Source organism: Theobroma cacao, chromosome 6 (genome assembly GCF_000208745.1).
Source record: "Theobroma cacao cultivar B97-61/B2 chromosome 6, Criollo_cocoa_genome_V2, whole genome shotgun sequence".
In the NCBI taxonomy this organism is placed as follows: Eukaryota; Viridiplantae; Streptophyta; class Magnoliopsida; order Malvales; family Malvaceae; genus Theobroma; species Theobroma cacao.
Genome location: NC_030855.1, coordinates 1,610,354 through 1,682,442, shown reverse-complemented (window position 1 = coordinate 1,682,442; position 72,089 = coordinate 1,610,354). Strand labels below are relative to the sequence as shown.

At 31.3% G+C, this 72,089-nt stretch overlaps 5 protein-coding genes across 7 annotated transcripts; 2 read left to right on the top strand and 3 right to left on the bottom strand.

Annotated features, from left to right (window-relative positions):
- On the top strand, window positions 390–8,235 carry LOC18595216 (TMV resistance protein N). 2 transcript variants are annotated; one of them, XM_018123372.1, is made up of 8 exons: window positions 390–1,386; window positions 2,172–3,267; window positions 3,381–3,424; window positions 4,693–4,930; window positions 5,044–5,146; window positions 5,288–6,300; window positions 7,279–7,829; window positions 7,942–8,235. In XM_018123372.1, exons 1-7 carry the CDS (start codon window positions 884–886, stop codon window positions 7,816–7,818), a joined length of 3,537 nt encoding a protein of 1,178 aa, XP_017978861.1. In that variant the 5' UTR covers window positions 390–883; the 3' UTR covers window positions 7,819–7,829; window positions 7,942–8,235. The 2 variants fall into 2 exon arrangements, with proteins under 2 accessions (XP_017978861.1, XP_017978860.1); XM_018123371.1 differs by having other exon boundaries at window positions 5,044–6,300.
- On the bottom strand, window positions 20,657–21,056 carry LOC108662406 (CLP protease regulatory subunit CLPX2, mitochondrial-like). The gene is made up of 2 exons (XM_018122743.1): window positions 21,000–21,056; window positions 20,657–20,839 (listed from the first exon to the last, which is right to left on the bottom strand). Exons 1-2 carry the CDS (start codon window positions 21,054–21,056, stop codon window positions 20,657–20,659), a joined length of 240 nt encoding a protein of 79 aa, XP_017978232.1.
- On the top strand, window positions 27,969–37,037 carry LOC18595214 (TMV resistance protein N). The gene is made up of 7 exons (XM_018123370.1): window positions 27,969–28,680; window positions 30,714–31,803; window positions 31,904–32,013; window positions 33,360–33,600; window positions 33,719–34,975; window positions 35,918–36,602; window positions 36,757–37,037. Exons 1-7 carry the CDS (start codon window positions 28,082–28,084, stop codon window positions 36,759–36,761), a joined length of 3,987 nt encoding a protein of 1,328 aa, XP_017978859.1. The 5' UTR covers window positions 27,969–28,081; the 3' UTR covers window positions 36,762–37,037.
- LOC18595213 (CLP protease regulatory subunit CLPX2, mitochondrial) lies at window positions 41,516–51,141 on the bottom strand. Of its 2 annotated transcripts, XM_007023065.2 has the most exons (15): window positions 50,492–51,138; window positions 49,671–49,732; window positions 49,413–49,504; window positions 49,237–49,316; window positions 48,292–48,342; window positions 47,563–47,637; window positions 47,403–47,480; window positions 45,418–45,480; window positions 45,070–45,140; window positions 44,889–44,988; window positions 44,621–44,725; window positions 44,343–44,405; window positions 44,056–44,178; window positions 43,521–43,679; window positions 41,516–41,847 (listed from the first exon to the last, which is right to left on the bottom strand). In XM_007023065.2, the coding sequence occupies exons 1-15, from the start codon at window positions 51,002–51,004 to the stop codon at window positions 41,839–41,841; spliced, it is 1,644 nt and encodes a 547-aa protein (XP_007023127.2). In that variant the 5' UTR covers window positions 51,005–51,138; the 3' UTR covers window positions 41,516–41,838. The 2 variants fall into 2 exon arrangements, with proteins under 2 accessions (XP_007023127.2, XP_007023129.2); XM_007023067.2 differs by lacking the exons at window positions 41,516–41,847; window positions 43,521–43,679 and having other exon boundaries at window positions 44,062–44,191; window positions 50,492–51,141.
- Window positions 56,263–60,029, bottom strand: LOC18595212 (protein NRT1/ PTR FAMILY 4.3). The gene is made up of 6 exons (XM_018123961.1): window positions 59,882–60,029; window positions 59,681–59,836; window positions 59,095–59,312; window positions 58,376–58,816; window positions 57,694–57,851; window positions 56,263–57,442 (listed from the first exon to the last, which is right to left on the bottom strand). Exons 2-6 carry the CDS (start codon window positions 59,802–59,804, stop codon window positions 56,545–56,547), a joined length of 1,839 nt encoding a protein of 612 aa, XP_017979450.1. The 5' UTR covers window positions 59,805–59,836; window positions 59,882–60,029; the 3' UTR covers window positions 56,263–56,544.

Genomic DNA, 72,089 nt, shown 5'->3' with positions numbered 1-72,089 from the left:
AAAAACGCGTAAAAGTAGGTCTTTTGTGATGAAGACGTACCCACGTCAATGTTGTGGAATTGAAATAGGAAAGTCAGTCAAGTCAATTTGCTTTCATTTTATTGCATTATTTATTGTCGAAATTGTTTCCTTTGCCGTCCTGCTCCTCCTCCTCCTCCTCCCTCTCTCCTCATGGAAAATGATGGTACTATCTTCACTTCCTCTCCATCATCTTCATCTTCTTCTCAATGAAAATATGATGTTTTCTTGAGTTTTAATGGTAATTTGATTTTTTAGTATTTAATAGTTTTATTTTTTTGGTACGTGTTTATATGTTTTAATTTGATTTTTTTTATACGTGTTTATATGTTTTAATTTGATTTTTTTTATACGTGTTTATATGTTTTAATTTGATATAATAAAAGCTCAAAAGCTAGGCAAAGGCCATAGCTTGGCCATACCTTCATCTCTTGCATTTCTTGCCTCATTACCTCAAATATTTCCTCCAAAGTCGTATTCCTTTAGGATCCACGGTCTCCTTTAGGGGAGGCGTGACTTGTATATTTTTTATTTTTTCCGCATGGAAAAAACAACCACGCGTAAAAGTAGATCCCACGCCAATGCTTTGGAATTGAAATGGTCGAAGAAGCAAAATTTGGGAATTCACGTGAACGCTTTTCAACTGTCAAGTCAATTTGCTTTGCATTTATTCCATTCAGCGACATGTTTTTACTTGACACTATTTGCTTTGGAATTCCAATGCCTTTGGAATTGAAATAGTGGAAGAAGCAAACTTTTGGAATTCATGTGAACGCTTTTCAACAGTCAAGTCAATTTGCTTTTCATTTTCTCTCCAGCATTATTTACTCTCCAAATTGATTCCTTTCCTATCTTGCTTCTCCTCATGGAAGATGACGGTATTGTCTTGACTTCCTCTCCATCATCATCTTCATCTTCTTCTCAATGGAAATATGATGTTTTCTTAAGCTTTAGTGGTGAAGACACCCGCAAGGGCTTCACAGACCATCTATATTCTTGTTTAATAGAGAAGGGATTGATCACTTTCAGAGATGACCCAAAGCTTGAGCAAGGCAAAAGCATCGCACCAGAGCTCCTTAAAGCAATTGGAGGATCATGGTGTTCAATCATCGTTTTTTCAAAAACGTATGCTTTTTCAAGTTGGTGTCTAGATGAACTTGTTGAGATTCTTAAACAGAAAAAAGAGAGTGGACATGAGATCTATCCTGTTTTTTATGATGTCGAGCCACGTGAGCTACGGAAACAGGAAGGGAGCGTTGAAGAAGCCTTTGCTGAACATGAAAAAAGATATAATCAAGACAAGACAAGAAGGTGGCGAGATGCTTTACTTGAAGCATCTTGTATCACTGGATGGGAGTTAAAAGATAGGTACCTCCTCCTTCCATTAACATTGTTTGACCTTTTTTTTTGACATGGTAATATAATATTTTTTGAAAATCAATTATAATATGATTATATGTTTTATTTATATCTTAACTTAATATGCTTATTATATGTTTATCTAAATAGGTTAAAAAATTATTTATTTCTTACTATTATTTTTATATTGTCAATAACAAAAGAAATGAAAATGGAGAATGTCTAACACAAGAATAATAGCATAGAGGAGAGAGATCCATTTTGACATGAGCTTACTTTAATTTTTTAGTATCTCTCGTAAGAGATTTCAGATCAGTGAAGATTTAGATAAACTATAATATCACTTTTCATGAGTTCACTTTTCCAACTCAACATGCCTATTAATTAGAGAAAAGTTTAATTTATAATTTTAAAATTTATTTTATTTTTTACTGATATGAGGTCCATAAAACGTATATTAATATCAACAATAGTTAAGTACTAATTTTATTTTTTACATTACATCTTCTTCTATGTGTTATATCTAAAAATAAATTCGTAGGAAGTTTAATTGGTTATATCAAAAATATTAAGATTAATATGGACAAAAAAGAAAAAAAATTAATTAATGTTAATTGCAAATAAACTAAATAATGTTGTGAATAATTTTTTGATATATTGATGTTAATATATATATTAATAAAAAATTTTGTCCCTGCAGCAACGTGTGTTGATAAAATTCAAATATAATATAAATCAAACAATAATTTTTGTTTTCTGATTTATGATGTTTATTTGACCTTTTGGGTTTATAGATACGAATCGGAATTCATACAAGATGTCGTTAGAGTGATATCAAAAAAGTTATGTCAAACATATCCCAGTGTTCGTAATGACTTGATTGGAATTAATTCACGTTTGGTTGAGCTGCGTGACAAAATATGCTTTAGGAAAGATGATGTTCGCATTGTAGGAATTTGTGGAATGGGTGGCATAGGTAAAACAACTCTTGCAAGAGTTGTTTATAACCAGATGTCTGGTTATTTTGAAGGTAAATGCTTTCTTGCTGATGTTCGAGAAGTTGCAATGAAATCCGGACTTCTTTCTTTACAAAAACAACTTCTTTCTTTGCTATTACCTGGACAAGATTTCCAATTTTTTAGTGTTGAGGACGGAATTGAAATTATAAGACGTAGGCTACGTCATAAAATGGTTCTCGTTGTTATTGATGATGCGGATAACATGCAACACTTCAAATGCTTGGTTGAAAAGCGTGATTGGTTTGGTTTAGGGAGCAGAATCATCATAACATCTAGAGATGAGCATCTGTTGTTGCACTCCTACGAAGTTGATGATGTATATAAGCCTACAACATTGGATGACTCCGAAGCCCTACAGCTTTTGAGTTTGAAAGCTTTCAAAAGTGATAGACCGAAAGATGATTTCATATCGCTTTCCGAAAGCGTTGTGGAATATGCTAGTGGCCTTCCATTAGCTCTTGAAGTTTTGGGCTCTTTTCTTTGTGGTAGAGGTGCAGCTCAATGGAGAAGTGCCATAGATAGACTTAAAAGTGAACCTAACAATAGAATTCTCAATTGTCTTCAAATAAGCTTTGATGGATTAACGGATACAGAGAAGAATATATTTCTAGATATTGCACATTTCTTTAAGGGGCGCGACAGAGATTTTGTAAAAAAAATACTGGATGGTTGTGGGTATTATCCAGATATTGGATTAGATGTTCTCATAGAGAGATCTCTCGTAATAGTTAAATACAACAAAATTTGGATGCATGATTTGCTACAAGAGATGGGAAGAAATATTGTTCGACAAAAGTCTCTTGATGAACCTGGCAAACGATGTAGATTGTCGGAGGACAGTGATGTATATCAAGTGCTAACACAAAACTCGGTTAGTATTTCATAAAGAGTATAATGTATTTATTTACTTATTTTACTCTTTACTTAACTTGGCAAATTATCCATTTTCTTTGTGTAAAGTCTTATGATACTCTTGATGTTTAGGGTACAGAAGCGATTGAAGGCATGGTCATCAACAACACTATAGGGTACAAATATATATCTCCTTTTATCTTTATCTTTATTAATTATAAAAACCTGAATTCCAAAAATACAAATAGTAAACCACATATTTATTTTTTATAATCTATTAAATTAACTATTTTATTCTTAATTATTGATTTTCTTATCAAATTGAGATATTCTTAATTAATGAATATAATTCTCATGCATTATATTACTTCTTATAAAATACAATATACTACGTACAAAATTAAATAAACATTTCAAATGTATTATGTAATCCTATTTTAATTTATTTTATTAAGTATAATAGTTTTATGTTACACATTTTCAACTTTCATTTATTTCTTTTCTGAAATTATATATAAAAGCAATGGTATGAAATAAAATGTTTTTTTTAACTATTTAAATAAACATATAAGCATGGATATTACATTTACCATGTAAAAATAACATAATTAGTTTTCTTTACAAGAAAATAAAAGAATTGAAATCAATTTAAACATTTACATTATAACTATTAATATTAATTAAACATTTTATCAATTAGTTTCATGGAATTAATAATTGATTGATATTTATTTTATTTAAATATCCATATATAATTCTATTAACTATATAAAAATTAAAATTTTAAATATATTTTATTTTATTTAATTAAGTTTTTATATTTTATATGCCACACTTTTAATTTATTTTTATTTAGTAAGAATGTTTTTTTTTTCCTTTTTTCTTTCTTTCCTCTGAATTATCTTTAACTGTCAAATGGTAGCTTATTAAGCCTACCGAGGGCTTCATAAATGGTAGCCAATTTGAGTAGTATGGAATGGATATGCCAAACATGTTTTATTTATTTAAAGAAATTATGTTAATTTTCATTTTATATAAAAGAACTGAGTTACAATATTTGTGGAGATTGTAAAGATACATAGGTAACTAAAGAAATATTCATCTATCAATTAAACCAATTCCTAAAATAAAAATTTGGAATGACTTTACCTAAAAATTTCAATGATATATTATTAGTACATTAATGCTACCAAAATACGAAAAGGAAAAACCATGAGAGCTTGATAAAGGAATCTAAATTTTGATTGAATTTGGACAAGAAATAAGAATGCGAAAGACATATATTGATTGCATTAGAAATCAATATATTTGAAGACTTAAATAATTTTTGTGGAAGATGAAACTCAAGTTCATGAGCACATACTCCAACTTTTTTGGTTGTTGGATTGCTCTAAATATGTTGTGAAGCTCATTTGTCTTTTTGCCTTTGCTTATCATTTATTAGGGTGTACAAGACTTTCACTTTGAGGGCTGATGCCTTCTTGAAGATGAGAAAACTAAGATTGCTCATGGTTCATGGTCTCCTAAAAGCTTGTGATCACATATATCTTTCTAATGAGTTACGGCTTTTTGAGTGGCTTGGATGTCCTTTAAAATCATTGCCTTGGGACTTCCAACCAGACAACCTTGTTGCGCTTCTCCTACCTAATAGTTGCATTAAACAACTATGGAACGGAGACAGAGTAAGAATTACTTTATTTGATGTTGACCTTTTAACTTAGCTTCATATAAATTACATATAATTTGAATATCATTAAAAAATAACATTCTTTTCCTTTTATTGTTTCGTCGACAGCATTTAAATAAACTGAAATTCCTTGACCTCCAAGGCTCCCGAAAGCTGATCAGGACACCAGACTTCACAACGACCGAAAATCTGGAAAGTTTGAATTTAACAGGTTGTACCAACTTAGTACATGTTCATCCATCCATCGCATTTCTACCCAAGCTTAAACTTTTGAATTTTAGAAACTGCATAAGCCTTCGGAGTCTCCCAACCAAAATTAGAATGCAATCCCTTGAAACATTTATTCTTTCAGGCTGCTCAAATCTTCGAAGGTTTCCAGAAATTACCGGGGAAATGGAATGTTTGCTGGAGCTCTATTTAGATGGGACAAGTATTAAAGAACTTACCTCTTCATTTGGACATCTCAGCAATCTCAAAGTTCTTAATCTCTCGGGTTGCTCTGAACTTGAAAATTTACCGGACTTCAGAATGATGGAAAATCTCGAAAGTTTGAATTTGGAAGGCTGCACCAGCTTAGCACATGTCCATCCATCCATCGCATTTTCGCCCAAGCTTAAACTTTTGAATTTAAGAAACTGCAAAAGCCTTAAGAGTCTCCCAACCAAAATTGGAATGGAATCTCTTGAAATATTGATTCTTTCAGGCTGTAAGAATCTTCAAAGGTTTCCAGAGATTACCGGAAAAATGGAACATTTGCTAGAGGTCCATTTAGATGGCACAAGTATGGAAGAACTTCCTTCTTCAGTTGGAAATCTCAGCAGCCTAAAGGTTCTTGATCTGTCGGGCTGCTCTGTACTTGAAGATTCACCACCATCCTTCCTACAGTGGATATATAGGAAGGGATGCGGAGTACTGCTATCAAGTTTGAATCCCATGCTTCTAAAAAAAAGTCTGAATTCCATGGCTCTGAAGTTACCTCGTTTATCAAGTTTGAGTTCTTTAAGAGAGCTGAATATAAGCGACAGGAATCTTTGTGAAGGGGCTCTTCCTAGTGCTATATGTTGCTTATCCTCATTGGTCACACTGATTCTTAAGGATAACAATTTCGTCAGCCTACCTACAAATCTTTGTCAACTTCCCAAGCTTTACCTTCTCGAACTGGGGGGTTGCAAAAAGCTTGAAACATTGCCTCAGCTTCCATCAAGTATAATCGCAGTAGGGTTAGATGGTTGTGCTTCATTGGAAATAGTTCCAAATCCAACAAAAGCTTACACTGCATCGTATACGATACATTATTATGGTGTTAACTGCTTCAAATTGGCTGCGAATGATAATGCATTAAGAATGCTAAAAGGACATCTTAAGGTACATTTCTCAAGCTCTCTTACTCTCACTTTCTAGAATTTATAATAGTAAATTAATGGATTAATTACATATTTGTTATCCCAATTATAGTAAAATTATCGATTTCGTACTTAAAATTTTAAAAGTAATAATTAAATACTCAATTTAATTTCGTTGAATATAAATGATTTGAATCTTTAATTAATAATGTTATTTAAACCGGTGATGTGACAAAAAAATAATTAACAAAAAAGTGTATACATGTGACACATCATTTTTTGTTTTTATTTTTTATTTTTAATATTAAATAAAAATTCTGAAAATTTTTAAAACCTGGAAAATGACAAATTAAGAAAAAAAAACAAAACAAGGAAAAAAAATCAGGGAGAGAGAAAAGAGGGGAATTGATCAGGGAGATAGGGAAGAAGAGGGTGGGGAGCAAATAGAGGGAAGGTGTCGATGTAGCTCGTGCTGGCTAGATTGGTACTAATTTGCCCCCTACCCTTCTCTCTCTTTCCCCCCAATTTTTTATTTTTTATTTCAAAAATAATTTGTTTTATATTTTTTTTCATATTTTAAAATTTGTTTATTTTAAATTTCAAAGATAACATTTTTAAGAAAGTTGGAATTTTTTTTAATATATTGAATTTTCCAAAAAAATTATTTTTAATTTTAAAAGTAAAATTTTGTAACAAAAACAGTTTTTTATTTTTTAAATTTTTTAATTTTAATTTTTGAAATAACAATTTTTACATAAATAAAAAAGTAAAATGATGTTTTTTTTTAGACATGTGATGCATTCTTACTCGTTGCTTTGATCACTTCATCCGTTTGAGTAACAATATCAATCAAACTGTCCAAACAGACTAATTGAACTAAAGTCTAAGCATCTAATTAAGAATTTCAAACTCCAGGCATTGAAAGTTTCAATATAATTCTATGACAAAATGTGTATTTAATCTAAAGCTAATTACCCAATAACGAGGTTTTGTTTTGCAGGCAGTTGCGAATGCAAGACAAGAATTTGACATTGTTATACCTGGAAGTGAAATCTTTGAATGGTTTAGTCACCAGAGTGAGGAATGTTCAGTAATGATACCCAATTTGCAAAATGATATTCAGTGGATGGGATTTGCCTTGTGCTGTGCTCTTGTGCCTGCCTCTAATAATGTTGCTTGGAGGCGGGAGCAAATTAGTTGTACTATTAAAATCCATTTTGAAGGTTTTACATGTAGGACACCCACTGCAGGGTATTATTTTAAAAGCAAATCAGGCCAGATCTCCGAGGACCACCTTTGGCTACGCTATTTGCATCGTGACATTTTGGACAATATTTTGAAGCACAAAAGTGGCCAATATGAGATTTTACGAAGCGGAGATTGGATACGGAGTTGTATTGGAATCGAGATTTTATTCGAAACCCTTGGCATTGGTACCAAGGTGAACAAGTGTGGGGCTCGATTAGTGTTTCCAAGTGATTTGGAGGACTTGGACCCAACAATGGAGCAGCCTAGCAAGAAAAGAAAAAGACACGATTGATGGATCAACAGGTAATCACTAAAATTGGACTTTAATTATTTCTATTTTATCTCGAAAAGTAAGATCTAGGAGCATCTCTTATAAGTTTAATTTTCATGTATATCCTTTCTTCCTTATTTTCAGGTTGAAAAGGTCATAAAATTAGGACCGAGGTGAAATCCTTTGCGGATATCGTTTTGATCCTCTTATCTTTGCCATTAGCATTTCAGCCTAGTTGTGCGCACTTTAACAGCTTTATGTGAACGTAGTATTAATTAAACCTAAGTTGTGTTGTAACGTGCATTTGAATATTTCATTTTTTGATAGTTGTTTATGTTCTTTACTTGAAAAGTCAGATTCAAATCCTATGGTGTGGTTTACAAAGTTTAAAATTGTGTATGCTAAGTGAATAAAAATGGCACTTCAATTGTGTTGCTACTCTACAATATCTAATTCTTGCCATTTTTAGTTTTGTTGCTTATATTTGGGATAAGTGACACATTTTGATTGGAATTGATAGCTTGAGGAAATTTATTAGAGACATTGTTTTTGTGTACACATTCCATGAAGCTATTGCTTTTGTAAAATTTTTTAACTACACTTATAATGTTTTGAACTGAAATGTTTTATATGTGATAATTGAATGTGGTGGTATTGGAGTGACTTGTATTTATATGTGTGTGTGTGTATGTGTGTACATGCGTGTGTGCGCTTTAATACAATCTATTTGAAATAGATCACGATAGTATCTAATCGCATATCCATACTTAACAAAATCATGATTTGAACGAGTAGAACAAAAATATTTTTAGCATTAGAGATGTGATAGTTTATGGAATCTTTAGCAAATACTTATAAGCTTTAAATAGAAAATTTACAAACTTAAACTTAAAACAAAACTCCATAAGATAAGAAAATCCATATATATATATAAACACACACACACACACACACACACACATATATATATATATATATATATATATATATATATATATATATATTTCGTAATGTCATAATAGGTAGAGGTGACAATTAGATGGACAATCATTTTGGATAGAAGAAAATTCAAGTCATTTTCAGGTTTGAGTCATTTTGATTTGATATTAAGATTATTTAGGTTCTTGTCATCTCGGATTTAAGTTATTGACTTTTAAAGTCAAGTCAAATTGGAAATGGATGGATCGTTTAAATTGAGTGAAATTGGCTAAATACACAAATTAGCTCCCAAACTATATCAAGAAAGTCAATTTAGATCTTATCTTTTTATTGCATTCAAATAAATCTTTAAATTTTTATTTTAAATCAAATAAGTCCTTTAGATTAACCGTTGATTAACTTCCATTAGTCAATGGTACAATCAACAATATTTTATGCCATGTCATTTTCCACGTGGCATGTTGTTGTGTCATCTTAATGACATCAATGCCATGTGGTAAATGACCTGACATAAAAAATTGTTGACTAGAAATTGAGTTTTTTCCTTGTTTATTCATCCAAATGTACAAAAATTATTGGTTAGAAATTTTAAATAGCAAAATTAAAAAAAAAAACTAATTGCTTTAATCTGATTACCATCATTTCTTAACTGATTACAATCTTCTTAATTAAAATCGTCATTCCTAACAAAAAAAAAAACCTTCACTTTCTTCAATATTTTTTAAACCCAACGTATTTTATAGTCAAAATGTCTTCTCCTTATCTAAAATTTCTATTCCTCTTTTAAAAACCGTTCTTTAGGTAATTTTAAATTTTCAAAAACTATAAAAGACATGGAGAGAGAATCTATTATTGTTAATAAATAAAATTCAACACCATTAGATTTTCTTTACAGATTTTAAAGAAGAAAACAACATCAGATTTCCCTTATAGATTCTAGGGAAAAGAAGTGAAAGATTTGACTTTCTTTTACAAATTCTAGGAAAGAGAAGAAAAAGATTTTACTTTCTTTTATCATGGAATAACATTATGTGTCTTTGCTAGTTTCAGTATTATACATATTGTATGTTCAACTTTACTCTTTCTCTTCTCAAAATCATTTCTAGTATTATCGGATTTCTCTACACCAACTTTCAGTCGAGCAATAATGGTTTTAATCGAACTGGAAAAGTTGGATTAAGTTTTTTTTTGTTAGGAATGATGGCTTTTTTTTTTTTTTTGAAAGATAAGTTTTATTGTAGATAAGTTGTAATGTCATGAGGAGTCTCAAGCATGGAGACTCCTGTCAGCATAACACTACCTTGGAAAAAGCCTATTTTGTACAATTACAAAAGTAGCAGCCGCTCATAGAGCACTTCGTAGTATCTCAACATACCAAATCTCACAGACACGCAGTGTTCTGAAAACAAAAGCCCCTACACAAAAATCAAAAACTACAAAACTCAAGCAGAGTGAAAAACGAAGAAGAGCGTCTATGGCCCTGACCAATACATTTTCGATTCAAACAGAAGAAATATTCTAGTCGAAACCCCCTCGAGTCTATCAAGATAGGCAAAACAAAGGTCACACCATGAAGCCACCAATAGCAAACTTCCCTCTTACTTCTTTGATAATTTTCCCTTCTACATCCCACGAACAACCATGGACCTGACTTCTCACAATCCACCAAAGTTTCCTCCACAACGTGTTCTCGCTTTTGTCCTTCAGGTTCATTTCAACTGACCAAGATATCCCTTACACATACCAGCTACCATACACCAACACTTTACTTTTCCACTATCATGATAGTCTCTAATCATCGATTAAGTGTCATAACTCCCTCAACAGCTCACGAACCTTCATAAGAGTTGCCTCTCACAGCTTCTTTGAAGTGTATCATCCAGAATCGAATCCTCCATAAAACCATGGCACACCATCTGAAGCAACCGTGAGACTCAAACAGGCGAACCACCGTGCTTGATGGCCTAACCTTTGCCTTGGATGGCTCAAAAAGAAACAACTTGATTCTCTCAGCACACACAAAGAGCATAAGAAGCACAGATACTTGAGGAAGATGATAAGGATAAGGATAAACTCACACCTTTATACCTATCCGTTCCACCTCTCTTCTTATTAACCTTTTCCTCTTTTTTCCACTTTTTTCTTTTTTTTTACTTCATTTTTCCTTTTCTCTTTTCTCTTATTTTTTCCTTTTTTTTTTCTCTTTTTCCTTTTCCACTCTCTTTCCTTCGGTTTGGTCATGACAAATTTTCCTATCCCTTTTTCTCTTTTTTTCTTCTCTCTCCCTATCTCTCTTTTTTTTTTTACTATTACTTTTTTCTTTTTTTCCTTCCTTTTCGTTTCATCCATCCCAAGCGTTAAGGACCAAAGATGTTAACATAGTGTTTATGAAAACTAAAACACCTACCTTACTCTTAACCTCACCCTCAGAAAACCTAAGGCCGAAAAACTAGAGAAGGAAACAATAAATCAAAAGCAAGTAAATCTCTCATGACCCCACTTTCCCCACTAATCCCTATCAACTAATCAAAAGACCATCATTTCCTTTCTAGACCTTGAAGGAACCATCCATGACAAGCAAACAAGCACAAACTCAAGAGGAAATAAATTATGCCTTATGAAACCACTTACCTGCCCCAACCAACAAACACTCCCACAATGAACTCGAACCCCACCCTCCCTCATCCACAAACCTTTGAGAAGATATGGGACCTTTTCAACTTTGCCTTAAGATATTTGTAACTTTTTCTTTTCTCTTTCTTTTTTTCGTATCTTTTTTCCTTTTATTCTTTTTCCATTTTTTCCTCTCCTCTCTCTTCCTTCCTCTTTTTTTTTTCTTTTCTTTATTATTTTTCCACTAAATTATCTTTTTTCCAAGCTCTTTTCCTTTCTTTTTCCTCTTTTTTTTTCTTTTTTTCCAAAGCTTTTATGCCATATTATTTCATGGGATCCATTACAGAAACTGAAAAACTCTCTTAGAACCTGGCACCAAGTGATAAAAGCCTCCTTACTTAAGAAATGGCTCTAAATGAAAAATCTCCTTTACTCTACCAAAGAAGCAACTAACTCCCAGCAAACCACCTTCACACATTTCGCACACTTGTTAGAAAGCAATCAACTCAGGTTGTGTTAGAAACTACACGCCTAAGCATGAGTGGGAGAAAAAGGAAGAATCACTGCTCTTCCTCCCAGTCCTTTTCCTTCTTTTCCAACCCTTTTATTCACAACAAAACAACATCTCCTCTTCCTTCATAACTCCTGATTTTGCCAACTCATCAACCATCCTATTTCCCTACTAATTTTAATAACCTTATACTCACCTATTTTTCTTTTAATCTCCTCCAGAATCAACAACTCCTTTCGTAAATTTCATGGCGCTTTTTCAAGGTTGTATAACCAACTCACTGCATTGCTTGAGTTGCTCTCCACTATTAACACATGACTCCTCACCCATTTAGAAGCTCCAAAAATCTTGAAGGCTTCTCTAATTGCTAGAACCTCTGCTGTGTTTGCATCCGCTATTCTAATAAATTTCAAGAACATCACTTTGATAGCCCCCCCTTCATCTCTAAGGACCCTTCCTATAGTTGCTTGCCCCGACATACCCCTTGTTGCACCATCTACATTAAACTTGAGGGATCCCTTCTTTGGTGGTTGCCACTTCATCTTTTCTTTCTTGTTCTCATTTCTAATTTTAGCTTTATCAATATCAAAGTTCCTAGACTGTTCTACTGTTTGATGGCATTTCTCTGGCCATCTAGCCTTTGTCCACCACGTAACTCTAGCCATTACCAAGTCTAAACATTGTTTTCCATCCCAAACCTTACCTTGGAAGACTATGTCATTTCTCATTAACCAAATAGTCCAAATAATCACAAAAACTGCTAGATTTCATATTTTTTTATCCCCATATCTATTTAGCTCTCCCCAACCAAGGAGGAAGAAATACGCCTTTGAGTGCGTTGCCCATTGTATACCCCATCTACACCCTTATCTAGTCCAGATTTTTCAACTTTCTTTGCATTCAAAGAAGAGATGATCAACTGTTTCCTCCTTTCTTGGCAAAGCATACAAAGAGCTAAATCTTCTCTCAATAACCTTATTTTCACCAATTTCGCTTTAACTGCTACCCTACCCCTGATTACCCTCTAGTAGAAAATTTCAACTTTCAATAGAGTAGCTCTGGTTTAGACCTTTTTCCAAATATCATCTGAGGTTTTTTCCTTAGATGCCATTGTTCTACAAAATGAGCTCACCAAATACTCCCCACTTGTACTCCCTTTCCAAATCACCTTATCATCATACCCACTTATCACTGGGTTCTCCATTATGACTTTCAGTAAATTTTCCCGCTGCTCTTTCTCCCACCCAAATAACATGCGTCTCAATTTAATCCTCCACTGCCATAAGCCATCAACCCAAACACCAAACTCTTTCACTTTGCCTTCTTTGTTAGTAGCTAACGCAAAAATCCTCAGGAAATCTTTTTTCAGAATCCTCCATTTTATCCATTCCTCCGTCCAAAAGTGCACGTTTTTTCCTTCTCCTATAATGTAGCCAATTCCCTCCCTCAGTGTTATGTGTTCATCACCTTCAAGCGTTATAGGCTTTGTAATGTTTCCTTAAATATAGGATTGTTTGCATGCATTTTTTCGTTCAGGAAGAAGATCACCATGATCGCCACCCTTTTTGTCAACCAAAACCCTCCTCCAAAGGTTGTCCTTCTCATTGCCAAACCTCTAGATCCACTTATTGAGTAGAGCCTTATTTTTAAGTTGAAGATCGACCCACCCTAACCCTCCAAACTCTTTATAGGTGCAAATGGAGCTCCAATCAATATAGCAGATTTTTTTAACATCTTGGGTCCCACTCTAGATAAATCTTCTTTTTATCTTTTCTAGTTCCTATCTTACCCCTATCGGCATTTGAAAAAGAGACATGTACAAGTTAGGAAGACTGGCAAGCATAGATTTGATAGGTGTTATGTCACGACCCGGAACCACCTTCGAGTTCGTGACAACCGCCTCGATGTCCTGATAGGCACTCATCTTCCGAGTACCCTATCGAGACCTCGCAAGGCTCTCGTATCAGTTTCTCACCTACCCTGTGATTTACCGTTACAAAAAATCATGTTTTAAAACAATACAGATCATTTTTTTCGTCCAAAAACAATAAAATTTTAATTTCTACCTTATAGGGGCGTTTTTGTCATTTTCCTCTAAAATTTTGAGACAGGTTAAAAATGCAATAATTAGGTGGAAACGCATATTTCATACTTAGAAATAAGTTTTGATATCTAAAACGTTCATTTAAAAGAAAATTGTTGACAACTAGTACTATTCAAAAATAGTAAATAAAATATTCTATTTTCTCATAAAATAAATTTTTATAGAAATATTCGTAAATAATTTTTTTTCGCACATGAAAGTAAAGTAAAAATTGTATGAATAGAAATACAGATAACCAAAATATAAGATTTGATCTGCAATGACACGTGGGCCCCAATTGACCAAGAGGATGTAATACTGTGAACTCTTACTTTCTATAATGCAGTTTCGAGCTTAGTTCTCGTCCTACTCGACTATTTACAAACTGTCCTGAGCTTGAAAAATATATAGGAAGAAGGGGTGAGATTTTATAATCCCAGTGAATAAACAGATACCATCTAAAGTATCTAAAGCCGAGTAAATGGAGACAATAAAATATCCCATCCCAATATGCATTTCATAACTTAGAAATTTATTCCATCCCATGAAAACAATTATAATTCAATTAAAATGATTTTCAAGGCTTATGTTTCTCATAAAATTTGGCTCATGCCAAAACTCATCCTCGGGGATACTTGATCGTCATCAAAGCATCCACTCGAGTCCGCCAAGGCTGTTAAAACGACTTATTCATATAAAACAGCTGTCCCTTGGTATTGGCTGAACCTCACTTTCACGTGGTGGTAAAGCGTGAAGTGGACTCAAACCCCTCCACAAGAGTTACCCTATGCGCCTCTCCCACAGAGGTAAAATAAATTAGTCGGGTTTACCGAGCCCCTCTAATAGGATGGTCCACAGAACCAGCCACTGCAATGTAGGTTAGCTCCACCATAATCATAAAATAGTTTAACAGCATAACAAGGCAATTTTTTTATAATAACTAATTTGCACGGCAAACCACAATTCATATAATTTCATTACAATAAACCAGCCAAGCATGCTCACACTATCATAAGCCATTTGAATTAAAAATACAATTCATACTTAACAACCACAGTCTCCATGTACTCTATTTAAAAAAAATTAAATTCATCATTAATTTCAAACAATTTATAAAACCATTTTATAAAAACACATTTATTTATAAAACACGAAATTTATCCTTTTTAAATCCATTTTTCATAAAATTTATAAAATTTCATAAAAACTACCTTAGATAAATTAAATGATAATAAGTTTACTCACAGTATTAGGAGTAGAAATACTCCTATCCTCCGCCCTCGGGTGCAGTCTCTTACCCGAAACAATTGACTCACCACCTATCCATAATCCATGACACAAAATTCAATAAATTGTGTCAATTTATCATAAATTATTTCAGGCTCTTATCCATGCGTATGCACTAGATAGGATTTGAAATGTCTAGACAATCGCTTAATTGCGGTGTCCGACCTAACTCGCCTATACACGGTGTAAATTCCTAAAATCCCCAATTCGACTCCAATTCCATCCATTTCAATTTCAATTATCCAATTATATCCACAATACCTCAATGACTGTGAATTTGGTCCAATTTATCAGTCCGGACTATAAATTACGCTTTTACCCCTAGTGGGTAAAAATTTCAATTTATTGCACCGAAAATTCCCATTTAATTTCCAACCTCATAATTCATCATTTTTCCACCCAATTCTCTTAAAATAAAGTCAACCTCATCCTCACATACCATTGGCTAGATTCGGCCTAGGGAAATTCATGGAGAAGATAAATATTTTTCTTGTTGTTTTACTCATAAACATGCTAAACTAACACTAAACACTAACATAGCTCAAAATCAAATTTATCTAACAACTTTCTCTCTCTAAACCCATATGACCAGAATTCAAATCATCCTCAAATCACATGATTCAACCATGAAAAATGATGGAAAATGCATGGGAAAGGTAAAGCACAAGACAAATTTAAGAAATGTTACCTTTTTTTTCTTGATTTTTGAATTTCCACCTATTTTCCCTTTAAATTTCTTGGCTAGGGTTTTATTTTCTCCTCTCTCTCTCTTGTTTCTTGCTTGGCCGAATGTTGAAGAAGAAGAATGGGTTATGGGCTGATTTTTTTTTTTATGCCTTTTTATTAGTTTAATGAAATAATATTATTTTATTCATATTTTGAATATTTTATTAATTCATTTTTTTTTTCTACCCATCCACTTGTCCTACTTTTTCCACCATGAATTCCCTTTGACTTATCCAAGTCTTAAGTGAAATTTTCAGATTTTTTCAAAGTTTTGGTGGAGCAAATTTTTCAAAATTACACTTTTGCCCCCCAAACTTTTTAAAAATTACCTTTTTTGTCCCAAAATTTGAAAATTTGCCATAATGCATAATTTTCACTCCTCATACTCATTTCACACTCCAAATAATTAAATTTGATCAAAATCCTTTCAAAAATTAAATTTTCGATTCCGGATGGTAAAATTACCATTTTGCCCTTATACTCTAAAAATACCGAAAACTCATATTTTTCATTGCTAAATCTTCCAATTGTACTTCAATACTCATATCATACTCAAACATGTCAAATGGGGCTAAGAAAATTTTTTCTAAAATTTCCATTTTGTCCTCAAATTGCAAAATGATCATTTTACCCCTAGATAGTGAAAATTCCGGTTTGACTCCAAATTGATCCTCGAATTTTGAATTACCATTTTGAGTCATCCCTTAACTGTGAAACTCTTAATTTCACCTTAAAATTCCTATTTGAACTAGTTCGAGGCTTAATTGACTTAATGGTACCATTAGGGGCAATATCATCTTTTAACGACTCCTCGAACTTCCTAAATATGTAAACATTCTATTGAGCATGTAAATAACGTCGTAATTATTTTATAGAATAGGGTTTGACATGTTACCTTGCTTCCAATCAAGAGCATTTTGCCTTTCTATCTTGCAAGTCTAGCCTCAAATTTCTCCACCACCAATTTCCAAATTTCTTTTGAATTACTTCTAACTCCCAAAGGTAGGCTTAAGTACCTCGAGGGGAATTTCTCCACTTTGCATCTAATCCTACTCGCCCATTCAGCCACCAACCTTTCCTCCGTTCCTACTCCGATCAGACTACTTTTTTGGAAATTTATCCTCAGCCCAAAAATTAATTGGAAACTCATCAAGATCCTTTTGATGTTGTGTACTAATTCCCACTCTAGTCTACACATAATAACTGTATCATCTACAAACTGCAAGTGAGAGATGACCAATCCTTTATGTCCGACCTCAATTCCTTTACAAAATCGCAATCTCATTGCATTACTCATCAATACACTAAATGCCTCAGAAGACACAATTAAATAAAAATGGTGATAAGGGACATCCTTGTCTTAATCCCCTTTTCATCCTAAATTGTCGTGTCGGTACGCTGTTAACCAACACGGATACCCTGGCAATGGAAATACATGCTCTTATCCACCCTCTCTATCTCGCCCTAAACCCCATTTTGCTCAGAATGAAGTCAAGAAAACTCCAGCTCACTATATCATAAGCTTTTTCGAAGTCCACTTTAAAGAACACACCTCCCACTCGATCATTTCTCATTATGTCAACAACCTCGTTTGCAATGAGCGCGCAATCCACCAATTGCCTCCCAAGCACAAAAGCAAATTGCTGGTTCCCTATCACCTCTCCTATTACCCCCTTCGTTAGGAATGATGGCTTTAATTAAGAAAATGGTAATCAGTTACGAAACGAGGGTGCTCAGTTTGAAATAGTTAGGTTTTTTTTATTTTTTGTTTCAAATCCCTAAACAATAATTTTTAGACATTTGATAAGGAAAAAATCCAATTTCGAGTCAATAATTTTTTATGCCATGTCATTTGCCATGTGGCATGTTGATGTGTCATCTCGATATCAACATGCCACGTGGCAGATGATGTGGCATCAAAAGTTGCCAATTGTACCATTGACTAACGAAAGTTAGTCAGCAGTTAATGAAAGGGGTTTATTTGATCAAAAATAAAAATTTAGAAATTTATTTGAACACCATAAGAGTATAAGGCTTAAATTTAGTTTCTTGATATAGTTCAGAGGCTTATTTGAGTATTTATTCATTTTTATTAGTTATATTTAAGTTATTCAAAGTTATATATTCACCAATTTGTAACATATATACGTCTAATATTTTTTTTAATATCATATTTGAAGAGGGGAATTACTGTTGTTGTGATAGTTGCAAGCCTGTAAGAATAGATGAGCTCAAATGGTAATATGGGCTAAAATTGCAAGTGATAAAATGAAAGGGGTTGAAAATTTTTAAATTTTGAATGGAGAAAAACTCAATACAGAAAAAGATATTTATTGGATATGGGTTTCATTCATGTATAAATTCAAGTGCATTATCTTAATCTTCCTCCATAGATTTGACCTTTATTCTCTCACCCTTTTTAAATCCATTACTAGGTGAAATGAAAGAGATACATGAGCCCATCTAACTTCCCTATTAAGAACGGAAAAGAGGCTAATGATTTTCCTTTCACATGTAATGTGGTTTACAAATTTTATCAACTATTTGCATACATTGATTTTGTTTCTATTATTAGTTTAATAAGATGGAAATCAAGTGGCTTGAGTCATTTTGTGTTGGATCATTTTGAATAATAAAAGTTTTGATTATTTTGGGTTTGGATTATTATGAAATTTAAATTTTATCAATTTTAAATAATGATAATTTAGATAATTTGGATTTCAATTATTATGAATTTAGATCTTGGATGAATTGTTTGCTAGTGTTTGAATCATTTGTTGATTTTTAAAATCAAATCAAGTAAAATTTGAGCAGGTCATCTAAATTCAAATGAGTTAAATTTAATCAACTTGCATTCATAGATCATGTAAGGGTAATTGTTTTTAAAACAAATAATTACATCATGTACCAAATAATCTTTATTAATTCAAAGCAATCAAAGATAGGCAAACAAAACAGTATTTAATGAAACGGAAAAAGTAAATTCTTTCTATTATATTCAATTTTGACAATTATATATAAAATATTTCAATTCCATTTACTCTTTACTCTTTATTCTTACCAAATAAATAAATAACAACTTTAAAAATAAAAAATTCATAAACTAAAATAATAATTAACAATAAAACTAATTGGTCACCTACTTTCAAACATATTATGTTACTTTAATAAATATTATATATGGTTTACATTGTAACATTATTCATGGTAAATCACTAATAATAATCAATTAAATAAAAGTGAAAAATCAGATATATTAATCAATAACAATATCATTGATTATTTGAAAAAAGTACTACAGCATTTTGAAAAAATTCAGATTAATCTTCCAGCAAAAATTCTGCTGACTGATTAACAATGATAAACACATGAAGAACTACTATTTACACATTTAATTTTCATTTTTGGTACAAGTGAGAGCACTGGCTCAAACTTAAAATTTCTATAGGAATCACCCCAGCTTTACCATTTGATCGAATAAGCCTAAATAGCCAACTACATTTACACTATATGACTTGAATAGTGTTCACAAGATCCCCCCAATTTCCTCCTACAACTTGGGCCTCTGCTAGTACCCTTTTCTCCCGTAAGGTCGCCAACCAACCTTACTAACAAACATCTTCAAGCACTGTGTCATACCATTTAGAAAAGAAAAAGCTAAATTAAGTAAACGTTTCACACAAGAAATCATTCTTAAAGCTTACATAGTTGAATAAAATTACAATGCAACCACAACTTGATTACAAGTTGAAGTCCTATACTGTGATTTCTTTTAGGTTGAAGTCTGAATTTGATGTTTATACTATTTCAATTTAGTGATTTTAATCCCTCTATCTCTATTTTAATGAATTTAAGCTTATTAAAAGTTGATTAAAGAAAAATCGATAATGGTGTTAAACTTTCGTAGTTACTATGTTGTTAATGACATAATATGTTAATTGAACTTTTTTAACCACATGACACACATTAGTACAAAAAAAAAACTTTAAATTTTAATAAAAGCTACTAAAAGTTAATCTTTAAAATTTTTTAAAAATATTAATTGTTATTTAATCAAAATTAAATGTGATGTTTTTTAGACATATATGTGTCATGTAACCAAAAAACTAATCCACCTCACTCTGTTAGACTATCACCAAAATACCACGTCTTTTAAGTTAATGCATAAACTATGGAATTTAGATAAATAATGCGTAAACTAAATTGATTAGAACTGAGATAAAGGACTAAAACGGATGGAATTTAGGTAGAAGAACCAAATTCAAACTTCAACCTTTTTTTAATTTTCTCTTTCTCTCCATCTTTTGAAAGCAGAACAGTTTCAGATAATGCAGTTTCAAACTTTTTAGTGTAATAGATGGACTTCAAACTGTATATACATAAAACCAACACAATTTAACATGCTTCAGTGACATCCCATTAATATGTATTACGCATTTGTATTCCATGCGCCAGATGATACTGAACCCAAAACACTGAGGACCCTATGATATTCAAAATTGTTTAACTCCATCTAAATTATTGTCCTCTTACAGCTAGAACACCCTTCGAAATCATGTTTCTCTCCAAAGTCTGTAAAAATTGTTTCAAAATTGTTTAATCCTGACAGGTTTTACTTAATGAAATTCAAATGTTTCACTTTAAAAATCAATAAAGATAGGACAAACAATAATAAAAAGACGCTCAAAGTTAGACAACAATTACAAGGAGGGTGCATCAGGAGAACATACCACAAAATCCTTCAATGTTCTTTTCGCAAGAAACCTGTCCAGCTCACCATCACCATAAGGAATTTTAGCTCCACATCCTGTTTCATCCGCTGACCCAACAGCTTCTTCATCATCCAAAACTGCATTTACACCATAAGATTCCAATCTTGGTGTCTAGAATCTGTTCAAATGCATGAGTATATGAGCACAAGAAAGGTAACCTTTTTTTTAAAAAAATTCCTTGTCTAATTGAAAGGGTAAATCCCAACTAAAACTAATGCAATTAAAAACTATGTTTTTATTTGAAGAGTAAAAAATAGGATGGAAAGCTTACCCCATTCATGCTGAACATTTTCTTGTACTGCTTACCAAAAGCATTTTTTGGCTTCATGAGGGCCTATATATTCATAATTAACTGTCATATTTTCTTTATCTTCTTAAAACAGATATAAAAGTGTGAAATTATTTTGAAGTATAGATCAAAGGTAAAGACCCTTTTCACAACAATATACTAGTCCAACGCCTTACCGCAAAATACACATGAGATCAAATGAAAAACACACCTCAACAAGTTAATACTCATTTAAACCTGATAAGCTAACTAAAATAGAAAAGCCCCCAATAAATTCAGGAATCAATCCATATGCAATAAGATCATCACTTTCAACCTGTAGGTTCATAATCAAGCATGAGGTTGCATTTCTGATATAGTGAAGAAAATCCTTTTTTAAGAGAAATATACAATGAAGCCAGAATTTCCTTCCACACAAATATGAAATGGCAATGGAAAAGTATGCAGTTTCCTTAACCATCTTAAGTTTTGATTCTCAGAGATTCCAGCATTGATGATGTAACTGAAATAGTAGTGAAGCTACCGCTCTTCTTATTTGCACGGACAGGTGCCCCAAAGCCGATAGAAGAATCTTACGTTAGAGGAAATTAAACCATAGCCTAAAGCACAATTTTAACAAACAATCACCATGAGTATAAGACATTAAATGATGAAATTACTTTTCTGAAATGGTTTTCTCCAAATTGATAAATGCCCCACCACATATGAGAAGTATATCTTTTGTATCCATCTCCAAATTGATTTACTCATAGTAAATCAATTTATTTCGATTTCTTCTCTCATGGATTCTGCTTCTTTATGACCACTGTTCTGCTTTTGCTGCGACTATTCCTCTGTTTTTGATCATTGCTGGGTTGTTTTTCCTTCTCGACCCCTGTTATGTGGTGTTATTTCCAGCTGCTATGTCTTTCTTTTTCATTTTGCTTCAGCCATAACTATTGGCTTTTTTAATTTGCTCTTAGGTCCTCTCCTTGAGGAATCCTTTCCATTGTAAATTCTTATTAAGTTTTAATGAATTTACTCGATTTAACTCAGCAAAAAAAAAAAATCAAATTCATTAAATTTCAAAATAAATATCTCACCTCAAAATGTCAAGACATGATTGAATTACTAAACTACTATAACAGTAAACATTAAAACCCTTTCTTGGAACCAAATTGCACTACCCTCCCTCATTTCATTTTCTTCTTTTTCAACCAATTCATCTTTCATAACAAAAAATCCGAGCTCAAGTATATTTGTGTTTTTAAAAAAAAAAATTTAGTCGTTCTACTTTTGAAATTTTGAAGCAGGAAAATGTAAACGAAAAAAGAGAAGGACGGAGGTGAAATCTTTGAATGGTTTAGTCACCAGGGTGAGGGAAAATTAGTAGGGATACCATTGCCTCTCAATTTGTTGAATGATAGTCAGTGGATGGGAATCACCTGCTGCTTTGTTCTTGTGTCTCCCTCCAATAATGATAGTTTTGTTGCTTATATTTGGGATAAGTAACATATTTTTAATAAAATTGATAGTTTGATAAAATTTATTGGAGATATTGTTTTTGCATACACTTTTTGTGATTTTAATGTTTTTGTAGATTTGTTATCGAAATTCAAAATGGATCAAACTGAAATGTTTTATATGTGACAATAGAATGTGGTTATACTAGAGTGACTTGTGTTTTAATAACTTTATCCTTTTGGTATGTGCTTGTATGCTTTAATTTGATCTATTTGAAACAAATCACAATAGTATTTGATAGATATCGATAATTTTTTTTTGAAAAGTATGCAATTTATTATTGGGTGCCAAAACTCAAATAGGACTTTAGACTCTATGTTACATTGAAAATAAAAATAAATGAAACTAAAAAGGATCCTCAAAACCTATCCCGGCCCCAAAAATTGGAGATATTTAGGCCACTGATGGTAACATATACACGGCAACAATTCTAACAGCGAAAAAAACCAAAGCTGAACCGTCTGCTGCAGCACTCCCGTGATGGCTGAAAGATATTAAAATGTCCCAAGATCAAATTGCTGCGTGAATGGTAGAATAGGTCACCAATATCGGAGTTTTAATTAGGACATTAAAATCCCTTCGTAACTTTCCGCCAATTAATCTCATCCACGAAATTCAAAAAGCTGATTCGTTGCAATCTGCTTTTCAAAACTATGTCTGAAAACAGCAACCTTATCCCATCTCAGACCGCCGCATGATTAGAATATAAAGCATTAACGCACGAGAATCAATTAGACAATGAGTGAGAAATGTGTGACTTGTAAGTGATCTCCATGTCGACAAACGCAAAAGCTCATAAAGGTGGATCCCATTAATTGATCATGTTTCTTTTCTCTCTTGTTTTTTTCTCTTTCTTTGGTTTTTTTATAAAATCCATTCAAATCTGAACATTTTGTCATCATTTAGCTCAAATCTATTAGATTTCAGAATAAATATTCCGTTTCAAAATGTCAAGATGCTATTCAATTACTAAACAACACATGACCCTAAAAATCAAAACCCTTTTTTGAAACTCGAATGCACAATCCTCATGAGTCTTCTTCTTTTTCAACGTATTCATCCCCCATAACTCAAAATCCATGCTCAAGTGTATATGTGTTTATGTTTTTTTTCAAGATTCTTTAATCATTGTACTTTAGAATTTGCAAAGTGAGAAATGTAGAAAAAGGTGAGGAAAGACAAGGGTGTCGGCAGGGGCAATCCAAGAAGTTTAAAGGCTTAAAGTAAAATATTTAAATGAAGTTTTTTTTATTAAAATTAAAAAAAATTATTAAAATTTTATTCTTCTAACTTTTTGAGATGTAAAATTTTTAATTAAACTTTTATAATCAAGTTCTTCTAATATTTTTTTTTTCAATTGATAATATAACCAATCCATTTAATATTTCTTAAGGCATTGTTGATCTTAAATAAGATTTTATTAATTTTAGTTTTGAAAAACTTCTTTTTCCTGAAACAACATTTACTGGAATTGTTAATATTATCTTTAAAAATATTTAACTATTATAATTATCTTATATTTTTTAATGGCTAATATAAAATCAACAATCAAAATTTTTAATTAAAATAAATCAACTATCACATAAAATAAAAATAATATAAAAATATAATATAAATCTAAATTAAAGTAAAAAAATATGTAAAGATTAGAACAATAGTACCTAATTGTTGAATGCTTATTGTAAACCGTAAATGAGGCTCACAACTTTATGAAGATAATAAAAAAACATACTTCTTGTGTATTTTTTGGAGAAAAATTAAAGTTAAAGAAAAAAAGAGCAAATGAGAAAGGAAGATTTCAAAAGTAGATATTATACATTAAAAAAATAATCGATTTTATATATATGAAAAAAATAGCTGTTGAAAATCATTAAATGCGTTGATTGGAAATAAGATAAATAAGTGAGAAAAAAATAACTGTTGAAGATGATTAAATTTATATGACTGTTAGTTTATTGAAAATAAAAAAATATAGTTGAGAATTAATAACATTCTAAAAATAAAGAAGTAATAAAAAATTTAGATTTATTAGGCATATAATTAAAAAAGTAAAATACCAAATAATTTTATGAATTTTTTATTTAATATATTTTTTTAATTTTATATATTTTTAATATAATTAAATTATAATTATAATTATTATAAAATTTTAAATGTTCCTTAAAATTGAGGCCTCCCCAAATTGGAGACCTAAAACCCTTGCTTGGGTGGCTTCACCCAAGGCCCGGCCTTGGGTGTNTTTTAAATGTTCCTTAAAATTGAGGCCTCCCCAAATTGGAGACCTAAAACCCTTGCTTGGGTGGCTTCACCCAAGGGCCGGCCTTGGGTGTCGGAAAACAAGCAAGCGCGTCAAATTTTGAAGGTGATAAGCGTGTACACATGTTAATGCTTTGGAATTGAAATAATTGAAGTAGAAAAATTTTGGACTAAATGCTCAAATTGAGGTTAAATATTTAGATTTTTTAAAAAATAAGGATTAAAAGTTTCAATTGTAACAATTAAGAATCAAATAATTTTAATTTTTTACAATTAAGAGCTAAATTGTTAGGTAAATGGAACGTGTATCCCACGCGATAGAAAATCGCATGAGTTGATGACATGGCATATTGGAAAATGTTCTTGTTACTTTTTGTGGAAAAAATATTGTTAGTGGTTTGTTGAAAAATGCAATTATTACGCGTCATATTGAAAATTTAGTTCTTACATATCATGTTAAAAAATGTAGTTGTTTCACATCATATTGAAAAATGTAATATATGTCATGTTGAAAAATATAGTTGTTACACGTCATGTTTAAGATTTAGTTATTATACGTCATGTTTAAGATTTAGTTATTATACGTCATATTAAAAATTTAGTTGTTATATGTCATGTTGAAAAATATAGTTATTACACGTCATATTAAAGACTTAGTTGTTATATTTCATGTTGAAAATTTAGTTATTATATGTTATGTTGAAAAATATAAACAAACTCAAATGGTAACGGGGGCTAAAATTGCAAGTGGTAAGATAGTGGTCGTATGAAAATGAGAAGGGGCTGAAAATTTTTAAATTTTGATAGGAGGAAAACTCAATACTGAAGAAAATATTTATTGGACATGGGTTTCCATTCATGTATAGGTTCAAGTGCATTGTCTTATATTCTTCAATGGATTTGACTTGCATGTTCTCACCCTTTTTAAGTTTATTATTAAGTGAATTGAAAGAGATACATGCACCATTTAAAATTTTCACAAATATTATAAAACACTTGCGTACATGGATTTTGTTACTATACTTAGTTCATAAAACGACAATAGGATGTTTTAGGTAATTTCGTGTTGAATTATATTATTATGGATTTTGATAAAAATGACAAATACACACATACAAGTGAAAAATTCGACTATATACAAATTTTTATTTTTTTTATTTTAAATATTTCGTGTATGACACAAGTGAGAACACTATTAGAATCACCTCATATTGATCTAAACCTGAGTAGCCAATTATATCTACACTATTTGACTACAATTGTATTCACAAGATCCCCAACAACTTGGGCCTCGACTACCACCCTTAAAAACATCTTCAAGCTTGGTCATCTAGATTTGGAGGAGTTGCATTTCATAAACTTTTGTAACTTTTATTAACTTATTTAAGGGCAAATTTAATCAACTTGCATCCTTAGATCATGTAAAGACTTACAATGAATCACTACATCATCAAGTCATGGCACATGTACCTTGCTTTCTAAAGCTCATTAATTGACCAAATGTTTTTTGGAACCAAATTGCACTATCCTCCAATTTATCTTTCTTTTGAACCAATTCATCTTCTATAAAAAAATATCCAAGCTTAAGCACATATATTTATGTTGCAACGTAAAAAATTAAAAAGAGAAGAACGGGACGGGTGGCTGGTAATTGATGTCCACGTCGTAAGCACGCAAAGGTCGGTCCCATACCATACGTATGTACCCACGCCATTACTGTGGACTTGAAATGATTGAAGTAGCGAAGCACGTGAGAATCTTTGATAGCTTATAGAATCTTTAAAACTACTTATACGAAAGAATGGACACTTAGTTTATGAACTTTGATAGCCTTGTTTTCAGATAATGAAAAGTTGGATTATTTTACATTTAGATTAGATCTTGGTTAAATCATTTGATAGTATTTGAATTATTTATTGATTTTTAAAATCAAATTAAGTTCAACTAGAATAAGGTATTTAGATTCACACGAGTTAAATTTTATCAATTCTTATAATCTTTATTAACTTTTTTAAAAGTTAATTTTAATCAACTTCATCCGAAGATCATGTAAAGATAATTATTTTTAAAATAAATAATTACATCATGTAAATCAATTAATTTTTATCAAATCATTAAATAATTATTATTTAATTTACTATTTTTAACACAAATCATTAGATCATGTAAACGAAATAATTTTTATGAAATCAATAAATAATTATTATTTAATTTACTATTTTGGAAACAAATAATTATATCATGTAAGCCAAATAATTTTTTTTATAAGTGGGGAAGGAGGATTTGAAACTTATTCTTTAAATAGAGGATCATGTATCACCCAATGACCTAAATACTTTAGTGTAATTAAATAATTTTTATTAAATTAATAATTAAATAGTTATTTTTTAATTTATAATTATATTTTTCTTGAAATACGTTTACACTTTAACAGCAAAATTTTGTTATATAAAAACAAATAATAAAGAAAAAAGTATTAATATTAAGAAGTATTTTGCAAAAAAAAAATTTAATTTTAAAATAGAAATTTTGACTTTTATGGATTTATAATTTTTGTTTGAAAAATACCCTTAACTTGAAAAAAAAAAAAGAAAGTGGATTATTATAATGGAGGGTAATAAGAAAAAATAGAAATTATTTTTTATTGATATAATTTTTAATAATTTATTTATTTATTTTTCAAATCTTCGTTTTTGTGTCAAGATTATTTAATTATTGTACTTTTGAAATGATGAGCGGTGGCTTGACCACGTCAAAAAGGGCTTGTAAGCTCGTAAAAGTGGGTCCCATACTGCAAATGAAGTAGCAAAGCCGCTCCACGAGTCAAAGCAGTCGGGCTGGCCTCAATCAATTTGCTTTTTTTTTGTTTTTATTCCATTCAGCAACACCAACATGGCACGTTTGTTTATTTGAATGATCATTTCTTGCTTATTTATTGTCCAAATTGAGTCCTTTATATCAATCAAATAAAAAAATTTATATTTGATCGGAGGATATTGTCATCTTATTGTAAAAATAAAATTTAAAATTTAAAAATAAAATCCATCCAAATCTTTAAAATTTTTAAAATTTCAAAATAAAGAATATTTGCATTTGAGTGTTTTTTGTTTTTTTTTTTTAATTTTTGGAACTAGAGGACGTAGAAAAAGCTGAGGAGAAACGACCAGGGGAGGCATGACTTTTCCACATGGAAAAAACAGCCACGCCTAAACGTAGGTCCCACGCCAATGCTTTGGAATTGAAATAGTTGAAGAAGCAAAATTTTGGAAATCACGTGAACGCAGTTCAACAGTAAGTGTTCAGTCATGTCTATTTGCTTCTCTTTAAATTCCATGCAGCAACATGTTTTTACTCAAAACATTATTTACTCTCCAGATCAATTCCCTTGCAATCTTTCTCCTCCTCCTTCTTCTGGTACTATGTCGACTTCCTCTCCCTTATCATTTTCGTCTTCTTCTCAATGGAAATATGATGTTTTCTTGAGCTTTAGAGGTGAAGATACTCGCAAGAGCTTCACAGATCATTTTTATACTTGTTTAAAAGATCATGGAATCATCACTTTTAAAGATGACGAAAAGCTTGAACAAGGGGAATCCGTCGCACCAAAGCTCGTTGAAGCAATTAGAGAATCATGGTGTTCAATCATCGTTTTTTCAGAAACGTATGCTTCTTCAAGTTGGTGTCTAAATGAGCTTGTTGAGATTCTTAAACAGAAAAATGAGAGCGGACATAAGGTTTTTCCTGTTTTCTATCATATCGATCCATCTGATTTACGAAACCAGAGAGGGAACGTTAAAGAAGCCTTTGCTAAACATGAAGGTAGACATAATCAAGACGCGACGCAAAGGTGGCGAAATGCTTTATCTGAAGCAGCTAATATCAGTGGATGGCATTTAAAGGATAGGTACTTCCTTCTTTCAGTAAGATTGTTTATCCTTTTATATATATATATAAAGCAATATTGTATTAGTTAATTACATAAATGTTCGATTTTTACTAATAGAGAAAAATATAAATTGGTATTCATTTAAAATAATTATTTGCTTTGGTTTCAATTACCGAAAACTTACACCTACATATATGATTATAAAACAATAAAATATTAAAAAATAAAAAAGTATATAACATGTACTATTGGTATATTAAAATAAACAATTGTACAATATAAGGCAACCGTATAATATAAAGATCCTATTAATATAAAATAGTTATTAATTTTTAATAATATATCTTTTATATATAAAATGAATGACTAAAAATTGTCAAATTTAGTTGATTTATTTGTTCAATGATGCTATGTGCTATGTATATTAAGAAATGAATAAACCTTCTTGACTTTTTTATTTTGTTCAATAAATTAGATGAATATTTATTGAAATTTAAATATTCATGTATAAAAGAAATGTCTAAATACTATAAATTCATGTTCATATAAAATAAGAAGTTATAAACAGAAAATAATATTAAATTATAATTAATAAATATTAAATGAATCTATATTCTAAACATTAAAAATTAAAAATTATTGTTTTCAAGTATTTTTTTACTAAAATTAAAAAAAATAAAAAAACTCTTTAAATGAAAAAAAATAACGCAGCTTTGACATAAGATGTAAAAAAAAATTAATTCAATTGAGAATGACAACTAATTGACCCAATTAGTTATTATATTTAAAACATAATTTATCCAAAAAAGACGATAATCCTATCAAAGATTATTATATGTATAATAAACTATTAAGAAATGAGAAAGTATATAACCTACACTATTAACATATTAAAATAAACAGTTGTAGAATATAAGGTAACAGTATAATGTAAAGATCATATCAATATAAAATAATCAGTAATTTTTAGTATTATATGTTTTGACTTCAAAACACCCGCAACATGCTAAACCCATTGTTGCTGGCCTTAAAATCTTAGGCTTAGTAATGCTTTGTCTCCTTGCAAGATGATAAAGTTCCTATTGTGATAATTAGATCTCTTTGCAGTTTATATACGTTTCCCTTGCAATTACCTATAACTGTTAGCTGAGTAAAAAGTTAATTGTTCTTTAATTATATGCCCTCTCACTTCCACCTTTAAAAAAGAGTTAATTGATTTATTTATTCAATGATCACTGTGAGCCATGTATATTGAGAAATGAGTAGGTTTTTTTGACTTTGCTATTTTGTTCAATAAATTGGATGGATGTTTATTAAAATTTAAAAATTCATGTACAAAAGAGATGTCTATATACTATAAATTCAGGTTGATGCAGAATAAGAGAATATAGAAAAAAAATAATATTAAATTGTAATTGATAAATATTAAATGAATCTATCTTATAAGCATTAAAAGTTAAAAATTATTGTTTTCAAATATTTTTTACTAAAATAAATAAAAGTAAAAAAAAAAACCCTTCAAATGTCAAAAATAATGTAGTTTTGACATAAAGGTGTAAAAAAAAATTAATTTAATTAAGAATGACAAATGTCAATCAATTGACCTAATCAATTATCTTATTTTTATATAATGAATTGGATGGATATTTATTGAAATTTAAACATTTAAGTATAAAAGAGATATCTATATACTATAGATTCAAATTCATGCAAAATAAGAGAATATGGATAAAAAATAATATTAAATTGTAACTGATAAATATTAAATGAATCTATCTTCTAAGCATTAAAAGTTATAAATCATTATTTTTAAGTTTTTTTATTAAAATAAATAAAAGTAAAAAAAAAAACCCTTCAAATGTCAAAAACAACTTATTTTTGAGATAAGGTGTGAAAAAAANTTTTAATATTTTATTTAAATATATTTAAAAAAATTAATTTCTTATTATTGTTTTTATATTGTCAATAAAGAGATATCTAGTATAATATAAACTAAATCGTAATTTTTGTTTTCTCATCCAAGATGTTAATTTGATATTTTGACTTTGTAGTTCTGAGTCACAATTCATTAGAGGCATCGTTAAAAAGATATCGGAAAAGTTAGTTCCAATACGTTCAAGAGTTCCTGATAACTTGATTGGAATTCGTTCACGTTTAGTTGAGCTATGTGACAAAATAAAATTTGGAGAAGATGATGTCCGCATTGTAGGAATTTGCGGAATGGGTGGCATAGGTAAAACAACTCTTGCAAAAGTTGTTTATACCCAGATGTCTGGTTGTTTTGAAGGTAAATGCTTTTTTGCTGGTGTTCGAGAAGTTGCAATGAATTCCGGACTTGATTCTTTACAGAAACAACTTCTTTCTAAGATGTTTCCTGGAGAAGAATTCCGATTTTCTACTGATTATGAAGGAAATGAGATTATATGTCGTAAGCTACGTAATAAAAAGGTTATTGTTGTTATTGATGATGCGGCTAACATACAACAGTTAGAGTGCTTGGCTAAGCGTGAATGGTTTGGTTTAGGGAGCAGAATCATTATAACAACTAGAGATGAGCATCTGTTGCAAGAATACGGAGTGGATGATGTGTATAAGCCTACAACATTGAATGACTTAGAAGCCCTACGGCTTTTAAGTTTGAAAGCTTTCAAAAGTAATACACCAAAAGATGATTTCAAGTTGCTTTCCCGTGGTGTTGTGAAATATGCTGGTGGCCTTCCATTAGCTCTTGAAGTTTTGGGTTCTTTTCTTTGTGGTAGAGATGCAGATCAATGGAGACATGCCATAGATAGACTTAAAAGTGAACCTGAGGAAGAAATTCACAGTCGTCTTACAATAAGCTTTGATGGATTAAAGGAAAAAGAGAAGAATATATTTCTAGATATCGCACATTTCTTCAAAGGGTGGGACAGAGATTTTGTAACAGAAATATTGGATGGCTGTGGGTATCGTGCAGGTATTGGACTACCTGTTCTGATTGAGAGATCTCTCATAACACTTGAAGACAACAAAATTTGGATGCATGATTTGTTACAAGAGATGGGAAGATATATTGTTCAGCAAAAGTCTCCCAATGAACCTGGCAGACGATGTAGATTGTCAGAGGAAAGTGATGTACATCAAGTGCTAACACAAAATTCGGTTAGTATTTCATAAAGACTATACTTATTTTAGTCTCTATTTATCTTGGCAATATATCCATCTTTTTTGTGTAAAGCCTTATGATACTCTTGATGTTTAGGGTACAGAAGCGATTGAAGGCATGGTCATCAACAGCACTACAGTGTACAAATATATACCTCCTTTTATCAAAGAAGCGATTGAGGGCCTGGTCATCAACAGCACTATAGGGTACAAATATATACCTCCTTTTATCACAGAAGCGATTGAGTGCCTGGTCATCAACAGCACTATCGGGTACAAATATATACCTCCTTTTATCTTTATCTTTATTAATTATAAAAACTTAAATTCCAAAAATATAAATAGTAAACAACATATTTATTGTTTTATAATTTATTAAATTAACTATTTTATTCTTAATGAATATAATTCTCATGCATTACATTACTTCTTATAAAATATAGTATACTACGTATAAAATTAAATAAACACTTCAAATGTATTATTTAATCCTATTTTAATTTGATTTATTAAGTATAATAGTTTTGTGTTACACATTTTCAACTTTCATTTATTTCTTTTCTGAAATTATATAGAAAAATAATGGTATGAAATAAAATGTTTTTATAACTATTTAAATAAACATATAAGCATATTGCACTTACCATGTAAAATTAAAATAATTAGTTTTCTTTATAAGAAAATAAAAGAATTGAAATCAATTTTAACATTTACTTTATAACTATTAATATTAATTAAACATTTTATCAATTAGTTTCATGAAATTAATAAGTGATTGATATTCCTTTTATTTAAATATCCATATATAATTTTGTTAATTATATAAAAATTAATTTTTTTAAATATATTTTTTAATCATATTTTAACTTTATTTAATTAAGTTTATATACTGTATATGCCACACTTTTAATTTATATTTATTAAAGGATTTTTTGTCTTTTTTCTTTCTTTCCTCTGAATTATTCTTAGCTGTCAAATGGTAGCTTATTAAGCCTACCGAGGGCTTCATAGATGGCAGCCAATTTAAATAGTATGGAATGGATATGCCAAATATGTTTTATTTATTTAAAGATATTATGTTAATTTTCATTTTATACAAAAGTACTGAGTTACAATATTTGTGGAGATTGTAAAGATACATAGGTAACTAAAGAAATATTCATGTATCCATTAAACCAATTTCTAAAATAAAAATTTGGAATGACTTTACCTAAAAGTGTATATTTACTTATTGGTTATTGATTTTGATGATATATTATTAATACATTAATTAATGCTACCCAAATACAAAAAGAAAAAACCATGACAATCAAGTTATATAGAAAAGAGCTTGACAAAGGAATCTAAATTTTGATTGAATGTGGACAAGAAATAAGAATGCGAGAGACATATATTGATTGCATTAGAAATCAATAAATTTGAAGACTTTAATATTTTTTCTACAAGATGAAACTCAAGTTCATGAGCATATACTCCAGCTTCGTAGGTTGTTCGATTGCCATAATATGTTGTGAAGCTCATTTGTGTTTTTGTCCTTGCTTTTCGTTTATCAGGGAACAAAACGAGACTTTCACTTTGAGGGCTGATGCCTTCTTGAAGATGAAAAAACTAAAATTGCTCATGGTTCATGGTCTCCTAAAATCTTGTGATCTCACGTATCTTTCTAATGAGTTACGGCTTTTTGAATGGCCTGGATGTCCTTTAAAATCATTGCCTCGGTGCTTCCAACCAAACAACCTCGTTGCACTTCTCCTACCTGATAGTTGCATTAAACAACTATGGAAAGGAAGCAAAGTAAGAATTACTTTATTTGATGTTGACTTTTTAGCTTGTCTTTATATAAATTACCAATAATTTGAATTATATCGTTACAAAATGACTTTTTTTTTTCTTTTTATTCTTTCTTTGACAGCTTTTAAATAAATTGAAATTCATTGACCTCCAAGGCTCCCGAAAGTTGATCAGGACACCAGACTTAACAAGTGCTGAAAATTTGGAAAGTTTAAATTTGGAAGGCTGTACCAACTTAGGACATGTCCATCCATCCATCACATTGCTACCCAAGCTTAAACTTTTGAATTTAAGAAACTGCACAAGTCTTAAGAGTCTCGCAACCAAAATTAGAATGGAATCTCTTGAAACATTTGTTCTTTCAAGCTGCTCGAATCTTCGAAGGTTTCCAAAGATTATCGGGGAAATGAAATGTTTGCTGGAGCTCTATTTAGATGGGACAAGTATTAAAAAACTTCCCTCTTCATTTGGACATCTCAGCAATCTCAAAGTTCTTAATCTCTCAAGCTGCTCTAAACTTGAAAATTTACCAGACTTCACAATGATCGAAAATCTTGAAAGTTTGAATTTGGAAGGTTGTATCAGCTTGGTAGATGTCCATCCATCCATCTCAATTTTACCCAAGCTTAAACTTTTGAATTTAAGGAACTGCACAAGTCTCAGGAGCTTGTCAATCAATAATGAGATGGAGTCTCTTGAAACATTGATTCTTTCAGGTTGCAAGAATCTTAAAAGGTTTCCAGAGATTACCAGAAAAATGGAACATTTGCTGGAGCTGCATATAGATGCCACAGGTATTGAAGAACTTCCCTCTTCAGTTGAAAATCTCAGCAGCCTAAAGGTTCTTAATCTCTCGGGCTACTCTGTACTTGAAAATTCACCACCATCCTTTCTACAGTGGATACATAGGAACGGCTGCAGAGTACTACTATCCAGTCAGAATCACAAGCTTTCCAAAAAAAGTCCGAATTCCTTGGCTCTGAGGCTACCTCGTTTATCAGGTTTTAGTTCTTTAACAGAGCTGGATATAAGTGGCAGGAATCTTTGTGAAGGGGCTCTTCCTAGTGATATATGTAGCTTATTCTCATTGGAAAAACTGATTCTTAAGGACAACAATTTCGTCAGCCTACCTACAAATCTTTGTCAACTTTCCAACCTTCATCTTCTCGAATTGGCGGATTGCAACAAGCTTGTAACATTGCCTCAGCTTCCATCAAGCATAAATGCAGTAGGGTTGGATGGTTGCGCTTCATTGGAAATAGTTCCAAATCTAGCAAAAGCGAACACTGCATTGAATAAGATACATTATTATGGTGTTAACTGCTTCAAATTGGCTGCGAATAATAATGCATTAAGAATGCTAAAAGGACATCTTAAGGTATATTTCTCAAGCTCTCTTACTCTCACTTTCAAGAATTTATAATAGTAAATTAATGGATTAATTACATATTTGTTATCCCAATTACAGTAAAATTATCAATTTCATACTTAAAATTTTAAAAGGAACAATTAGATACTCAATTTAATTTCGTTGAATATGAACAATTCGAATCTTTGATTAATAATGTTACTTAAATTGATGATGTGACAAAACAATAATTAATAAAAAAAGTGTATATATGTGACACACCATCATTTGTTTTCTGTTTTCTTATTTTTTATTTTTAATATTAAAATAAAAATTATAAAAATTTTTGAAACCTGGAAAATAACAAATTAAGCAAAAAACAAAAAGGGAAAAAAATCAGGGAGAGAGAAAAGAGGGAGATAGGGAAAAAGAGGGAAGGGGTCGATGTAGGTCGTACTGGCTAGATTGGCACTAATGTGCCGCCTCCCCTTCTCTCTCTTTCCTCCCAATTTTTTAATTTTTATTTCAAAATGATTTGTTTTACATTTTTTTCATATTTTTAAATTTTTTTATCTTAAATTTTAAAGATAACCTTTTTAAGAAAATTAGAATTTTTTTATATATTGAATTTTCAAAAAAAAATTTAATTTTTAAAGTAAAATTTTTTAGCAAAAATTTTTTTATTTTTTTCTATTTTTTTTAAATTTTCGAATAACAGTTTCTACAAAAAATGAAAAAAAATAAAATGATGTTATTTTTTAGACAAGTGATGCATGCTTACTCGTTGCTTGTCATCTTATCCATTTGATTAATAATATTAGTCAAAATGTCCAAACCAACTAATTGAATTAAAATTTGAGTATTTAATTATGAATTTCAAACTTCAAGCATTGAAAGTTTCAATATAATTCTAATGCAAAATGCATATAAAATCTTAAATTAAGTACCTAATAACGGAGCTTTATTTTGCAGATAGTTGCGAATGCAAGACAAATGTTTGACATTCTTATACCTGGAAGTGAAATCTTTGAATGGTTTAGTTACCAGAATGAGGAATGTTCAGTAAGGATACCCAATTTGCAAAATGATATTCAGTGGATGGGATTTGCCTTGTGTTGTGCTCTTGTGCCTGCCTCTAATAATGATGCTTGGACGGGAGAGGAAATTAACTGTATTATTAAAATCCATTTTGAAGATTTTGCATGTGAGGTACCCACTGCAGGGTATTTATTTAATAGCAAATCAGGCCAGATCTCCGAGGACCACCTTTGGCTACGCTATTTGCCTCGTGACATTTTAGACAATTTTGTGGAAGTCCGATGCATTTTTGACCTTTTCAACAAATTTTTCGAAGACCAAAGCTCTTTTGACAGTTTAGAGAATTTTTTTGAGAACAGAAGCAGCCAATTTGAGATTTTAAGGAGTGGAGATTGGATACGGAGTTGTATTGGAATCGAGATTTTATTTGAAACCCTCGGCATTGGTACCAAGGTGAACAAGTGTGGGGTTCGATTAGTGTATCCAAGTGATTTGGAGGACTTGGACCCAACGATGGAGCAGCCTAGCACTTCAACTTCACCAAATTCTCATCATACCCGTCAACATGCGACTCATGGGCTGAGCAAAAAAGGAAAAGAGACTCTTGATGGATCAACAGGTAATCACTAGTCTTTATAATTCCTTGTCCCCACAACTTCTATACATGATTAAAATTGGACTTTAATAATTTCTATTTTTTCTGGAAAAGTAAGATCCAAGATTATCTCTTATAAGTTTAATTTGCATTTGTAACCTTTGTTCTTTATTTCCAGGTTGAAAAGGTCATAAAAGCAGGACAGAGGTGAAATCCTTTGCGGATATTGTTTTGGCCCTCTCATCTTTGCCGTTAGCATTTCAGCTTAGTTGTGCACGGTTTAACAGCTTTGTGTGAATGTAGTATTAATTAAACCTAAGTTGTGTTGTAACGTGCATTTGAATATTTCATTTTTTTATAAGTGTTTGTGTTCTTTACTTGAAAAGGTGTGGTTTACAAAGTTTAAAATTGTGTATTCCAAGTGAATAAAAATAGCACTTCAATTATGTTGCTACTCTACGATATCTAATTCTTGCCATTTTTAGTTTTGTTGCTTATATTTGGGATAAGTGACACATTTTAATTGGAATTGATAGCTTGAGGAAATTTATTAGAGATATTGTTTTTGTGTACACATTTCATGAAGTTATTGCTCTTGTAATATTTTTTAACTACACTTATAACGCTTCGAACTGAAATATTTTATATGTGATGATTGAATGTGGTGGTATTGGAGTGACTCGTATTTATATATATGTGTGTGTGTGTGTGTGTGTGTATGTGTATGTGTGTACACGTGCGCTTTAATATGATCTATTTGAAATAGATCACGATAGTATCTAATCGGATATCCATACTTAATAAAATCATGATTTCAACGAGCATAACAAAAACATTTTTAGTATTAGAGATGTGATAGTTTATGGAATCTTTAACAAATACTTATAAGCGTTAAATAGAAAATTTTACAAACTTAAACTTAAAACAAAACTCCATAAGATAAGAAAACACACACACACACACACAGATATATATATATATATATATATTTCATAATGTCATAATAGGTAGAGGAGACAATTAGATGCACAATCATTTTGGATAGAAGAAAATTCAAGTCATTTTCAAGTTCGGGTCATTCTGATTTGACATTAAGATTTTTCAGGTTTTCGTCATCTCGGATTTAAGTTATTGACTTCTAAAGTCAAGTCAAATTGGAAACGGATGGATTGTTTAAATTGAGTGAAATTGGCTACATACACAAATTAGCTCTCAAACTATATCAAGAAAGTCAATTTAGATCTTATCTTTTTATTTCGTTCAAATAAATTCTTAAATTTTTAATTTAAATCAAATAAGTCCCTCGGATTAATCATTGACTAACTTTCATTAGTTAATGGTACAATTAACAATTTCTTTTACTGTCATTTTCCACGTGGCATGTTAATCTGTCATCTTGATGACATCAATACCATATGGTAGATGACGTGACATAAAAAATTGTTGATTAGAAATTGAGTTTTTTCTTTTTTTACCCATCCAAATGTCCAAAAATTATTGGTTAGAGATTTGAAACAAAAAAATTATAAAAAAAGAAACCAATTGCTTTAAACTAATTATTATCATTTCTTAACTTATTACCATCATTTTAATTGAAATCATCATTCCTAACAGAAAAAAAAAACCGTCACTTTCTTCAACATTTTTTAAACCCAATGTATTTTATAGTCAAAATGTCTTCTCCTTATCTACAATTCTTATTCCTCCTTTAAAAACTGTTCTTTAAGTAGTCTTAAATTTTCAAAAACTATGAAAAATATGAAGAGAGAATCTATTATTGTTAGTAAATAAAATTCAACACCATCAGATTTCCTTTACAGATTTTAAGGAAGAGAACATCATATTTCCCTTATAGATTCTAGAAAAAAGAAGTGAAGGATTTGACTTTCTTTTACAGATTCTAGGAAAGAAAAGAAAAAGATTTGACTTTCTTTTATCATGAAATAACATTATGTGTCTTTGCTAGTTTCAGTATTATACACGTTTTGTGTTTTACTTTACTCTTCCTATTCTCAAAATTATTTCTGCTATTATTGGATTTCTCTAAACCAACTTTCAATCAAGCAACAATGGTTTCAATCGAACTGAAAAAGTTGGATTAAGTTTTTTTTGTTAGGAATGATGGCTTTAATTAAGAAAATAGTAATCAATTAAGAAACGAGGGTACTCAATTTGGAACAATGCAACTATGATACGTGATGCACTTGTAAGCTTGATGTTCGTTTCTTATCTTTCACAAAATTTACTACTTCTCTTTGTGTGAATATTTATCGTGAACAAAATATTTTATATTTATTTATTGTTTTTGTATAACTATTTCTATCTCGCCATATATTTTACTATGTAGGTACTTATTTATTTTACTATATGAAACTCCCCCTAAATCACATTTTTAGACCAAGTATTTTTTTATTATCGGTAATTATTATTATTATTTATGCATATGTATTTTATCAATTTTTTTATTATTATGATTAACAAATTTCCTATTTCTTTTTTTATATATTTTGGTTAATTGGAGATTGAGTATATATAGTTTTTTTATTTACTTAAAGTTATAAACATTAAAATTTCGAATTAGGACCTTCCCATCGTATTGATGGAGTTTTAATCGAAATCCCTAATCTAAAGAAATTCACTTGAAATTGTAACTTCTCGCATTCCGAATGGATATCCCATCATCGGTAGTACCTATACATTATTCTTGTGATTAATATTTAAGACTCAAACTTTTTATACTTTATTAATATTAACCCAAAACATAGATTTTACCATTATAATTAATATATTTTTTACCCCACCATTTGAACCCTTGTTGACAAACATCTACTTTTTCTTCTATTTTATTATTATTACTATATATTTTTTTGTTATTCTTTCATTTTTCTTATTTATTTTATTTTTTATTATTCATTTATTTATTCCTACATCCTTTTTCTTCTTTTTCATTTTTTTCTTTTTCAAATTGACCAAAATCTATTACTATAGCAATACTTTATCTAGACATTTATTCCCCATTTATATGTATTTCGACTTACCTATTTTCACATATATGCATTAATACCTTTTTAACTAAGTTCCAATATTTTTATGACTTAAAATATTTAAAACACTTTTACTAATTCCGACTATTACATTTTTATTTTCATATTCCTCTTTGAGTTTTAATTCTTTAATCCTAAAATATTATCTAAAATCTTAGAACATTAGAATAAAATGAAGTTCACTATATATATTACCAAGCAAACAGATCTAAATAAAACATAGTAGGCTACATCCAAACACTAAGCTACATCAACATAAATGGCCTAGATCACAACAAAGCCTACCAAAGAATAAGCTTTTTACCTGATTGGATCAGACTGACCCAAACTATGCCGGCTTGGCCCACGATCTGCTCCCAAAAATGCATTGGCCGATGCCTTGTTCAGCCACCTCCTAAACGCCGAAAACAACACCGTTTGATGGAGTAGGGAGGAATTTTTTGTGAGTTACAAAACGATGTAGTTTTAAGCCCTCCAAACCTTAAGTATAAAACCCACTTTTTCTCCTCTTCCCCTCACTTCCCTCTTCCATTTTCTCTCTTTACCTTGGCGACACCCTCCCCTGTCTCTAAAAAAAAACTTCTTTTTTCTTTTCTCCTCAAACTCCTCCCACCAACGCCGAAACTTTCTCCCTTTCTCTCTTACTCCGGCAATTCGACCCTCCTTTTTACCCAAAAAATTCTCCCTTTTCTTAATCCGACGTGCACCTTTCCTTTGTCCTTCCTGGCATCGCGCTTCTCTCTCTCTTTCCTTCCTCGCCGGCACTGCTTTTTCTCTCACCCTCTCTCAAACTCCCAACAGCCTCACCTCCTCACCGTCCCTACTGCCGACCCATATCACCATTTTCAGATCTGACTCTTCTTTTATATATATATATATATATATATCTTTTTGGTATTATTTTCTTTTGGTTGTGATTTTTATTTGGTTGTGGCTAGGGTAAATTGCTGGTAGTTTAAGATTTTTTGATTCCTGATTTTTGGTTTGGAAGAGCTGTGTTTTTTGTTATTTAAATCTAGGGTTTTTTTTTGGTTTCTGAAATATTAGCTTTTATTTTTTTTATTGTTTTCTGGCTTTCAAAAAAACTCCCGTCTATTGCCTGTCTAAGGCCGCTTTTTAAGAACTGGACTGTCCAAATTGTCCAAATTTTTGGACAGTCCAGAGGTGAAATCATGCTCTTCTAAGCATAATTTCACATGGTTCTAGCACAAAAGGGGCTAGTAGCTGGCGGTGGCTATTCCTGGGCATTAAATGCCCTGTACTGATGATCTGGAGAAGGATGGTTCTTTTTTTATTCTTTTATTTTTAGTTTTTACTATATTACATTATTATTTATTTTTATTTTTGGTGAATAAGTGTCTACAGATTTAAATGAGTTAAATTAGTTAAATTTTATCAATTTTTATAACTTCTATTAACTTGTTTAAGGGCAAATTTAATCAACTTGCACGCATAAATCATGTAAGGGTAATTGTTTTTAAAACAAATAATTACATCATGCACGAAATAATCTTAATAAATTCAAAGCAATCAAAGATAGGCAAACATAACAGTATTTATGAAACAGAAAAAGTAGATTCTTTCTATTATATTAAATTTTTACAATTATATATAAAATATTTCATTTACATATACACTTTATTCTTCATTCTTACCAAATAAATAGATAAATAACAACTTTAAAAATAAAAAATTCATAAACTAAAACAATAATTAACAATAAAACTAATTGGACACCTACTTTCAAACATATTATGTTACCTTAATAAATATTATATATGGTTAACATTATTCATGGTAAATCACTAATAATAATCAATTCAATAAAAGCGAAAAATCTGAGATATTAAACAATAAAAATATCATAGATTATTTTTATTGAAAAAAGTACTACAATATTTCGAAAAACTTCAGATTAATCTTCCAACAAAAACTCTACTCACTGATTAGCAATGATAAACACATGAAAAACTACTATTTACACATTTAATTTTCATTTTTGGTACAAGTGAGGGCATTAGCTCAAACTTAAAATTTCTATAGGAATCACCCTAGCATTACCACTTGATCAAATAAGCCTAAATAGCCAACTATACTTACACTATATGACTAGAATAGTATTCACAAGATCCCCCCAACTTCCCAGTACAACTTGGGCCTATGCTGGTACCCTTTTCTCCCATAAGGTCGCCGACCAACCTTACTCACAAGCATCTTCAAGCAGTCTGTCATACCATTTAGAAAAGAAAAAGCAAAATTGAGTAAATGTTTCACACAATAAATCATTCTTAAAGCTTGCATAATGTTCCTTTTTCTTTTTTCTTTTTTAATTTTGGGGTGAGAAGTTGAATAAAATTACAATGCAATCACAACTTGATTGCAGGTTGAAGTCCTATACTGTGATTTCTTTTAGGTTGAAGTCTGAATTTGATCTTTATACTATTTCAATTTTGTGATTTTAATCCCTCTATCCCTATTTTAATGAATTTAATCTCATTAAAAGTCGATTAAAGAAAAATTAATAAAAGTGTTAAACTTCTGTAGTTACTGCTTTGTTGATGACATGGAATTCTAATTGAACTTTTTTAACCCGTGACACACTTTAGTACAAAAAAAAAACCTTTAAATTTTAATAAAAAATACTAAAAGGTATTCTTTAAAATTTTTTTAAAAATATTAATTATTATTTAATCAAAATTAATGTGATACTTTTTAAACTGATGTGTCATGTAACCAAAAAAACCAAGGGTAAAAAATCCATATCTCTCTAAATTTTAATCGAAATTACAAAGAGATTCATTAATTTTCGAAATGAATACTTTACTCTAAGAATGCAAACACCGTTAATAAAAATGATAAAAAGACTAAAATACTTTTTTTTTTATTAATTTAAAAAATTATTATTATATTTAAAAAAAATGAAAGCACCGATCGGTGTTTGCCAACTCACCAAGGGAAGCACCCAAGGTATCGGTGCTTCCCAAAAGAGGGGAGCACCGGTGCGCCCTTAGGGAGCCAGATCAAATGGGAGCTTTTTTTTAAAATTAATAAAAAATAATAAAATTATATAATAATAATTATAAAAATTAATCAAGGGTAAATTTGTCTCTTTACTTTTACCACATCAACAAGTTGACGAAAATACTAAGAGTTGACTAACGGTTAGACCTGCACGTCTAGCGAAAAACATTTTTTTGGAACAAAATGTTCATTTTGAAAATTAATGAGTTTTCATGTAATTTTAATTAAAACTTAAATAAGTATGGGTATTTTACCTAAAAACTAATTCACCTCACTATGTTAGACTATCACCAAAATGCCACGTCTTATAAGTTAATGCATAAACTATGGAATTTAGATAATAATGCATAAACTAAATTCATTAGAACTGAGATAAAGGACTAAAACTATGGAATTTAGATAGAACCAAATTCAAACTTCAACCTTTCTTTAATCTTCTCTTTCCCTCCATCTTTCAAAAGCCGAATAGTTTCAGATAATGCAATTTCAAAACTTTTTAGTGTAATAGACGGATTTCAAACTGCGTATATATAAAACCAACACAATTTAACATGCTTCAGTTTCATCCCATTAATATGTATTACGCATTGTGTTCCATGCGCCAGATGATATTGAATCCTAAACACTGAGGACCCTATGACATTCAAAATTGTTTAACTCCACCTGAATTATTGTCCTCTTACAAGTTAGAACACCCTTTGAAATCATGTTTCTCTCCAAATTCTGTTAAAAATGAACCACCCTGTATCCTGACGGGCTTTACTTAATGAAATTCAAATGTTTCATTTTAAAAATTAATAAAGACAGGACAAACAATGATAAAATGACGCTCAAAGTTAGACATCAATTAAAAAGAGGGTGCATCAGGAGAGCATACCACAAAATCCTTCCATGTTCTTTTCGCAAGAAACCTGTCCAGCTCACCGTCGCCATAGAGAATTTTAGCTCCACATCCTGTTTCATCAACTGACCCAACAGCTTCTTCATCAACCAAAACTGCATTTACACCTTGAGATTTCATCTTGGTGTCTGGAATCTGTTCGAATGCAATGAAAATACAGGCACAAAATAAGCAACCTACTTTTGAAAATTCCTTGTATAATTGAAAAGGTTAATCCCAACTCATTGCAACTAAAACTATGTTTCTATTTGAAGAGTAAAATGTCCTTGAGCAGATTACTTCTGGGGAAAAAGAAAAGAGTCCCTCATCTTGTATGGTGCTTCAGAAAAAATAGGCATCTTAGGAAAAAGCATCTAAACAAATTAGCTAGCACCCCAGCATTTGGTCCATTAGTTAGTGCATGATCTTCTGCCTAGAAAGCGGGGTTCGAATCCCCCTCCCCCAATTAACAAAAAAAAATAGTTAGCACTCACGTCATGACACCGAAAGATAAAAGAAACCATATGCGTACCTCGAACATTGCTTCTGTAAGAATATTTTCCAGTATGGCTCTTAAACCTCGAGCACCAGTGTTTTTAGTCATTGCCTTCTTTGAAATCAATCTCAATGCATTTTCAGTAAAATGTAATTTGACCTGACCAAATAAGGTGAAACAAGTTATCACAAGGTACATCAACAAATCAAATGCTCATGTCTTTTTCTGGAAGACCTCAAAAAACAACAAAAAAGGGAGAAAAAGCCAGACAGAAAAAGGTACAAAGTTTCATGACCAACGATAGAATAGGATAGAAAGCTTACCCCATTCATGCTGAACATTTTCTTGTACTGCTTACCAAGAGCATTTTTTGGCTTCATGAGGACCTATTGACAATTAGCTGTCATATTTTGTCTGTATTCTTTAAACAAATATAAAGTGGCTCAAAGTATGCAATTATTTTGAACTTTTAAACATCACTTAACAACTATATAATATAACATCAAAGGTAAAGACCCTTTTCAGAACAATATAGTAGTCCAAGGCCCTACCACAGAAAACACGACAATAAGAAAAAAAAAAAAAAAAAAGGAAAACACACCTCAACAAGTTGGTCCTCATTTAAGCCTGATAAGCTAACTAAAATGGGAAAACGCCCAATAAATTCAGGAATTAATCCATATGCAATAAGATCATCACTTTCAACCTGCAGGTTCATAATCAAGCATGAGGTTACATTTCTGATTTAGTGAAGAAAATACATTTTAAAGAGAAATATACAATGAAGCCAGAATTTCCTTCCAAACAAATATATAATGGCAATGGAAAAATATACAGTTCCCTTAGCCATCTTGAGTTTTGATTCTCACAGATTCCAACAATGATGATGTAACTGCAGCAGTAGTCAAGCCACTGCTCCTCATATTTGCACGGACAGGTGCTCCAAAGCCGATAGACGAATCTTGCCGTCTGAGAAAATTAAACCACAGCAAAAAGCACAATTTTAACAAACAATCACCATGAGTATAAGACATTAAATGATGAAATTACCTTTCTGAAATGGTTTTCTCCAAATCAATAAATGCCCCACCACATACGAAAAGTATATCCTTTGTATCGATCTGCAACACCCTTCCCCCCCCAACCGCACACAGACACACACACACACAAAAGGTAACATCAGTGGAAAGTGCCCAATTATCTGAAGGTGACTAAAGACATTAAAAGTTTCAGATTCCTATTCATATACTATTTACTGATAAGATCCTCATAGCTAATAATTAATTGAACACAATCCTGTCAAGATGGTAAATTTTACTCACAGTAAATCATATGATAGGCCATTTTAACAGATGAAATCAATAAATAGAATGCAGAGAGAGAGAGAGAGAGCTACACCTGAAAGCTGTCACCACGAGGATACCTCCGAGCTCCTTTATCAGGAAGGGGAACATTCACTATCTGAGAACAAAATATACATAATCTTAGTTATAGGGAATTCTTAATTACAGAAAAGCAGAGCTCAAATTTCTTTTCCCTTTACCACCACAGGCAGATCTGTGCAAAGTATTTTAGCAGAGGAGGCAATTGGGCAAGTTGAGTTGCATCATTTCAGCTCTAATTCGCTTTGGGTTTGGATCATATTGGGTGGTAGGTCGTTTCAGATTTAGCTCACTTCGGGTGTGAGTCATTTTGGGTTCAAGTATTTCAAGTTCCAAATCAGCTGGGTTTCAATTTATTGACTTTTTCCTTTCAAAAAAAAAAAAAGTTAGACTTCTTTAAATTGATTAAATTGAGTAGAATTTAGGTCATTTCGACAACAATTCATAATTTATATTATATTTATCAGTTTTAATTCCATTGAAATTTAAATTAAGAAAATAAATGTTTCCTAGATTATGTTTTGGGTCATTTCTGATTTTGAGTTAATGCCGTCTTTGTTTCGGGTTTGAATTTGGGTTGGGTCAGGTTCGTATTATTTCAATTTCGAGCCAATTTGGGCTGGGCTTGGGTTCGGTGGGTCTTTTGTATCCAGGTTGCTTTGCCAGGTCTATTAAGTATTATGATATCTACATATGAAATTGTAAAATTCAATCGCCACTTTGAACATTATGAGTAGATAAGGCAACAATTCATTCTGTCGAGTTATTACACTTTTGTGAGGATATGTGAAAAACATAAATAAACACAAAAAAGAATTAAACACATTAATGACTGAACAACTTCAACTCAGTGTAATTTGTTTTATCAAGATCTCATTGTAAGTAATGGGGATATTTAAACAAACTAAACCAAGCCAAGTGGTTTTTAGCCTCCTTAAGAGAGTCCAGGTTCAAGGTTCAAATCCCCTCCCCTTTTAGACATAGTTGTGCCAAACAATGATAAGGCTGTTTAGCAAGGGACTGGATCTCAAGCTTAACACATTTGAACGATACCATTGGCCCCATAAACAATTCAGATCTGCTCAAAGGAACATGACTAAAGATGCCAGATTCAAACAACAACATTCTCCAATGGAGAGTGAAGTACCCACCTTATGAATCCAAATGCATTTAAATAAAACAGCAACATGGAATTTGACTAATAGTAGGTGTCATTTGGTAATGTTGTCAGTTTTTTGTATTTCAACTTTGTTTAGTTTTTAATTTTTTAAAACTCACAACATGTTTGGTTATTAGAAATTTGCTATAAGATTTTTAACAACAAACAAGGAATGGTGATTGAAGCATGAACCCTTACTAATTGTTCAAGGAGGTCTGTGGTTCTAGTGTCTTCAATTGCAAATTTTCCTAACCTGTCCAACTTTTAAGGATATAAAAATGTTTGTGTGTGTGTGTGTTTGTATTCATGCATTTCACCTATGGATAGTGCCAAAAACACTTACACATTGTACAGCACCAAACTTATACTGCCAAACAATTTTGAATTTTTTTTTATTTTGAATTTTTGAAAATTAAGAATATTATTACCAAACACACTTTTGCTGTAGTTTCCAAAAGGAGAAAAAAAAAAAAACAAAAACATCACCAGACAGACATATAGCAACCATTACCTGCTCTGAGGAAACATATATAAATAGCTCATACATATACCCCATGAAGACTAATCCCAGCCTTAATATCGCTTTCTTAATTTGCCAATAGTTTAAATAACTATTAACCAACAAAAATAGGTTCAATAAATCTATGTTTAAGGACATTTTCACTAAAACCTTAGTCTATGCTACTGTCTGGAGACTCTAACCAGAAGCACAATGTTCATCAAAATCCATGTGTAAGGCAGATTAGTGACAAGAGTAATGAGATCCAAAACTGATTTCAATTGAGGTAAGCAATAAGAAACCATGGTTACGGACAATAACAATTAAAAAATGATTTGCTCACCGTTCCTTCCAGCAATTTCAGCAATGCTTGTTGAACACCCTCTCCAGATACATCTCTACCAATATTCGAACTCTCAGCCTGAAGAAAAATCAATCTAAGCTATCAAATTTGGCCATTTAGTATCAGTATGCTCGGTTCACATATCAACAACTCAAGAGACCTTCTTAGTTATCTTATCAACTTCATCAATATATACAATCCCATGCTGAGCTGCTTCAACATCGAACTCAGCTTCCTGTACACCAAGAAAATATCAAGCAATTGTAACACTTAATGTAAGATGAGAATAGATGTGCAAAGATCAGGCAGAAATTTCAAAAGCTTAAAAACTGAAATACAGTTTAATATTTCAAGATTATAAAACAGAGGAAGTAAAAATAAAAGGGAACAAAAACATTAGTAAGGAAAAATAAATTTTGATTCATCATAAATGCAAATTTGGAGTTATCACAGCAATTTCTTGATAACAAGAGTACAACATTTCCGCTACAATTAGAACATGAGCCTATAATACACCTCAATATTAGATTATAGTTTCTGAATGCCAATTTTGAATTCTGTTTTCTATGCTTATCACCTTCGAATATTTATTATGGAATAATTAGAAATGACAGAAAAAAGCAAAAGAAATGGGAGCTGGAAGATAGTGGTGTGTGCTAGTTTGTATGTATGCATGTGTTTGTGTGTAAATATATGCATATATACATATACATGTGTGTGTGTGTGCGCGTGTGTCTGCGTGTGTCTCTGTGTGTATGGGTTGGCGTGCGTGTATGTATGTAACTATGTAAAAGTATATATAGACTAGGCACACACCACTACTTTTAAAAATACATGATTCTAGGATTAGGAAAGATTTATTGTTATGATCACAAATGGTGAACCATACCACAAGTAGCTTGTACAAAATTGATTCCACGTCTTCTCCAACATAACCTGCCTGGAAAATGAAAGGTAAAATTATCAGCATTTCATTGCACTTCACAGCACAAACATATGCAGCGGAAAAAGATCTACGATCATGCTGTTAGCTGAAATTAAAGAAAGTCCCCTAGAACTAACTGTTTCTTGGAGAAGTTTCCAGTCATTGACAATATATTTAAAGAAAATTTGGCTAAATAAGTTACATATCTCTTTCTTAGTACCTTTTATCAAATGCCAGTAAAATGACCTCAGAATATTATTTCCAAATAAGTTTGGACTGAGTTAGGCATGCATCAACTTGAATTTGCATCTCCATGATTTAGTTTTTCTTTAAGAAAAAGAGACATTACTGACAATTAGTAGGGTTATGTTAACTTGTAAATTCAAGAACTGGTGTAGTTAGGCATGCCAACTGAAGACTATAGGGCAAGAGACAGAAGAATGATCCAGATGTGAGAGAAGTTAAAAGAAATAGCAAAGAAAAAGTATAGGTGCCAGTACAAGCTTGCCATCAGATAGAAGCGAGGTTGATAGCCTTCGTAGGGTATGAAAGTTGAAGCTCTAGAAAGAAATCACCAAATCCCAGGTCTATGAATATGTTTCTACACAAGAAAGAACATATATTGATGAATTTCACAAAATCATTCAGATTGTCACAGTCCAGGTTTAAGGTTTGGGGTCGATGAGGGAGAGATGGAGCAGGAAAAGGTTAATACTCATTGTCATTTACTTGGTGATACTCAAAAAAGAGGGGAAAAACCAGTCATAGGAAAATGAAATTATTATTTCCCTCTGGATGGGAAATTAGGAAAAAGAAAAAAATCAAGCATATAATCATAGAATGCTTCAAAATAGACAAGTGACTGCATATGATCAAGGATATTGTAGTCAGATCTAAGGGTTCACTTGCCTGTGTTAAAGTTGTTGCATCGACAATGACAAATGGCACATTCACAATGCGTGCTAGTGTCTTTGCAAGTAATGTTTTCCCTGTGCCCATAATCAAGGTTTTACAAGAGGAAATCAAGACAATAATCATTACAAGCAGCATGAAGTTATTTGGCACATAAGGGAACATGACTATACCTGAACCAGTAGGACCTATCAACAGTACATTGCTTTTATCCAATTCAACAAAATCATTGGCATCATTTTCATCATCACCCAATATACAAGCCCTAGTATTGAGATGCAAATACTCAGTCTAAAAAGGTAATATCAAATAGATATGTAATTTGTTATATAAATTAGCTGTGAGTGAAACTGAAAGAACTGATAGAAACCACCAATTAAGGATTCCAAGGGCATTAAACTGGTTAAACAGGAAGACCAGAAAGTACTAACTCGTTCTGCTGGGAGGCATGATATATCCTTTTGTAGTGGTTGTAAACTGCTACAGATAGCACCTGTGATACAAGTAGACCTTCAATCAAACAATGAAAATATGGATGATAACTGGATTTGTAAATTTCATAATGCTAGCTTTTTTAAAAAATTTCTAACAATTATTACAGGCCACCAAAAAGTTACAATGGAAAGTCTAACCTTTTTTATTCTTTAATGGATTAACAAGAAAAAATCCATTTGATTAATGGGTGGAGCTAGGATTTCAATGTGGGAAAAAGTTTAGGAGATAGCAGAAGGGGAAAGGAAATCGTGGAAGAAAAGGTGTCAGATTTGCACCCTTCTTCTCCTTCAAATAACAAAAATTAATCATTTATTTACAAATTTAGGCTTAACTTTTTTTTTTCCTTCCATTTTCCATCTCTTGTACCAAACATGACAAGGGAAAAAACAAATTCCTTTCTTTCCCTAGTTCCTTCCCTCCATTTTCCTTCCTTCCTACCAAATAAAGTGCAGATGTTGGCCTTGTTTCAAACCAAAATGAAAGAAACTTCAAAAACCTTTTGAGATGATCAGCTTCATTACCCGCATGCATACCTAACAAACAACATTTTTCGGTAATGTTCCTTGATTTGAAGCCAAGTTGAGTTTTATTTGTTGAAAACTCAATAAAACTTAACCAGAAATAGTCATTCAATTTCATTTCTTAACAGTCGGCTTTAGAAACATACAGAGAAATCAAATTCAAATTCAAATGCTATTAACATTAATTGATTCCCCAAGCAAGAATGTCATCAAAAGTAAAAGTATGGAAGGCTTACCTTCTTTGCCTTTTGTTGGCCGATGACAAACTCATCCAGCCTCCCACAAATCTCCTTCGGGGTGGGCAATTCCCTCTCCAGCCTCCTCGCCACGTCATCTTTGTCCTCATCAGCGTCATCATTGTCATCACTGAGTTTACCAATCTGCCCGGGTTCTTTCCCCGAAATCCCCTCGGCGTCCCCCATGATCCTTCCCAGTTCCACGAAGCTCCCCTGCAAGGGAACCAGCTTAAACGGCCGGAAATAGAAGGCCGTTTTACAGTTAGGGCAGAGATTGAGAGCCTGGTAGAGGCCTGGCTCCCGAGCCGTGATAGAGAGTGGGCGGTTAGAGAAAAGCACGGGCATTTGGTTGGAGCATCGGGGACAGTTGACGTCAGCCCTAATGTGATCGTACTCCACTCCGTCCCATTTTTGGCGCGAAATCGACCACAATGACGTCACCCCAACAGTGGTTTTGCGGCGGCGGATGGCGGTCGTTAGAGCTCTGGCGGTGTGTTTGGCAAGTGAAAGCATGCCGTCGGTGGTTGTTCCTTGTGGTTGAATTGCAACTGAATACGGAAGAAGGCGACGGAGACAGCTAAAATCTACAAACTAAGTGCTGTTATCCAAAAATAAAAGAAAGTCAAAAATCTGTGGGACTTTGCACAGGGGAGTAAAATAGAAAAAGATAAAAAGTGGAGGAGAAAAGAGAAAAAGAGGGGAAAAGTAATACTTTTTTGTAAATATTTTGGTAGGGTTAATGGAAATTTTGATTGAGTCAAAAAATGAAAAAAAAATATTTTATTATTAGATAAAAATGTAATTTAAAAAAGGTGATAAATTTTGTAAGTAAGTAAAATTTCACTCTTATTTCTTCCATTTTTTCTTTTTTTTTTCGTAAATAAGGATGAAAAACAATAATCTTTTTTATTTTCTTTAAGTATTCGATAGCTTTAATTTTTTCAACTGCATTGTAGAAATATTCATAATGAACCAAAATCCAGTTGAAATTAATTTTTTAATTATATTTTATAAAATGAAAATATTAGTATTCTATTAATAAATTTCCCTAAAAAAGCTTTTTTAATAATATTAAAAATTTTAAATATAAAAAATCAAAGAACACGAGAAATTTGACTTCTATTATCGTAGCTAAGATAAGATATGATGTAATTAATAACCACAGTTATCTGCTCTTGATGTGCGTCCTGTGTTGGAGTTCTCATGATGCGGGGATTCTAGGAAGTGTTACCAGTTCCTTTTTGTTTATTGCAATGGAATGCTCTTGTCTTGGGCTGCTTCTGATGTCTGAGGCTGAGGTCCCGAGCTTTCATCATGGTGCCGAAGTCTGGAGGCTCTTGGATTGAGTTTGTTTTGCGAATCTCTTCTTTGTTTTCATGTTTAGGACTTGGAGCTGATGGTTCGGCCTTTGGTTTTTGTTTTCAGGCCCTTTTGTGTGCCCATGTTTTCGGCTTCTTGGCACGTGGTGCCTTTCTCTTTTTGGTTCCTTGTGTTGTCTCCACGCAGCCACCTCCTTCTCTGTGTGGCAGATATGATGTAATTGTACAGGTTTTTTTCCCAGATCGGACGTTAATGTCTTGGGAGTCTTTGGTCAATCAAGTGAGAAACTTGACATGGTATTTCGAAATTGAGATTTAATAAAATTATTTTTTAAAAAAATTCACAATTATCTACTTAATCTAATAAATCATGATTTATTGAATTACTTAAAATTGTGGGACTTTGAATAGGATCCTAACTCATTGAAAAATTAGGAATTTTTTTATTTAATAATGGGAGGCAATTATTTTTAATAAAATAGCAAGAGTAATCAATAATTTTAAAAGTCAATGATCGTCTGTCGCAGAATGGCTCTTATTATTGTTAGATAAAGTGGAGCAAACAGATGTAGAGGAGATTGTATGCATTCTGTGGTCAATATGGAAGACTAGAAATAATTTAATATTTAAACATGGTGCAACAATATAGAATGACCACTAATTTCCCTTTGTATATCTGAAACTGGTGGAAGAAGTAAGGTGAATAAATGAAGAATACCGTTGGGGTCGAAAGCTAAAGTTGATGCTGCTATCTTCAAATTAAATGGTGAGGTGCTTTTCAAAAAAAAAATTAAATGGTGAGGTAAAAATAGGTGTGGGTTTCATTATTCGTAATAATCATGGAGAAGTTCTGCTTGCTGGATTAAATACATATAAAAAGGAGGTGTCAATTTGTAGAGGTGGAGATCAAAGCATTGAGTTGGGCATTATCTTTTTGTGATTAACAGTACTACGAATTGATGAGGTGGAGATAGATTGTCTGCAACTGGTCAAATGGTTGAAAAACAAGTGTAGCAATGGAAGATTGGGACACATAGTGGTAGACTGCATCATGTTATTGGAGAAAACTTGGTGTACACAAGTCCGTCATTGCTCAAGGGAGGAAAATAAGGTGGCTTACACAATAGCACAACATGCAAAATATACACAGGATGGTATATTGCTATGGAAAGAAAGCATGCAATTGCCTTCTTGTATAGGCCATGTTGTGAGTCAGGATCAAGACTCATTGTAATATCCTGTCTTGGCAAATGGGGGCAATATAAGTGCATATTAGGATGAGTACTCTTTTTTCCTTATTATGAATTTTGTCCCATTAGTTTATCATGAGAAAGTTTTTAATGAGGCTCACCTTGTATGCAAGTGTAATGAGTTAGTTTTGTATTAGTGTGCCTAAAATGTTATCTATGGATTGGATGTATTGTTTCAATGATTTGGTGTTAATAAAATGCACCTTCTTTCAAAAAATAATTTTGAAAAGATTTTGTCTTATATTAATTTAAATGCTTAAATAACTTACACTCAATTAATTTTTAATATTTAAGTTTGCTAGGTAAAAATGAGTAACAATATATCATCTTGGAGAATACTTAATGGTAATAAGTTTACTGGGCCAAACTTATTGGACTGTTATAGAAACTTGAGAATAGTTCTAAAGTAAGAAAAGAAATTACATGCCCTCGAAAATACGACCAGTTCCTGCTAAGGATGATAGTGATGAGTTGCGAGAATCTTATCAAACTTATAAAAATGATGATGATTTGGCCATATGTGTGATGTTATAAGAAATATTAATGCTCAAAGTATGATTTTGCACCTCAAACAATTGTTTGATAAGTAAAATCATATAAAAAGGTATGAGACATCAAACAGATCGTTCCGATGCAAGATGATAGAAGTATTTTTTGTCAAAACACATGATCGAAATATGATTAGTTGCATAGAAAAGCTTAGGCAATTGGACTTTGTGATGATCATGAATTCAATATTAACTTAGTTTTATAGTTTCTACAAGACAGCGATTCACAATTTGTGATGAATTTCGGCATTAACTGATTGGAAGTTACCTTGCCCGAATCATTGAATATCTTGGATACAAATAAGAAGTCCATCAAAAAAGAAAATAATGCATTACTTCTTGTTTCATTTTGTTTTTTTTTTTTAAATACATTCTTGTTTCATCTTCTAATAGTAAGAAGTCGATGATGAAGAAGAATGGAAAGAATGCAAGGGGCTCAATCGGCAAGACATAGAAGCCTAATAAGGGCATAAGAAGGACAACAAGAATGGTACTTAGCATCACTACGACAAGTAAAGGCGATAAGTGGAGGCGTAGGGAGTGGGGCTAGTAGGACATCCAAATTTTTAAAAATTTATAATTTCATTATTGTTTTGTTTTGAAATTTTATAATTTTATCCTTTTTAAAAAAATTATAATTTCATCTCTTCAAATGTTGAATTTTTTTTTTTTTTTTTAAACTTGAAATCCTAATTCCGTCAATGACGATAAGGAAAAGCATTAAAAGAGAAACTGCAAAGTTTACTTGACAATTTTGAAAAAAAACAAAAAACTTGTCGAAGCCTATATCTCAAGTATATTGATGATTGAGCTAAACATGTCTATTGTTGCTTCAAAACTTTGGGTGTCGGAGACAAATGTGGTCCTTACTTGTGTAATAACATTCGGGAACTTAAAACAATAGAAATTGGCTAACAGTGACGTGTTGAAAATGGAGGAAGAGTTGTTGCACTAGCTATAGCCATGGGAACATTTTATCTGTCTTTGCCTTCAAGTTTAGTTTTAGAACTAAATGAACGTTATTAAGTCCTGTAGTATCTAGAAACATGTTAAACATCAAATAATCAAATGTCTTGTAGCTGTAAAGTATTTTTACCATTTAAACCCATCTTGTAAAGTTTCAATTTAACTAGGACTCTAAACACATAGAGCTTGTCTGCAACTACTATGCAATGCATACATGATCGTTTGCACTCATATGATGATTTAACATGAAAATCCAAAAGTTTTTATATCATTATGCACATCATAGAGAATCTTGCTTCTACTTGGACTCTATCATGAAAAATTTTACTCAAATGGAAACTCTTCATGTTTGAATGCTTACATCAACTATTATGCTTAGACATAATAATTGAGATGATTGCATCATTTTTACGGTCGATAACCACCAAATGCTATTAGCTCATCTGAATCTCTTCATATATATGCATGATAGTATGAGACATTCAAATATTCACAATTGCATGAGTTTTTGCATTAAGTAAAATAGAGGTATGCTTTTTCATTACTTATCCTAATCAAGTTGATGATCTAGAGTAGAATAGCAAAAATTAGAGTTAACTTAGGCAAAACAGGAAGCTTTGATTCCTTCTTTATTTCATACTCAAATCTCCGAATCATGTTTTATGGTAACAATAAGACTTGTGGTCTCTATGCCTATATAGCCAGTTCTCAAGCTTGACTATAAAAACCAGTAGCAAACTCCCCAATTGTCTCAAGTGACATAACCCTTCAGTTTTATTAAATTCTTAACTCACAGGAGTTAACAAGGAGGCAGTAGAAGAAAGATGTTATTGAATATCTACATAAAAAATGTTAATTTACGGCGGTTCAATACAAGCCATGATAAAATAGTTAATGACCAGAAAATGCAGCTCCATTCCTCGGGGCAACAATGTTATATGCATTTGTGGGTTCCCATGTCAGTCTTTTAGCAAACATTTTGATAGATATTTACACCCAGTGGTGTTAGGAGGAGACTGATGGTGAAGTATCATGCAGGAGGGGGCCAAGCTCCAACTTCAGGACATGTTTGAGACATGTTTCTCAGCAGATGGTAACAAGAACATGCAAACCACTTCTCTACTAATTCCTTAATGGGTGTCTTTCCTTTTCATAGGTCACTTTTCCCCTTTTGACTTTATCAACGGGAGCTTAATTATGTTTCATATTCATGCATCACATCATAGTTGCTAGATCTGCTCTCTCTCTCTCTCTCTAAATATACAAAAGGACCCCTCATTCCTTATAGCAAGAAAGTATTTGGCTAGGTCTCCACTAGCTACTTGCATATTCCTTTCCTGTCATTCAAAGAAAGCAATAAGGTGCTCTTTCATGAAGAACGAATGACGGTTGATATATATGTGGATAAAAGCCAAACACTAGGAGAATGCATTGAATCCTTGTAAATGAGTCAAGACCAAAATTGATAGATCTATTGGGACCCTTGACTGGATATGCGCATCTTCTTTACAAAACCATAGAAACACAGTATCTTGATTACCTACAAATTACCTATGTGAGATGTCATATTCATTAATACTATGTTGACGGCACATTGACTTTAGTGAAAAAGCTAGAAACAAGATTTACTTTGTTTTCATCTACCTCTTAAGTGTCACGAGATATTACCTTCTTCTCAAAAAATTAACTTGATAGGATGTGTGATGTTTACCTTTATAATTTATCAGAATCCCTTTTTTGTTCGATATAGAATTGAAAAACCTTACTTCTTCTAAAACGCTTAAGCTAACATAACTAACAAGCTAATTAAGATGGCCCTCTATCTTCTACACTTCTTTACAAAGCCTGTAAACGTCTTAATTAAACAGCCTTTTGCATGGTATCATAAGTATATTCTCTAGTTTATCTATAATACAAGATAGTAATAGATAATTGCCTTCAGATCAGATATATATGTATATAGTTTCATTTCATGGTATATCCTCATCTCCAACATCTTTTGAAAGTCTCATCAAGCTGAAATGGCTCAACTCGCCGGCCTCAACTGCCTCATTCTGTGCGGTGCCTGATGGAGAAGAATTAGAATGCCATCTAGCCCAGAAGAGATAGTTTAGGAAGTTTAGAAAGCTAAGGACCGCTAGCAACCAGTAGAAAAGATCGAGCCTGTCCTTGTTCAGATCGTTGTCACTAAGCCAACCGCCTCTGGAAGAACCTGATGATGTGATCTTATTCACCAGGGAAACAAGTACCGAGCTCAAGTAGAAGCCAAATGAGTAAGAGCAATAGGTTATGGCTGTAAAAAATGCTTGCATCCCTTTCAAGGACTGCTTGTAGAAGAACTCAATGAGGCCAACTGCAGTAAGCATTTCGGATATTCCGAAGATTAAGAACTGCGGGGTGATCCAAAAGATGGATATTATTTCACCCGAACCCACGGCGGCGTCCCTTCTCTTCTTCTCCATCACGGCTGCAGCAATCATGGAAAACGTTGCGAGAAAAAGACCCGAGCCGATCCTGAGTAGAGGAGAAATTCCGGATTCATTACCAGTAAATTTTCTTGCAAAGGGGACAAAGAATTCGTCGTATAGAGGGACTATGAAGATGAGCATGATGTAAGGGATGGACTGAAGGGATGCTGGAGGGATATGGAAAGATTTGGTCAGCTGGGTGTCCATAGCACTTCCTTGTTGCACTGAGAATGTTTGGAGCTGAGCCAAAATGGTATTGAAAACAATGGTACAAGCAAATATTGGGATAACTGAAAGCAATATCTTCACTTGCTCCACTTGGGCAACACTGCACAGTCTCCACCGACTTTCCTTTGTATTACTGCCATCTTGAACTTTGATGCACGCCTTGTCCAAGAACCTGCCATGATGTCAGAAACCCAAGTTCCTAATTAACTATGGAATTTTTAGTGTGGAAAGATGCATGTAGTCATTAACAAACAAGATAAAATCCAGTCTGAGTTGCACTGGCTAGGAAACCTAACCTTTCACAACATGTAGGGGTACTAAAAATCCAAAACTATCTTGATTCAGAACACAACACTCAAAGCATTAACGAAAAACAAGTGAATTAGGATAGTGGGATCGTGACAAATATCCCAGATTAATTACCTGAACCTCTGGGTGTGAAGCACATTGCCAGATTCAGAATGCAGATGCGAAGCTGATGCTGATCTGTTGGGCACACTGTTTTGTTTTCCATTAAGCATCTGAGGGTTAGAAATAGGCCGACAAATTTGCTTTCTCTTTAATATGGCTGCCACAAATACCTGAAGAAATATGTCCAAATAATTAAGAAAAATCAGAATAGTCCAGCGGATTAGTATTCATAATTAATAATATTATAAGAGAGATTATAGATATAGTCCAATATTATATGTGCAAGATTCTATATTTCATAATAGTATAATTGAAAAGACAACTTTATAATTTTCTCTTTAACAAACCACATATTACTTTTCCTTAACTAAATAACATGTGTAATATAATTGTAATATATATATTCCGTGACTCATGGAATAAGTATTATCGAAGAAAATCAGTAATAACTAGTTTGATATATTTTGGAATAATCAGTCCGTAAATCAAATAAAAAATAAAATAATTATTCTCTCCAACTAAACATGCACCAAGTGAATAAAAATGCAAGGCTACTAATCACAAGAATTTAAAGCACAGCAAGAAAAACATTTATGTTAATAAAACTTAAAAGCTTAAAATGCTCACAAGAATAAATTCGTTGTGCGTGTGGAAAACAAAAGAGAAATGAGAAGCATGAGATTGAGTTTATTACTTGAGCAATGGGGGTGAAGATGCTTCCTTGAGGAGGCTTGTTCCTGTAATACAGTGTCCCAGAAACCACGCTGATGAGTGCCATCGCCATGGCGGCTGCAGAGACTCCAAACCCAACATCCATACCGGCATGAGTTTGGATCCACACTAGAATAGTGAGGGCAATGAGTTCACCCATGGAGAAGGCGAAATAGGCAGCATTGAAGTAGGTTGACAGCTTCTTGGACTGCGAGGGGTTGGTTTGATTGAACTGATCTGCTCCATGAGCAATCATGTTGGGTTTAACACATCCACTTCCTAATGCCACTAAGTACAGTGCCACAAAAAAAATCAACGCCTTGAAGCCCTTTGCTTCCACGCAATGCTCTCCATCAATCACCATGTTGCACTTTGGTGGCTTTAGTTGGGGAAGATGTGCTTGGACTGACAGTAATATGAAACCCTACATTTTTTTTTTTTTTTGGGTTTTTTTGCCCACAAATAATGTGTAAGAAACAAATTAATATAGATTGCCATAATATTAATTCATATGAGTTTTACTTTTAATTTAACAAAAAAGGCTACAGTGCTTGCCAAACTTCAACTGCATACGAAAAGTTAAGCCACTATCTTTCAAGGGCTGAGAAATTAGAGAGAGAGAGAGAGAGACAAAAAGGGAAGGAGAAAAATGCAAATCAGAAATGAAAAGAAAAAGGTGGAGTGAAGATCAGGAAAGCTTACAGAAAGCTCCACAAAGCCAAAGATAAGCATGGTCCAGAAACTCCCAAGATAAGAGTCTGAGAGGTAACCACCAAGGAGGGCCAACAGGAAGATAGTTCCAACAAAGTTTGTCACTATGTTTGCTGACTTTGACAGGGAGAAGTGCATCTCATTTATAACATATGTTATAAGGTTGTTCCCTACTGCTGCAATTGCCATTATCTCAAATGCTTGAAGCCCTGCAAAATTCATCCCCGCTCACCAAAATTAGCACTCAGTTTTGACCAGAGAGTATATATGACAACTGTAGTAGTGTAAAAAAGATTTACTCCATCTGAATCTCATGGAGTGTAAAAAGAGATATAAATATATTATAGTTTCAAGTGAAAACAAGCAGTAAGTAGTAATATATAGTTACCAATGGAAAAAAATATAGACAGATATGGAGGAAACTAATATAGACAGGTTGGCTGAGGGCAATAGTACGTATGATTACAACCAACTTTATTGAATAGAAACAAGATACTCAACTCAGTTACAAACAAATATTCTTACTAATAATTAAAAAAAGAAAAAGGGATTGGAGTGGGAGAGAAAGAGAACAGACCAAGAACAAATGCAGCAGCCCTCATGCCGCCATGCTTGTTTGGGTTGGAAGGCCTGCCTCTCCAATCAACTGTGCTCTCTTCTTCCGTCACCCACACTTTGTTATTCCTTCTACCTTCTTCCATTTGCACTCCTCTCTCCTCTCTCTCTCTCTCTCCTCCCTCNTACTTTGTCACTCCTCTCTCCTCTCTCTCTCTCTCTCTCCCTCAGGTAAAAAGTAGTCTCTTTACAGAGATAAGCTAGGGAAACGGGGGAAGCTGATTTGTTGTCCTTACTCTCTGCTGAATTTGAGGCAGCCAAAGTGGGTTGTGTCCTAATTTATAATCCCCACAAGGCCACTGGTGAAAGCCAACCCCCTCTCCCCCTCCTTCCTAGATTCTACTGAAATTAATGGAACTGCCTCGGATGAGTTTAAGCCCCACACGCACTCTGACCATGTGGACCACACGCAGTCTAACAATTACGGCATGTTTTCCTCACTCTTTGAAAAGGAGCGTGTGCGCTGTATTCCTTTGCCATATGATTTTCCCCTTTTTATTTTGCCCTTGTGGTCCACATTCAATAGGTCCTCTTATTTCCCAGCACCATTATTTCCTTTCCTTTCTCATTTGCGAAGATAACTATTTAATTCGATTTCAAATTAAATATTTGTTTTATTTATTTTAATGATTATTGTCGAATAGAATTAATAAATGCAAAATAACATTTGTTAATGGTTAACCCCATGTGACAATTGTTAATTTGGTTAACCGTAATCAGTAACAGATTCAATAAATTATATATTTTTAATGTATCATCACGGATACACTGTTATGTCATTTAACATTGATCTGCATTAAATATAAATCTATTTATATTTGATGTATTATTCATGTATAAAATAAAGTTAAATCTGGATTTTTTTAAATAAGTATAAAGAAGATACTTAATGGTCAAACTATTCTATTGTCGGTTTGTAGTCTCTTGAATAATTGAATTAAACGTACGTAACAAGGTAGTAGTTGTTATGTGGTAGCCCATATTTTTTTTTCTTTAAAACCAGCATGGAATGGATACCTTTTTATTTATCCACTTTTAAAACTTGGTGCACATGCATGAATTGGTTGTTATTTCCTTTTCCCATTTCATACAAATATATATAAATATAAGTACATAGATTCCTCTCCCTTTTTGTCTTATTTAAAATTCTATTTCATTTGAAAAATAAAGAAGAAAATATAGATGAAAATTTAATTTTTTTTAATTAATTTTTAGTTCCATTGAGGTGAAAGTATCTACCGACAGTGTCCAAACGAGAGGAGAAGCGATTGAACCTTCAACTTTAACCCTTATCTCTCAGTTATTTTTTTTTTCATAAATTTAAATTATTTTATTAATTATCTAAATTTGAGGTGCAAAATTTGATACTTACGTCTATAAATATATAAGAGGAAGCTTAACAAGCAGAAACCCTACTCAACTCAACACAAATCAGCTCAAACCAACTCAAGCTCAACCATCCTAACCCTTGGCTTTCAAACACTCAATCATCCTAACCAATATTTCAATCGAGCCCAATACGTTGATGGTCATGTTTGTTCAAATGTCACCTTCCAAGTCTCATTTCATCGAGCATTCTATATAAATTTCATGTTCTATATGATTATTCTATCAAATATTGTGGTATTTTGGTTACTTTTATTGTTTTATGCTTTACCATAGCTACATAGTAAACACTTAGCCGAACCATCCTCTCGAGACAAAAATTGTCTGATCCGATCTATCTAAAAGTACCTTCAATCAAGTCACTTCTACCCATATTTTTGCTTTTAAAGATGCAAGTCACTAAGATTATACTTTGTTATTTTTTATTTAAAAATAACTGATATGTCAAGTCGAATCAAGTGTGACATAAGAGAAATCAACAAATACATTTAAGTAGCTTTTATTTATTAGAAATTTTCAATATTTTTTCATTAAAAATCTTCTATTTCAGTGTTAAAGTTTTCAGCTTATTAAACAGTACTTAAATTAGGAAATATTATTTTGGAAAAAAAAACAGCTTTTTCTTCTTTTTCTGCTTCATCTCCCTTTTCCAAGATTCAAAAAAGTGGACAAGGGAGGAAGAAAACGTGAAGGCTTTTCGATGCAGAAAGTGTGAATTATAGTGAAGGAAAAGTGAGACGAGAATCGAAAGAGTGGGGACTGGAGAGGATATGGGGTGGCAAAAAGGTTAATATGAGAGAAAGAGGAATGAGAGCGGAGAGATCCATGTGGACCTCTCAAACCCAATTATTTTCTTCTTTTTGTTTTCTTTTTTCATATAGATATTTTAGCATCATTAAATACTCAAATAAAATTATTATTTAGAATTAAAATTTTTATCTTTGTCTATTGACTTAAGACACATAAATTTGTGATATATTTCGTAATTCATAATTTTATTGTTTAATTAATTATTTAAATAAAAGATATTAATATAATATATTAATCTCAAGACTTAAACAAAAATATTTAAATCAATTTGATTTTTGTTAAAATTAATTGAAATCTGCTATATGTATATAATTAATTATTTTGTTTTTGGAATTTTTTTTGCTCAATAAAATATAAAAGAGATGCAATACGAGAACATTTCAAGAGGTCACTTATTTTAATACTACTCTCATCTTAACACCCCCAATTACAAAATGAAACACTTTTCATGTTATATTTATAATAATTATTTTATTTCTCAAATATCTTGTTTTGTTTTTCTCAATAAAAAGGAAAAAAAAAAGAATGTAACATAAAATATTTTGTCTAAACACGTTCAATTATAAAATTCTGATAAGATCCGATACATTAACACTGTTATGATTGTACCTTTCTCGAACATCTTGTTACAACTAACAAATTGGATTATATTAACATCAACATAGACTAAAATTTGTAATAAAACTATTAAAATTTTAATACTCAAATTAGTAATAATTTTTACTTATTTCATTTAAAAAAAAAACAAATAAACCCACAAAGCGGCAGTGGCCCATTTATTCTTAAAGTTAAAAGTTTAGAGAAAATAAAAAAAGGAAATGCCGACCGAGAGGGTAGGTGTGCAGTGCATTTGGTGAAAAAAGAATGTAAAGGGGTTATTATTATTATTATTATTATATTGTGGGTTTAATGTGGGTGAATACAAAGACAAGAAAACCAAAGTCAAAAGGTTGTCGGTGTCATTAAACAACAGAACACAAAATGGGAATGATGTCCCAAATTTTTGTTTTGATTGGCTTGAAGTTTATCCTCTCTTTTTTTTTTTTCTTTCATGCCACATTATAGTACTAAATTAATAAATGTGTCTTCCCAAACCCTATACATTTATCGGCCACTAAATAAGACACGATTTACATAAAAGACAAAACAAAAATTTTGTGTATCCAACCCTAGTAGTAAAAAATTTACAAAATCAAATCTACACATATATCAACCATTAAATAAGACATGATCTACATGGGAGACAAAATTTTATCTCGCAAAGTCATATTAATTAATAGGTAACTCAAATGTTACAAATCAATGTTAATCAAATGTTTAGCAAGATCCATCTCACAATAATAACATCACTTAAACAAATATAAAAAACCATAGATAATCATAAAGTTACAAAGTCAATGCTAATCAGGTGAGAAAACCTACACATATACCGATCACTAAATAAAACACGATTTACACGGGAGACAAAATTAAATTTTTTTTGTCTTTTAGAACCATATTAATAGGTGATTAGAAAGTTACAGAAGTAATCCTAATTAGACTGTTAGCAAGATGCATTTAACAGCGATAACATCACCTAAACAAACCAGAAAAACCCATCTAAATATACAAAATATACAACAAAAGAATCTTGAAAATTCCTTCATCTAAGCAATACTTAAACAAATTAACACACACCACTTTTCAGCCTTTCATTGATCAATAAGAAGGACTTTAACATATCCCAAGACTAGCTATTAAAATTGTTTTTCCAATGAAGTTGGAAGAAATGTCAATAATATGAGTGGTCATGATCTCACCTAAATAAACCAGAGGAAATATATAGTAGACAGGGCAAAGTATATAATTAAGCACAGCTTCCTATATAACTTGATGATGAATTAGAACTTTGCCCTCACAACACTATCCCAAAAGGAAATAATTTGTAGTGGAAATAATAAGGAATAATAATAAATAAAAAAAGCCATTTGACCTCGAGATCTTGGGTCTCACCGTGACACTTGGCAATATTATATTGGTTGGTCGGCAGGAAAAAGTCAATGTTAAAGAATGAGGCATGTGGATGATCTTTGTTGTGGACTTAGGGTTTTTTCTATATTCAAGTACAAAAAGGAAAAGATGTTTGAGGCTTTGAGAGGGGGAGGGGAAAGAAGCGGGAGACAAAGTGGAGACAAAGGCATTATAATACCAAGTGGATCCATTAAATGGGTCCCATGATTATCCTCCAATCAAAGGTAAGGAAATTTAGATGATGCAATCAGGAAGTGCCACGTGTATGACCTCGTCATCCTAATCTTGATATGAAAAAGATTAAGCTGACTAGAAGGTTTGACTTGAGCTGTCTCGTTTAAGTAGAAAGGATTCGCAACAATGGGTGGGCGGATGATGACTTGCTTCTTGATTCAGTTTTTGTGGAGGCTGATATAACTCACTTTGACGGCGATCGTGATACATGATTATACCGTAAACTAGATTTTCCTTTTCTTTTTTTCTTTTTGTAGCTAAGAAACTAGAGTAACCTAATAATCCTATTTGTTATTTTATTTTTTAAAAAAATTTATTGTTTTTCTTCTTTGACATTGATGTTGGTTGGTGTATTTAGCCTAATAAAATGTACTTTATGAATGAGTTCTTACAATTATGACGTAATGCTTGAAAAAGTCTTTGAACTATTAAAAAAATGTAATTAAATATTTATTTTTTATTACATTTAATTAAATTTTTATATTTTTTATTTTGAATCAAATAAATTATTAGTCAAAATATCATTTGTTATTCTACATCATGTGTTAATGTGATGACATACTAATATGTTGTAATGAATAATGACGTGACATATTAATATGGTTTGATAACATGATCATATGATTTTTTTTAACTTTCACATTAACGTTACGTAAGCATATAATGATAAGTATCATTTGGACTAATGACAATTAGTCAATTGTTAATCATAAAAGCTTATTTGATCTAAAATAAAAATATATGAGCTTAATTGAATATAATAAAAGGAAAAAAAAGGTTTGTTTGAGTTTTTGAATAATTTAGGGATTTTTTCTCAACCATTATGCCTGCAATTATTGATGTAAACTTAAGAAGATAAAATCCTTATAATGAATATGCTTTACAAAAAAAATTAATAAGAGTTATAATTATGAAATTCTTAGTAAATTATGTTATCATTTTAAAAAGTTCCTAGTCAATAACTCTATCAAGACAAGATATTGATAAAAGTCGAAAAACTAACACAAATTATGTTTCTTATTTATGAGCCATTCAAAAAAAAATATTTCTTATTTATAGAATAAACAATTGATTTCATAAATTGAAGTATGGAAATAGTTAAAATTAACATTTAGATGCTTATTAGAAGAACAAGTTCATTGAACATACCTCATTATAAGATTTTCATTTGATAATTTACTCAAATGTCTATAAATTTATTTTTATATGTGCTGGTTGTGTAACTGATTTTTAAATAAGATCTCATGATTAATGATTGATTAATTGCCATCGGTCAAAATGTCTCTTATCATTACATGTCCACATGTCGTTGATGTAAACAGTGAAAATTCTACACGATCATGTCATCATATCACATTGATATGCTATATATCATCAATTTTTACATGTTATCATATCACATCAATATCACATAATATAAAATAACAAATGACATTTTAACTAATTATAATTAATTAACTATTAGTTATAAAAGTTTATTTAGCTCAAAATAAAAATATGAGAACTTGATTATACAAAATAAAAGAATAAAGATTTATTTAAATTCATTCTAAATAGTTCAAAAACTTTTTGAAATACAGTAAAACCTCTATAAATTAATACTCGATAAATTGATAACTTCGATTAAATAATATTTTTGGTTGATCTTGACTTGGGACCAATGTAATAAATTAATAATTCGCTAAATTTATAAGATAATACATTTAAAAAAACACATAGATGTCACTTAATATATAAATTAATAATCTTTTATAAATCAAAATTATATATATACATGACTTAATTAGGAGACTTTTGTAAAATATGATTTCAATGTTATTTTTTTTTTAAATTAATGTCTCTTTGGACCTCATCTCTAGCTTTCTTAGTGCATTAAGAAGCTCTACTATAGTATTCTCATATTGCAAGAGAAAATTATGCAATATGATTGTTGCTTGGAATGCATCTTTGTGTGAGACAAGTTCCGGTAAAGAACTATCGTCTTCAACTTCATTTTTTTTGTCATTTCTCATGACATGCTCAACAATTTGCTTATTACGAATAATGATAATTTATAATTCGATAATTAGGTAATAGTTAGATAATCATAATACACAATACATGTATTAGGTTCAAAGTTTTGAATAAAAAATAAAAAATACGTTGATAAATTAATTTTTTTATTAATTAATGTATAAATCAATAAATTATTAATTTATCAATTAAATAATATCTCAAGTAATTAATAAATTTTTATGATCCTAAGTTATTAATTTATAGAGGTTTTACTTATTAAGTTTAATGTTTTGAAAAAAATAAAAATTATTAATTTATCGATTAAATACTATCCGAATTAATTAATAAATTTTTATAATCTCAAAAATATTAATTCATAAAAATTTTACTATATTATATCTTTTATTATCTATAAAAATGATTCTACCACCACTGATTAAATCCATCGTGTACATAGATAGCCTATAGAAATGATAGGCCCCCAAGGCAGTGGGAGTTTGATAGCAATTTTAACATTGATTATTATGCTTTTGGTTGGTGACATTCCTGTGCCCATATATATCAAATCAATATACATATAATATACTAGAATGAACTTGGACAATGGACACATTCCACATATAATAAAAAGCCGATTTTTAAGCCATGTTCGATTCAAAGCACCCAACCCATATTCAAAAATATGTTGCAATGTTCCATCTCTGAAAGTCAAAAAGGAGACCTTAGATATAAAAGTTGGTAGTTGGGCACTCCTTAGGGCTCTAAGCAATCCCTTTTCTTGTGTGGGGGTTTATGTCCACTTACTTCCTTTCCATCCCTTTTGCCTTTCCTTTAATTATTATTTCTCATTATACAAAATGTCATAAAATTTCCCACAAGCTTAATCAGGGGCGGACCTAGAAAATTTTTTTGAGTGGTGTTATAATTAAAATAATAATAATTATTAAAAAATATAAATATATTAAAATCCATAAACTATATGTTTTAACATTAAATTAAAATAATGTAAATTCAATATATTCATTTAATACAAGTAAAAATATTTATAATAACTATGATAATTTTTCATATTTTGAAAACGGTGTATGGTAACATCAGTAGAAACATTATTAAATACATATTTTTCAATATATGTCACCAAACAATCATTCATCTATTAGTCACTCATTCGATATAGGACTTAAATTTTTAAATAGGGAGAGTAAAAAAAGCAACCAAGGATCAAGAATAGGAAACGTCATTGCGGGTCTCAAGAATAGACTGGGGAGAGAGAGTAATTTAGGTTTTGAATTTTTTAATAAAATCTTATGTTATAGAAAAAATTTTTATTTTTGCATGTAATATTTAAATATTAATATATAAATTACTTTTTAATAAATTTACTTTGACTTGAAATCTATGATCCCATTCTTTACAAAAATGTAAAAAAAAAAAAATAATGAATTCATTAGTATTATTAACTACATAAAACTTAATAAAACTTTACACCTGAACAGTTGACTTATTGGTTAGTATATGATCTTCTACCAAAAAAAATTAAAACTCTATAAAGTTGAATAAGAAATAAAATTTTTACTAAATGAGTGGTGTCATGTGACACCACTCTTCTCAAGGTGGGTCCTCTCATAAGCTTAAGCCTTCTAGAACTTGGGGGTTTTTTTTTATATCAATAAAAGATACATAATAATCGTCTTCCTGAAAATACCCAAATAATTAAAACACTAAAAATAACAAACATCCGAAATAACATTGTAAAATTAAATAGATTTTCAACACATACGTCTTCTGCTATGATCAAGCTGGCGCAATTATATTTATCAATTCAAAAAAAAAAAGTGTAGGGAAGTGAGTCAACAATTTTTTTTTAAAATGAAAATTTAAGTCATTTTTTTGATTTGTGCATGTTACTTTTTACAAGGAAATCTTCTTTGTATCATTTAAATTTGATCGAATGTCCCCGAAAAGACAAGAATGTTAAAATTTAGGTAGACATGATACATTATTTGAAAGTTGAAAGTGCAAATTATACAATTTTCTTTTTCAAATTACAATTTGCACATTGCACTGTAAAGTGGGTACCAAACATGTAATTTTTTTAGTAATAGTTCAAAGTCCACCAATAGCAGCAAAAAGATTCCAAGTTTAGAGTAAAATTATAAGCCACGTAGTAATCTTCATGACCAGTTGTTTGCAATGGAGTCTACCACCATCCATATCGTCACCTCCAATCTTGTACACTCTGACAGTAATTGTTGTTAAGTGTCATTGGTCTGCCGACAACATCAAACTTTTGTAGCAATTAGTCTTCCATGTAATAATCAAACAGCAATCCCTTCCAACATTCTTTGGCTTTTGGTTTCCATGAGCAAATTTTATTGTTTGAGCCCCCCTTTCTGTTTGAGGTTAGACACATATATAAGTGTTTGTTAGTTGACTTCCACGTAACTTAGATATTTTTAATTCAAATGGTGAGATAGAAAGGGATAAGATTAATGAGATAGAAGTAATTGTATGATTAAATTATAAAGTTAAATGGTTAAAACGCTTACATTAAGGCAGGGAATATAAATCCCGTATTCGTGTTTGGTGTTTTGTTCAGTACCTCTTTCATAATTTTATATCAAGTAGTCAATAAATTTTTTATATTAGGTCGGTTTAAAGTTTAAATTATAAAATTTAATGTTTAGAATTTGAAGTTGTCAATTTAGCATATAAAAAATTAAGTACGAATACAAATACAATGCAATGCAAGTCCTACAGCCATAACGTCCAAGGTTCAAAAATCCATGTTGTTCCTACTTTATATTTAATCTTTTTCCAGCCACATAGTAGTTTGATTATTAAAAAGTTTTTAAACATAAGGTTTATTAATTCATTAGCATACTCTATGTGGATTAAGTGAAGGTCTTATCATCATTGGTTTTTTAACTTTTTTTTTTTTTTTGGGATTATAGTATCATATGCAAGGTCCAAAAATACGGCTTAAATATTCTCTAACTGTAGAGTAAGGAAGTCATAAAATGAAATTTTTTTTTTTTTACTCTTTTGAGTGAAAAGGTCACACTTTTTCAACTTATGAGCTGCTTTAGAAATGCAAAGAAGTGAGAATGTTATTGCCAAAATTTCAACATCCAACAACCATAATTTTTGAAAGGACATTAAATGACATCTTAATTTTTACATTATATGAAAGTAAATAAATAAATAATTAAATAAATATTTATCGTTTTTAACAGTTATGGTGACGGGTGGTGGTACATGTCTTACCCAAAATCTTAAATTTTATTATTTAAATTTTAGTATTTATTGATAACGTATAAAATTTTGATAACATATAAAATTCATACATTGATAATATATCCAGTATAAATTTAAGTTTTGATATGCATTTTTTTTCTTTCTTGTTAGTATTTAACTTAATTTTTTTTTTATAATTTTTGTGTATGATTTGGGTATTCATGATTCTTTCAAGGGACAAACATGATAGTTTTTTACATGAATAGTCTTCTCTTGAATTGATGATTGTGGCGTATGGAAGAGAAGAATATCTTGGGGATTGATTTGACAGTACCGGGATGTTCAATTAGGACAAATCCGAGAGTATCATGCAACCTCTTTCAGCTTCAGACAAAGCCAAGCAGAAAGATTGCACTGTGTTTTTGTCTTTAAACATATGATGATTCTCCAACTCCTCTTCATTGTCTTTGTTCAAAGAAACTGTCAAGATCATCCCCATTTGCCCTCCTCACTATATCTGGCACTCAGCATTCCTTTTTTGAGTATAAATTCGTAATTAAATTTATTTAGCAAAAAAATTTTAAAAAATTTCGATCACCCATGGAGAAAAATCAAATCTCTCGATCATGATCAGAGTACAATGCCATCTCCTTTTAGGGGCCAGTCATCGTGCAGGATGACGATTGGGACACGTAAGCTACTTCGATTTCTCAAAATGTGCGTGCAAAGCTAATTCAAGGAATGGGCCAATGCTTGAACCAAATTTATTGAAATCTTTCTCTTTTCTTGTGGTATTTTATAAGGTTTATTTAGAAATGCTATTGGGTATTTTGTATCCGGATATTTTATATTATTTAATCCGATAAAAAGAAGATTAGAGAATACTTTTATATTCGGATTTGAATAGTAAAACTATTACTTATAATAAATTCAAGTTAGACTCGAATAATGATAAGTATTCAGCATTTAAATTCAATTATGAATATTAGTATTTAATTTATTAATAATATGATATATTAAATAATATTTTTTTAAAGATTTGCATTTTATATAATTTTAATGTATAAATTTTATATATTATCACTTAATCACATAATATTATCTCATAGATATACAAAGATATAAATCTTTATCCATTATCTGATTCAATTCAGTAGTTTTAATCTTTTTGTCATTTACTCAATTTTGTCAACTTCAAAACCCAATAACCTTAAAGGTTTACGTTGAGTGTAATAATTAACTTGAACTTATCAAAAATAGATTTGGACCACGTAATTCATACAGACGACTTCACTCTCTTTTCTCTTAACATGCGTAGGTAGTTCAAAGAAAATTGGTGCTTTGCATAAAATTCAAACAAGAGGTGTAGTCTGCGGCAGTCCAACAAGTAAAAAGCTGTTTGAACAGTGTGTTAATTATTTTAACATTCCACTGAATTACTTAAATCGAATCGTGAAAGTTTGAGCAGCCAAAAAGGCTAGAAAAAGTAGGTAAACGAGCATTGTAATTCTACAGGCAATGATGGCCGGATACAAGTCAACATAACTGCTTTTTTCCTATTTCCAAAATTCAAACACTGTCGCCGCACAAGGATAAGAGATCAAAGTTTGACCAAATGTAACCATCATGCGCCTCAATATATATATATATATATAATTGATATGAGAGAATAGTGTTTCCAGATTCGAGAAAGGGCTTGAGTATTTAGAATCAATTTCCACTATCTTCTATTGAAAGATCAATTTAATATGATGTAAAATATTTACGTTCATAAATTTTTTAAAATTTTTTTATGTTCATTGGACGTGAGATTGAAACATTCTAATTAAGTTTTTTAAACTGTTTAAAGGGTCACATAATATATTTGCATATTTCCAAACGAAAATGGATATTATTGTTATTAAAAATAAAACCAAAGATGAAAACAATCAAGTGCCTCATAAAATATATATAGATTACTGAAATAATAGAAAAAAAAAACTTTTCTAAGCATTTAAAATCAATTGCCATTGTCCTATAGCAAATTTTGATCCGTCCATTTAGTATAATACATGTGTTACAGGACTATTACCTTTTGTTCGAAAGATTAATTTAATAAACATATAACATTCACATTTATAAATTTTTTAGAATTTCTTCATTTGTCTAATACAAATAAGAAACATTTTAACTATTTTGTTTTTAAAATGCTTGATGTGTCACATGCACTGTGCATATGCAAACGTCCAAGCAGAGATGGATGTTATTAATAATGGAACCAAGGAAAAGAAACCGAATGCTGGACAGGGGAAAGGATTATTACACTGGTGAAAGTCAGAAAAGCTGTGAGTGAAATGGCATATTTTTTCTAACCACCTCCACTTTAGGCACCACCATATCGTTTACACCTGGCATGCCTTCATGTTTTGCCACCATTGCGGAGAATCCTCCCAATGGTTCATCGTGCACATAGCTTTAGTAAGTCTGACAATATTAAATTCTAATTCACTCAGTTCCAATCCCATTGGTAAACTAGACATTTCAAGTCCACTTTCAAAACTAAATCCCCACTCTATCAACCTTGCAGCTCTAACTATTCTAGACAAATTCACCCGTCTATACAGAAATCTATCAGAATGAGTTTTGACAACGAATTAAGAGTTCATATTTGATAGCACAACAGTGCATACTAACATGGTTTACACCAATTTATAAAATAT

Bases quoted from the DNA above. Each gene is read 5' to 3' on its own strand.
- LOC18595216 (XM_018123371.1), top strand. From the start codon at position 884: ATGGAAGATGACGGTATTGTCTTGACTTCCTCTCCATCATCATCTTCA. The intron at 3,268-3,380 runs GTTAGTATTTCA...CTTGATGTTTAG, and splicing joins AAGTGCTAACACAAAACTCG to GGTACAGAAGCGATTGAAGG. The intron at 6,301-7,278 runs GTACATTTCTCA...TTTGTTTTGCAG, and splicing joins TGCTAAAAGGACATCTTAAG to GCAGTTGCGAATGCAAGACA.
- LOC108662406 (XM_018122743.1), bottom strand. From the start codon at position 21,056: ATGAAGCCAAAAAATGCTTTTGGTAAGCAGTACAAGAAAATGTTCAGC. The intron at 20,840-20,999 runs GTAAGCTTTCCA...AACAGATTCTAG, and splicing joins AAATGTTCAGCATGAATGGG to ACACCAAGATTGGAATCTTA.
- LOC18595214 (XM_018123370.1), top strand. From the start codon at position 28,082: ATGTCTATTTGCTTCTCTTTAAATTCCATGCAGCAACATGTTTTTACT. The intron at 31,804-31,903 runs GTTAGTATTTCA...CTTGATGTTTAG, and splicing joins AAGTGCTAACACAAAATTCG to GGTACAGAAGCGATTGAAGG. The intron at 34,976-35,917 runs GTATATTTCTCA...TTTATTTTGCAG, and splicing joins TGCTAAAAGGACATCTTAAG to ATAGTTGCGAATGCAAGACA.
- LOC18595213 (XM_007023065.2), bottom strand. From the start codon at position 51,004: ATGCTTTCACTTGCCAAACACACCGCCAGAGCTCTAACGACCGCCATC. The intron at 47,481-47,562 runs GTCTCTTGAGTT...ATTTTTCTTCAG, and splicing joins TTGATAAGATAACTAAGAAG to GCTGAGAGTTCGAATATTGG. The intron at 44,726-44,888 runs GTGAGAATCAAA...ATGAACCTGCAG, and splicing joins CATCATCATTGTTGGAATCT to GTTGAAAGTGATGATCTTAT.
- LOC18595212 (XM_018123961.1), bottom strand. From the start codon at position 59,804: ATGGAAGAAGGTAGAAGGAATAACAAAGTGTGGGTGACGGAAGAAGAG. The intron at 58,817-59,094 runs GTAAGCTTTCCT...AAAAAAATGTAG, and splicing joins TTGGCTTTGTGGAGCTTTCT to GGTTTCATATTACTGTCAGT. The intron at 57,852-58,375 runs GTAATAAACTCA...ATATTTCTTCAG, and splicing joins TCTTCACCCCCATTGCTCAA to GTATTTGTGGCAGCCATATT.